Below are 72,089 nucleotides of genomic sequence, written 5' to 3' on the forward strand. Positions count from 1 at the left end.
TTTCCCCAGCTCTCTACCAGTCTTCTTTAATCAGACAGTGGGTAATTCTCTCAGGCGACAGGTAGTTGATACAATACAATAAAGGGAATAAGAAAACATCAGAGCAGCAGGGACTGCCTTAAAAACCTCATGCTGTCCTGAATAGAATACAGCATTAATTCAAGGGATGGAAGTGTCTCATTTGGCCTGATACCTAGCACGATAAATAATTAATTCGACCTTAAGATTACGATTGACCCTTTCAGAAAAGGATGGTTGAGTGTAATAGGGGGTGGTCGCAATGATCTTAATGGCATTACTAAAAATACTCGTGACACAAAGGCGGGACATTGTCGCTGACAAGCACCTTTGACGGACCGAACCAGGAAAATATTTAATGACGAATACTTAGCTAGGCGGTAACCCCTCTATTTGGCAAAAGCCACACAAAATGGTAAAAGGCATGAACAACAACTAATATACAGGGTGTTCAAAAAAGAGTCGAACACTTTGAGAGGTGGTATTATTAATCGAAACAAGAAAAATAAGTCCAGTAAACATAGTTGTGGAAACGCTTACTTTCGGAGATAAACACTGGTGAATAGGAAGGGCTGAGCGACGTTTGGTTGCAGATGTTAGCACAGACGTTGCATTGGCGCTCTGTCAATCTGTCGGCAGCCTATTATGATGTCTTACTCATATACTCTGCCATTCAGTGGTCTGCAGTCAGTTGTGTGGTTCGAGTCGTGTTCTACGTTACGTACTTTCCGTCGTGTTTTTATGCCTTATTGTAGAGTACTGTCAAGCGTGGGCAAGTGTCATGGTGTTTCACCTTTTTCCAAACGCGGATTCACTGATGTGTTTATATTTATTGCGCTGTTTGTACAAATTCAGTAGAACATTTACACTACACAGAAGGATGCAGCCCGTGCCCTCTACTCTGGAAAATTCCACAGCGCAAAAGGCTCTCTGATGAGCTGTTCGGCAGACTTTTCCTACATCTGAGGGACGCAGGTACCCATGCACCTTGCTAGGCTGACAGTGAAGACCGCCCAAAGTCCGCACACCTGACGTGGAGGAGCTTGTGCTACGTTCGGTGGAAGAAACGTCTTGGACCAATGTGCGACGATTAGCAGCAGTAGAAGGCATGTCTTACTGTCTTATCTGGAGGCAATTCACGAACAATTGCTGCACCCTTATCGTCTACAGCGCGTTCATGTCCCAAGACCACAGGGTCATAATGGCAGACGACTGTTCTGTCAATGGCTGTTCTAGAAATGTGCCGCAGATTCACTGTTCACATCCAAGATTTTATTTACCGATGAGGCAGCGTTTACAAAGGACGTTTTTGTGAATTTTCACAACCAGCGTGTGAGGGGAGATGTAAATCTCCAAGCAGTTCAGGGAAGAAGGCATTAATACCGATTCCCAATGAACCTACGGGCAGTCATACTTTGCGATAGATTAATAGGGCCGTATGTGCTACCACAAAGGTCATTTAAGGCGCATTCTCTGGAATTTCTCATTAATGCATTGCCTACCTGGCTGGAGGCTGTGCCACCGCAGCAACGAACACAAATGTGGTTCATGCATGATGGCGCACCAGCACAGTTACACCATAATGTGCGCGACCTTCTGACGCAGACATTTTAGGATCACTAGAGTGGTTGTCGGGGAGCCAAAACTTGGCCTGATCGTTCCCCAGACCTGAATCCTCTAGACGTTCGCTTAAGGTAACACCTGAAGGATTTGGTCTACGCCACGCCAACGAAACATGTGCGGATACTACAGGGTCGCGCCTTCAGTGTGTGCCAGCTGGTACAATAACAACTGGGTATACTTTAAGGGATGCGTCATTCCTTACGCCGGAGGGCAGGGGGGGGGGGTTATATTGTATGAAAGGACGCTACGTTGAACACCTCCTACAAACCATTGTTTATCACTGAAGGTATGCATCTCCAGACCCAGTTTTATTGGACTTATCTCAGAAAGTACACATTTTCGGACCCTAATTCATTAAACTTATTTTTCTTTTTTCTTCCACCTCTCAAAGTATTCGACACATTTTTTGGACGTATAACGGTTCACACCTCTTGTTCGAGGCAAGTAACCCACATAATCAATGAATATCCATGGGGTTTCGCTCCCATTCGGAATGCAATAAGCCTGTACGTGAATTGGGATTGAGCTTCGCCGTTCTGCAAGATCCACAATCATGAACCAAATGGCGAATATCCTTATAAAGGACAGCCATGTCAGATAAACACAGGCCTCAGCAAGCGTTTTATAGAGGCCCAGATAGTTACCCAACAAGGAACTGTGAAATTAACAAAATACAGATGGCACGATTTCACAGGAAAACAAATTTTATGCTCGGTTGATTCCCCATCTTCACGACAAAGTACACTTTTTCTCAAGGAATAGTCCGGAAGTCCCTCACACGCCAACAATGGCCTTCTTATAGACCATAGATAAGGATCTTGTTCCTGCTCATTCGCGAGAGTAGAAAATAATTGAGGTGTCTCAGTTAACACATTAAAAACGGAAGACCTGGTGACTGAACAACACCCCCTCTGATCAGTGGGCGCCCTCCTCAAACTTAGGGCTGAGTCCGGTTGCCACCCGTTTGTCTGAGCCCCTCATATTGCGAACCTCCATGCGAAAGCAGATATACGGATCGCCCAGCTAGCAATACTGCCAGTCTTTGTTGGGCAGGCCAAAACCCAGCTCAAGGCATGTTTGTCTAAGTCAAAATAAAATTGAAACTTTCCAAGAGTGAAAAGAACAGCCAGAACGTCGCACTTATACACCGAATATCCCCCAGGATTAGCCAGCAGGAAGCAAACACGCTCTGCTACCATTGTTGAAATGCCTGAGATAGCAGGACAGATGGATTAGGTTGTGTAAAGGGGCCAAAATAAGTTGCTGTCAGTTGCACTCAACACATAAACTTTATTTATCAACACACAATATTACAACAAGGATGCAAAACGCTCGAAGCCTTAATCGTCCTCTTTTGATTAACTTTAGATCGGCTGTAGGCCACACTCAAACTCCAAGACACAAGCCATAAGCAAGAAATGGAAACACAATGTGCTTCTGGAGGTTTCACCCAAAAATATTTATTAAATCTTCAATCTAAACAGGCTGAAGGCCTTAGCAATTTATTTTAAGGGAACTTGACTGGAGGCCACATATTAAGCAATAAGAAGAGTTTCAATCAAAAGGCAGAAGGCCTTATCTTAAAACATTTCATGCAAAACTCGGCTGAAGGCCCCATACAAAACCATAACAATCTTATGCATTAAGGGCAAGACAAGTACATTAAATTAAGAGATATTAAAATTCGACAGAAGGCCGAACATCAACCAAATAACTAAAACCCAGACATGGAAATTACTATGTAACCCACAAGGAATGGCGCTCAGATGTTTTCAAGGGTCGGCGTGGGACTGTAACCCTAATGCCCTTTTAGGTGAGACAGGCAGCCTGTCCAGCGACTTCTTAATCTGAAGGCAACCCAACCGACAGACAGCCGACCGACCAATCAACAAAATCAGTTCCGCCCCACGGAACCAGCAACACGACCCAAAGATTTCAATACATCGACACACAGAATATTGGCGCCCACAACGACCGACAACATCTCAGCTGTCGAACTACAAGCCGTGCTGGACAGCAACAACACGACGAGGAAAATACACTGCCGAAAATTACGTCAAAGACCAGGGCAGCAGGCAACCGGAAAGTCAACGGCCACAAGGCTGAAGATACCGTTGGTCAATTTCAATAACAAGGAATAAATTAAGTTAAGTTACACTACACAAGAAGACATCTGGAATCTTAGGCGACTTGAATACACACACATTGTTGTTGGCGGGTATGTCCCAAAAGCGACAACCAGGATTAAAGGAAGAAATGTAAACAGTTGAGGCTCGATAGTAGGTTAAGTGAGGACTCAACTTTCATGTCCAAGATCGGTGGGCGACGAACTTCGTAGCACTCGCAAGCAGCACCTCACACTCCAACTGCGTGTGCACACCGCCAGCGGCCCCGGCAAGTGTACGCGCGACGGAGACTTCTTGCTGCTCCACGCCAACCGCCCGACTGCCCAGGCCCGGAAACGGTGAAACGACGGATGATGAGACGACCAACCGAACGACCAACCAACGGTCGTCGCGCTCCGATCTCCCTCCGTCGGACAGTTCACGTGTGTCAGCAGCGGTCGGCGAGCACTGGCTGTCCGCATCTCTCTGGCGCTCCGTCCCCGACTTCACTGCTGCTGCGTCCCGACTGCACTGCTGGTCCGTCTCCAACTGACTGCCAGACACACGACGACCCGGAAATACTATCGGTCGGTCCAGAGATAGTACGATAGTGCACTTATCTATACGCGCTGCTGCTGCCACTCACGGACTAGTAAGGCAGGAAGTTAGTGACGCCAGTAAATGGAATAAGAAAACGACGCGGCAGTACCGTAATAGAAGATGACAAACAATAGATGACATGAACACGAACCGTGCACGGCTTAATTGTGATCGCGGATTAAAGTGATCAAGGAAATGACGTGGAAAGAGCAGGCCCTTATCCTAAAGACAACAAACATTTATTTTCCACGGTAACAACAGTACCCCTTCAAGAAAAACACGTAGAAAAATTGCAAGTTTATTTGCACTGTTGAAAAGCATTCAAATGGTGAATTACACAGTTACCCTTTTAGTGGCCTTAAACAAGATGCAAGAAGATAAGACCCATAACATAATGGCCTTTAAAAATGTAAATTAAAAAAATTGAATAAACCAACAGATAATTACAACCAAGCTCTAGGTAAATTTCTGCAAGCTAGCTCAAAACCAAGACATTAGGTAGACCCTCAAAAGATAAATATTAACTAGTTAATAAGACATAACATTTCATCTCTGCGGGTTAGCCAAAGGGTTTGCACCAAATAGTCCAAAATAGGATTTAGAGTAAGGGTACAATATGTATTAAACGGAACGATAACATTAAGGGAAAAATTCCATGTGTGAAGTCAAGCTGTCTTGACCGACAGTAAAATGACACAGTGCACGTCAGGCAACATAACGTACTCAACTTGAGCACTGAGTCACGATACGCGACTGCAAACAAATAGCAAATCCAACTAGAAAATGCTCGAGAACCATCTACACGGCTGCAGGCCCTCGCCGGGCATAGACAAACCAAACTTTTTGCCTTGTACCCAGTCCGATCCGCACCAAATGTCCGTTTCTCCAAACACTGCCACTGGCCCCAACTCCACGCTGCGCAAAGACTACACGTGAACCGCTTGCACTGCGCTGTTCGAAGGCCTCCCGGATGCCTCTCTAGCAGCCGCTCTTGAAGCCTAGCCGGGGCAGCGATAACCGCACAAGGGGCTAATATGTGCCAGCTGGTGAGACACCAGCTGGAAGCTATCAATAGTGGGAAGGTGTGAGCGGCTACGGTTTATGTATTGGTAAGCTGCGTCAGCCACATAACATTTCAGTGGAACCATCCAAGCCCTAACTGTTGTAGGAGACAGACACACGTGCTGGGCTCAGGCAGGCAGGACGAGCACTGTGCAGCCAATTGGCCACTGCGTGCCGACTTAAAAAATGTGGCCAATTTTTGTGCCATTCTTAAGAGGACCTTTCTAGTTGAGATACAGATCTCAAAAGCTTTCTAAAAAGACAACTGCAGTCGCTGGAAATAACACGATTTAGCCACTTACTCGTCATGTGGACCAATAGTTTTCTTTCCTCTTCCGATGCTACAAAACACCCTGTAGAAAGTGCCAAAAATAAGGTCTCTGGATTGACTTGAGTATAGAAATATAAGATTTTTAAACGCAAGTTTCTGGAAGTGGAGCATCACTTCACTAGATTGCGAGTGCCACATTTTCCCTATGTTATGGGAGTACTAGTGGAACCAAAATGTTATTTGTGTGATTGGCAAGTGATTCTCGAATACAGGAAATGTGCACAGAACTGACACGTAATTCACTCTTTCGACATTGCAGATTCTACTCTGAGGAGAGCGGCATCGCGCTCTGCTTGCAGAGAGGACTCTTAGGCATCAGTTTGCAGCAGGTTCACTCCATGTTTTGCACTCGGTGGAGACACTTCGGTTTCCGCACGTGTTACCGACACAATTCGCCTGTCAGACTCCTAGTTCAGACCTCGTTCGAAGACAATCCAGCAGCTGAGTGCAAAAAGGCGCATTTGGCAAGTCATCGGTGCGTCTCGCAGGCAGCACATTCACACTCCAGCGATGGTGACATTTATAAGCAGCACCGGCAGTATAGGTCACAAATAGGTTTAAGTAACCCTCCACAAACATGATAAGGTTTCACATGGCCACTGAGGCACTTCACTTCTGTTCTAAGCACTACTGTTTTGTTATGGATTTGCGTCTGTTAAAATTTAATATGTAAGAGAGCAGAACTTACCATCATGTGCATACCTCCATAAACCTTGCCAACCATAAGTCATTTAAATTTTACTTTTGCTCTTTATTGTTATTGTTGTTACATCTGAAATACTTTTAAGGGAAGCCATTTTGTTGTAATAAACTCCGAGATTAATCCTACCCGTGAATTTCACTTCATACTTAGTCATCCCTCTGCATAAGTAATGAAACTTCGTGGTTACTACCTACCTATATGAGCGTTTATTAATTCATTTGCTCACAGTTTAATTAGCTTGGTTCCTTGGCCAGGGATTTTCATAGATTAGAAGCTAACATCATTTGTCAAAAATGATTCAAATGGCACTATGGGACTTAACATCTAAGGTCATCAGTCCCCTAGAACTTTGAGCTACTTAAACCTAGCTAACCTAAGGACATCACACACATCCATGCCCAAGGCATTCAGACAAACGCCTAGAACCGCTCGGCCACTGCGACCGGCCGTCATTTCTCGCTCATTTCAGTAGCAAGGGTACTTCGTAATTTGTGTCGACTAAAGCTGTGTAAGTAGGTTTTTTGGGTTTCTATGTTGGTAACGTCACATAGGGCTCTGTATGAAAATCACTGGCTGTGCTGTGTGCAGTCTGTGGCCAGTTGGCATTGTTGGAATATTCGATATTGTAGTGTTGGGCAGTTGGATGTGAACAGCACGTAGCGTTGCGCAGTTGGAGGTGAGCCGCCAGCAGTGGTGGATGTGGGGAGAGAGACGGCAGAATTTTGAGACTGGACGATCTGGACTTGTGTCCATCACAAAGAGTAAATTTGTAATGTGGAGATCATGAACTGATATGTAAATATGATGACTTTTGAACATTATGAAACGTCCCCTTAGAACAGTTATACATGACTGTGTTTAAACTGACACACAATATTTTTAGAGCAACGGAATCTGACTTTCAGTAATCCCTACAAGAGAATGGCCCTGACTAAATTAACCTATACGTTTCACAAATCACTTACCTCACAAAAATGTTCGTTACTCGAACTACTGCAATACAGCGAGCGCCCCTACTGCCAGCTAAATAAAAGATTCAAACTACTGAAGGCACTAACTACTAATATGCATAGTTAGCAAATGAAAGATTTTGATAGAGAACAAAGAATGTATTTACCTTACTAGTGTTCAAAAGTCATTATATATATAGCAGTTCATGACATGCAGTCTTACAAATTTCAAAACTTTGCCATCTCTCTCCCCACATCCACCACTGCTGGCGACTCACCTCCAACTGCGCAACGTTACGCGCTGTTAACATCCAGCTACCCAACACTACAATGGCAGACAACAAAGCAAACTGGCCACACACTGCACACAGCACAGCCAGTGATTTTCATACAGAGCGCTACGTGGCGTTAGAAATATAAAAACCTAAACAGCCTACTTACATAGCCCCCATGCTCCCCACAAAAAATTTTACAAATTGTTTTGGGCAGTGGCCAATAATGATTTGATAAAATTTTTCATAATTACAATAACAAAGATATCAAATGCAGACACTTATTGATGCAATCTTGGTCAAAAGATAAAATTTTCTCACAGTCCATAAAGACAGTCCTGATCATTCATCACAGTACAACTGCCGTTTCTTTTCTTAAAGTCTGAGCAGTAAAAGACAATGCACACGGAAGTAGTGGATTTCCATGCAGTCTTGAGGAAGTAGTGTTGTCCTTCCAACGGAAAGACAGTGCTGACTCTTGACATGCAGACAGGTAATGGGCCACAATGGTGCAAACCCACAACAGAGTCAAAGTTTTGAAGAATATCGGTAGGTAGGTCATCAAAGGGCAGACCCACTGTAGTCCTGGTAGAGAGTATGGTATTGGTCGGCCACCAGAGGTGCAGACCCACTGCAGTCCTTGCAGAAATAATGGTAATGGTGAGTTGGTGAGTCATCAAAGGTGTAGACCCGCTGTAGTCCTTGTAGAAATGGCTAGCAGCCATCTGTTGCGACTGTGCAGGTGCACAATCACCATCGAAGAGTCTTCCGGAGAATATAGCAAGTCCATAAACCACCACTTGTGCATGCACAAAGTTTTTGGAATTGTCCTTAGAACCAGCAATGTTGTTAATCAGTCCCTTGCTGAATTATTAACACACCTCCAAACACTAACAGTCCTCTTTTTTTCACATGTTGTCCATATACTATGGCCAACAGAAACGTGTGCAGTGAAATGGAACTTACAAGTTAATAATATGATGAACTGGTGTCAATTACAATTTTATAACATAAGAATACAATTAAAAAGGTACAATATACATCATTAAAGAACATAACAATACAGATAACATTTATAGTACAGGCTTTACAAAAGAATCGAAATAACATATACATCAGTGTTACAGGAGTCATGACATGCATACATACATAAAAGATCAGAATAACTTTCGAAACATCAAGTTCACACATAAGCATTAAAACAGAACAGAATAAATAACGTATAAACATCTTTACAAAGTAAATAACATAGTATTAGAATAATTCTACAACATGAATCTTATTAGCTAAACACATAAAGACAGGAAACATAAACACATAGCGGAATAATACAAAAGGAAAGACAGGGTTCGTTTTCAGGGTAACATTTGGTACTGCAGTCCAACCCAAAACCACAGATCTTTCGCCTTATTTGAACGTTTGTTTCCACCAAAAAAAATCCAATCCAAGCACGCTTTCTGTATTTATATGTTCACATATTTATTACCTCATTTTTTCCATTATCTTACCTCATCATTTATTTCCAAGAAAATCCTACCTTAACCTGTTGTTCCTAAACCCTACTTTTTTGTCCATATCCTCTTTCATAGAACTTTTTTGGCCAAACAATTTTCTTATAGCTTCTCAATGCATTTCTTCCAATTCATCAACACTCGTTCTCTTATATAGCCTACCCCCTCTTAAGCTAACTTAAATCTACTGAGCTCAGATGCTAAACTTAGGGACGAGGCAATGCAGCAGCATAAAACAATTAATACAAACAGCAATGAACAAAATGGAAACTGTCAAAGCAAGCTGCAGTAAATCTAAATTACCAAGCAATGCAACATTACAACTAATATAAGCCAATGTGCAGCAACAAGAAAAATAAATCAGTAGTAAAACTGGCTTAACAGAGTAATACCAAGTCAAATTCAGTAACACTATGCCTAGCAAACAGCAGCAGGAAATGCTATAACTTATACCTAAACATGCAAAAGCTCAAGCACAAAAAATATTACACTAAAGACAATAATGCAGATAAGGGAAATGTATATTCACATCTTAATGTCTATGTAATTAAAGTGGTGCACCACAACTTATTCTACTAGAAATATTAGCAAGTAGTTGAAAAGAAAATTATGTATGCAAATCCTGTGAAGGGAAATGATTATTTGTGCTCTTTTTTTTAAGAGAGTACATCATAAACATATTCTTTACTGGGTCTGTAGACAGAAAATAGTGATATTAGTACATCTATTAAATTTTATTTTAACCAATGCTGCAGTGCAGCTACAAACTTGATATTAAACAAAATGAGCAAATATATATATAAAGCAACATATGAAATGTCATTCACTAGGCAAATGGCGTCTCCAAAGGCAAAAAAATTCTCTCACCTAGAAAGACAATAGGTGTAAAATGTTTCTCATCATTTCATTATGCATTTTAGTAAATATCATAAATTAAAGCTCCACAGTGTGATCATATGTTTTCAAGTTTCAGCGTGTCGTATTTGCGATGCTTTCTACAAAGGAATGTCAATAGCGAGGATAATGGCCCCTTTTTATTTCTCCACCTGTGCCTCTGAAAGGCACACACTAATAGCTTTTTTCCAGGCGACTGTAGTGCAGCTGGGTGCCCACGACTCATTACGTGAAGGTGGTCACTTAACTTTCTTACTGAAATATTTACAACACCAGTTTGTGTTACAGTGACAGTCTCATATAAAAAATTCCACAGGTCGAGAATTTGCGTTGTAAATGTGTAGAAACAAAATCCTATGAATATAACAGTGTTCAAAAAGTTTTCGTCGGCATTGTGATACATTCACGCATTTACACACATTTCATAACTTTTAAAGTGCGATTCTTGATTTCCAACATTCTTTTCCACAAATCAGAGTCCCTAACCACTACTCATTATTCATATATGTATTCGTCGACACTTCTTCAATATTTCATCATAATAAATACGTAGCATAAGCAAATTCCTCATATAGCATCAGCTTATTGATCATAAACATACCGCAACAGCGTAATGCGCCTCGTCATCATAACATCATAAAACCTCAGCCAAATCTCCAAATCGACGTAGCTTCCTTCAATAATTTCAAAACCTAAAAAAATTCTCTGCTCATGTCAAAAGTGTCATCTACCTCAGACGTACTTTAAAAATCATGATCCCATACCAAATACATCATTCAAAGCTCTCGTAGTATCACAATGGTTCAAAAAAAAAAATATGAACAGTTCAAAAAGTACAGACAAAATACAGTTTCATAAGTGTGAAGTTATTCAACTGTGTAACTACGTAAACATCTGTCACTGATGTAGTAAAATAAATGTTTGTCTCTTCCAGTTAAATGATCAGATAGCTGTGTAATTTATGTGTTAGAGAAATATGGTACCGATGTGTAAAGTTGTATAAGCCAATACCATATTAGCTAGGGCTCCTTGTGCTTTCCAAACACATGGTACACAAAGTAGGCGTGTACCCCCTTGAGGATTAATGTAATTATACCCACAGGTGTTACTGATTACAGCAATGGAATGAAATGTATCACGGGAAACTTTCTTTGTAATTCAAAAATCTTGAAAAATAAATGGTTTAAGTACAAAATTAATCACCCAAATGCATGTCCTGTAGCGCTAAATGTGTGTCTTGCTGTAAGATAATTTTGTGGAACTGTCGTAGTTATCGTCCTCTGTAAGCAAAGTTCTGCTGAAGTCAATGTACTTACCTCATCATAAACGAAAGTGAAATGCTTTGCGTATAGATATTGTAGTTATTACGTACCTTACCGTGATCAAGAAAGAACTATAATGTAACGTATTTTTGTGCTACGAAAAAGGCTGTCTCATTGTACCTATACCACAAAAGGTACTACTAAAACATGTTTTACTTTCCAGAATAATACAGAAGAACTGTGCAGATATAAAACAGATACAGTGCAAAAGCAATTATATAAATTGTGTCACTCATTAGTAGCGTCGTGATATAATCGTGTAGCTGTCAAATAAACTAACCACTGTGTCATCTGATATTTCTCAGAAAGTACTTTAAAAGCAGAATGTATTTTCAAATAAACCAAAATGTAGCAATAAAATCTCATTAGCAGTACCGGTACATGTTCTAAGTATGTGAGCCTTCTGGTCGTTACGTAATCGTGCAACTAACAAGCAGGAATGTACACACACAATAACACTGTGTCGTCTGTTCACAGTAACAATGCATTCATAATTTCTGTTTAAATACGTTCTCTTGGTTCTTGACTGGATAGTTAACTTCAAAACATTGTTGGATGTTAACAATTTCTCAGTGTGACAAATTGTACTAATAGCGTGAAGTGAAAGTTTAATGGTAAAGACTAAGCTAAAAAACAGATTATCTTTCAATAAAAAACGGTTTTACATGTGAAATGTGGTGTAAACCTGTACTCTTCCTAGTACGCAGAGTTTCAACCTCAACGCAGTTATCATGTGGTATACGTTGGTAAGGAATGCAAAAATTTTTCTGAAGGTTAGCGTCTACGTTATTTTTCTCTGAGCCAGCCGGCGCACATGGCTGCCTGCGGTGGAGGTCATTGTCTGTCTCTTTGTTGGCGCGCGCCTTTATTGGGATTAGGAGACCTGACTTCTACAAACTCACCTTGACGAGAAGGCCCTGCCCTGTTTGAAGCTCGCCAGTTCTGATGGAATTCAGGTCTGTCGTTTTGTCGGTAGTTTACATAGTTTCTTGTTTGTCGGTCATGTGGTGGAGAATTTCTCCTGGAATCGTAACTGCATGGTGGACCGTTGCGTCTGAAGTTATTCTGTCTCCCTTGATAATAATTATTTTGGTTCCCGTGTTGTCTGTTTCTATGGTTGTCTCTGTCAGATTCATTACTATAGAAAAGCGATCTTTCACAGTAACTATTATTCTGCCAACGGTTGTCATACGGATGGTGTCTGTTTTGGTCACGATTTGTGTTGTGAGAATAGCCTTGTCGTGTCCAGTTATTATTTCTTTCATCGCAGAATTGCGATGGATGTGACCTGTAATTGTTGTGCTCGTGTTTTCGCATTCCGCTATAGTCAGTGTCAATTTCCAATTCTTGTAAGAGTCCCTGAAAAGCTTCAATGTCGTCTTTGCAACGTCCTGCTAAAATAATATGTCGTAAATGTTCAGGCAGTTTGATTAAGCAAATGCGGATGAGTTATGAGGGGCTCTATGGGTTTAAAAGATACTGATTCTTATGCAACAAGTCTTCAAAATATTTCATAAGACTGGAAAATTCAGATCGTTCGAAACGTTTCATCATTATGATGCTATGTTTTACTCGGTCTTGTGTAGCTTGAGACCAATACACTGAGAGGAAGGCATGATAAAAATCTCCTTCACCTGTGACAATCATGAATGACCGATCGCATTCTTACAGATGGTTCATTCTCCAAGTAAAAACACATAAATTCTAACCTGTGCTCCAATGACCAGTTGGGAGGAAAACAATAAGAGAATTGATGAAGCCACGCTTGTGGATGAATGTCGTTGCCAGAATTCTTAAATGTTTTAAATTTACGTGTAGTAATGAACAGCTTATAGTCAAAATCATCATGTCGGCGAGTCGCATATCGCCCATTGTTACGTCGTTTCGGCGGTTCCATTTCAAAATTCGGTGCACCTTGCCAATTTTTCTCATAATTTCCGAAATGCGCTGTGTTATTATTTTGTGGCTGTTCCGTTTCCTATGTCCCTCTTCCTGTATTGGGGCGCGAGTGTCCTCTGAAATACGTACTTCTTGTATTACCTGTGTCAGCTGATCTTGTACTTCCCGGATTTCTCTTTGGTGTTGCGTATTAATTTGATTCTGATTCTGTTTGAATTTTCTAATTTGTGCACACTCTTCTCTGTCATTAAAGACTACCAGTTTTGTGTCATTCAGATTATCATCTACATTCGTAGATAAATTATTTAGCTGATCCGAATGTTCAACTACGTTCTCTGATAATGAAATTATTTCCTCTGTGTGTTTTTCTGAACCAAGTTTCAGAGTGTCCACTTGTGTTGAAATCGTATCTACTGTGTCCTTTAAGTTTTCCTGAGTTTTTGCAAGTTGCGTAACCGAATCAGTAGATGCAACTGAGTCAATTTTAGCTTGCAAGGTGTCGATTTTCATTAACAATAGTCTGCAGCTCTTTTATGGCTGCTTCGTGATTCTGTAATGCATTTTCATGACGCGAAAAAATAGGTTGGAAATGCTAACAAATTTGTGTTTTTACGTCATTACAGACTTTTTGACATTTCGGTTCAATGTTATGTAACTCAGTAGTTAAATCTTCACGTGTTTGTTCAAGTGTGGTGTCTAACTTCCGAAGATTTTGTTCCATTGTGTCTAACTGTTGCTGTGTTTGTCTCTGGTGTGGTTCCATTGTGCCTAACTTTTGAAGAATTTGTTCCATTGTGTCTAACTTTTGAAGCCTTTGTCCCATTTTGTTGCATTAACTGTAATAACAGTGCACTGGTGTCTCAAACATGTTCCTCAGTGCTATTCGGCATTGCACTTTAACCGACAATATTCGCATTTTGAAAAGCATAAAATGTGTCCTGATTTTTTCGAGAAAACGGTGAGGGCGCAAAACCTGAACCTACAGTATTTGCAAGGTTGTGTCCTGTCATTTCGCAATCCTGCGGCGAGCTGTTGCCGGCCGATCGATCGATAATGCTTCCCTATTCACTAATTGTTTCACTGCCTACACCATTATTTGCAGCCCGCTCCATTTCCCTATGCACAATTACCAAATTACTACTTTGAACATTAGTTAATTCATTACATGTTGGCGCTAACACACTGCTTTCGTCTTCACTGTCATGTCTCAGTTTACTTCGGAGCCTAGTATTACGTTTTTCACACGCCATTATTGTCACAATATTTCACACGATAACACAAAAAAGCACAATTTGAAGAGCAACAATAAGAGAACACATTAACATAGCACTGAAAATAACATCTAGTTAATTGCAAGCGCAGCTGCGAAATACTTGGTGCAAATTTACATGTATGCCACAAGTGTTTTACTGTACAACAATGAAAAACTACAACTACAAAGGAAATTCTATCTACAATTACGCGCTAGCAGTAAACAAAATCTACACTAATTACACAAACTACAAGAAAAAAATCAGAAGATTTCAGTGAGGTATCCTCGACTAAGAGTCGACATATGAAACGTCCCCTTAGAAAAATTATACATGACTGTGTTTAAACTGACACACAATATTTTTAGCGCAACGCAATCTGACTTTCAGTAATCCCTACAAGAGAGTGGCCCTGAATAAATTAACCTATACGTTTCACAAATCACTTACCTCACAAAAATGTTCGTTACTCGAACTACTGCAATACAGCGAGCGCCACTACTGCCAGCTAAATAAAAGATTCAAACTACTGAAGGCACTAACTACTGATAGGCATAGTTAGCAAATGAAAGATTTTGATAGAGAACAAACAATGTATTTACCTTACTAGTGTTCAAAAGTCATATGATATATATAGCAGTTCATGACATGCAGTCTTACAAATTTCAAAACTCTGCCATCTCTCTCCCCAAATCCACCACTGCTGGCGGCTCACCTCCAACTGCGCAACGCTACGCGCTGTTAACATCCATCTGCCCAACACTACAATGGCAGACAACAATGCAAACTAGCCACAGACTGCACACAACACAGCCAGTGATTTTCATACAGAGCGCTACGTGGCGTTACAAATATAAAAACCTAAACAGCCTACTTACAATTATTATGGTAAATACATTGTGTGTTCTCTATCAAAATCATTCATTTGCTAACTATGCCTATCAGTAGTTAGTGCCTTCAGTAGTTAGAATCTTTTTATTTAGCTGGCAGTATTGGCGCTCGCTGTATTGCAGTAGTTCGAGTAACGAAGATTTTTTTGAGGTAAGTGATTCATGAAAGGTATAAGTTATTGTTAGTCACGGCCATTCTTTTGTAGAGATTATTGAAAGTCAGATTGCGTTGCGCTAAAAATATTGTGTGTCAGTTTAGTGATGATAAGAATAAGTAAAGACAGATTTGTCAGAGTAAGTTTAGTTTTGCTCAGTTGTTTGAAAATCAAATAACGTAAGAGGTTTATTAGCACAGTAATTCATAAATGTTTCTAAGGGGAGGTTTCAGCTGCTCCATTTATATTGGGGTTCTGGCGAACGATAGGCTTGTAGTCCAAAACTCTCAAACAGCGCAGGAAATTATTATCTAGAATTTGGAGGCTGAATTACTAATTAACTACTTTTGAGAAAATGAGATTCATCACTAATCCCAACGCACGCAAAGACAAGTACACACACACACACACACACACACACACACACACACACACACACATCAAAACTAATGAGATCTGACTAACGTGTTTGTGAACAGGAATGTTACTGCGCATCGTAAATGTTAGGCTTGAAATAAGCATTTGGTTTTCTATAGAATGAAACTTAGCGCATTATTTTTTTTCAGAGATTTCATCAAAGCCTGGAAAACGTGAGAGATGATGCCAGATTCCTATGAAGTAGACATATTGAACAGAAACTTCAATCATCGGTAACTGTTACCGGCAGGAGCACGTCTAAGCGTCAGAACTAACATTATAGCCGCTGGTACAGTGTGTCTGCATTTTGTATTTTCCCTCGGTTTCAATGACTGAAATCACGAATACAGTTATTAAGCAGAATGCTCCATATCATCTCTATCTCTTCTCCCAGTTCATACATGTATTAAGCAAAATACACTTACCAAAAAAAGTTTGCATCACCTCGGTTCCGAGAGTTCCGGAAATTACAGAAAATTGGAATAGAGATCAACATAAACAACATTTCCGCCCTTTTTGTTGCTCATGAAAACAACACATTCCACGTTGTACCACCTTCAGAGGTGGAGGTCCAGATTGCTCTAAACACCGGTACGTCTAATACACAGTAACAAATCCTCTTGTATTGATGCATGCCTGTATTCGTCGTGGCATACTATCCACAAGTTCATCAAGGCACTGTTGGTCCAGATTGTCCCACACCTCAACGACGATACAGCGTAGATCCCTCAGAGTGGTTGGTGGGTCATGTCGTCCACAGAAAGCCGTTTTCAGTAATTCCAGGCATGTTCGACAGGATTCATGTCTGGATAACATGCTGACCACTATAGTCGAGCGATGTCGTTATCGTGAAGGAAGTTATTCACAAGATGTGCACGATGGGGACGCGAATTGTCGTCCATGAAGACGAATGACTCGCCAATATGCTGCCAATATGGTTAATATGGTTGCACTGTCGGTCGGAGGATGGCATTCACGAATCGTACAGCCGTTACGGCGCCTTCCAAGACCACCAGCGGCATACATCAGCCCCATATAATGCCACCCCAAAACATCAGGGAACCGCCACCTTGCTGCACTCGCTGTGCGGTGTGTCTAAGGCGTTCAGCCTGACCGGGACGCCTCCAAACATGTCTCCGAGGATTGTCTGGTTGAAGGCCTACGCGACATTCATCGGTGAAGAGAACGTGATGCCAATCCTGAGCTGTCCATTCGGCATGTTGTTGGACCCATCTGCACTGCTCTGCATAGAGTCATGGTTGCAAAGATGGACCACGCCGTGGACGTCGGAAGTGAAGGTGCGCAGCATGCAGACTATTGCACAGAAAGCATTATTCAACAAGGTGGTGTTGCTGTCAGGGTTCCTCCGAGCCATAACCCGTAGGAAGCGGTCATCCACTGCAGTAATAGCCCTTGTGTGGCCTGAGCGAGAGATTTCATTGACACTTTATCTCTCTCTGTATCTCCTCCATGTCAGAACAACATCGCTTTGGTTCACTCCGAGGCGCCTGGACACTTCCCTTGTTGAGAGCCCTTCCTGGCTGAAAGTAACAATGCGGACGCGATGGAACCGCGGCATTGACCGTCTAGGCATGGTTGAACTACAGACAACATAAGCCGTTTTGCTCCTTCCTGGTTGCATGGCTGGAACTGATCGGCTGTCGGACCACATCCGTCTAATAGGCGCTGCTCATGCATGGTTGTTTACATCTTTGGGCAGTTTTAGTGACATCTCTGAACAGTCAATGGGACTGTGTCTGTGATACAATATCCACAGCCAACGTCTGTCTTCAGGAGTTCTGGGAACCGGGGTGGTGCAAAACTTTTTTGATGTGTGTTTATTATTCCAGTACTTTCACTTCTTTCAGCGATTTCATCTTTGTCGCAAAAAGTAATGTAACACACGTTTTTTCCTGAAAACAGGCGGGATTTATTCACGATTCCTATACGCCATCTTATTTCCCACACTTTGGATATGCGACGGCGCTACACCACATGATTCGGAGGGCCTATACGCCCCCATTCTACAACTCTACCGGCCGACGTCGGAGCCGTCTTGCTGCATTAATAACCTCTTCATGATCTACGTACTGCTTCCCACCGAGTGCACCCTTCATTGGGCAAAACAGATGGAAGTCGGAAGATGCGTGATCCGGGCTGTAGGATGGGTAAAGTTTCGTGATGTCCTCTTGGGTGTGCAGACTTGTGTGAGACCATTCATTGTTATGGAGAAAGGGAAGTCAGTTTTCAATTTGGGGTGACGAACACGGTGAAATCGTTTCTCCAATTTCCTGAGGGTACCTAAATACACTTTAGAGTTGATCGGTGCACCATCAGACGGAATAACCATTTCAGAGTCCCAGAAGTCAGTCCTCATGACTTTACAGGCTGAGGATTTGCCTTGTAACTTTTACTTCAGATGAGAGGGCGTGTGGCACCACTCCATGGATTACCGTTTTGTTTCCAGTTCCAAGCGATGAATCCATGGTTCATCACGAATGACGATGTTCGACAAAACATTATACGATCAACCTCGCAACGCGCAAGCAATTCCGCCTGCGTATCGTCGCGTTGTTCTTTATTGTCTTCTGTTGGGCAGCGAGGAACCTAGCCGGAGCAGAGCTTTGAGTTCCACAACTCGTGGACAAGTGTGTCAGTGCTACCAACAGAGACGTCCAGTTGTGCAGCTCCTCGAATGAAAGTGTTTGTTTGTTGCAACATTGCAGAAATGACAGCTGCTTGCGGCAGATCGGCACACGGGGGATCGGATATGTTTACGCAGTCTTGTTGCGATAACGAGAGACGGCTAGCCCAACGACTCACCGTGCTTTTGTTAATTGCTAAGTCTCCCTACAAATTCGGCAAGCGTGTATGAAGAAGCGTACTGCTGCGGTTTTCCGCCAAAAGAAACCGAATCAGAGCTCAACATAAAAGTTTTCTGGGTATGGTTCCTCGATAGAACTATTGCTAAAGAAAGACCAACGTTTCGGACACGGTTGCAGCGGCCTTCATCTGGGTCTATTGGTCCGTTCTGGCAGAGCAGTGCCCCTTACATTTTGTTATCACTGTTCACTGTGCATGCCATTACATCATAATTTTAAAAAGATACTTCGTTTGATTGGTCACTTATGGAAGAAGGAGAGGGAACTTTCTCTCTATTTCTTCCTTAAGAAACCAATGAACCGATCCGTCAGCTTGCCGGACATTGTGACCGAGCGGTTCTAGGCGCTACAGTCTGGAACCGCGCGACCGCTACGGTCACAGGTTCGAATCCTGCCTGGGGCATGGATGTGTGTGTTGTCCTTAGGTTAGTTAGGTTTAAGTAGTTCTAAGTTCTAGGGGACCTCAGAATTGAAGTCCCATAGTGATCAGAGCCATTTGAATTTGATCCGTCTCCTTCTTCTTTAAGAGACCAATGAAACGAACTATCTTTTTAAAATTATGGTGTAATACGATGCGCAGTGAACGGTAATAACAAAACATAAGGGACACTGCATGGCTAGAACGCACCGGTAGAAGAAGGCCGCTGCAGCCGTTGCCGAAACGTTGGTGTTTCTCCAGCAGCAGTTTCATACAATATGACACGGTACCATGCCCAGAAAACTTTTGTGTCGACTGACGCTGGCCGCGGAAGCCTATGCAATCATATCAATGGAAGTTCTTTGATTAGAACGTACATCCTTTACGGAGGCCTCTTTGAAGGATACGTACAGCGCCGCCACCTTTCGGAACTTCATGAAACTATAGATGCTGAAGCGGGAATATCCTGTGACGTTCCATAACAAATTCTCTATTTTTTCAACAGCAATTGGCCGAAGAAAAGAAGTGTTTCATTTCGTACTGAACGCCCCTCATATAACGGCTGCGGTGACAGTTTCTGGTAGCAAATCAGATCACAGGAAGAACGTGCTTCTCTTTAGGTGTGAATGAACTCTCGCATGCGCACATCTCGAGAAAGAGGCATGCCTCTTCTGGCGTGAGAAGCAAGCGAGGGCACGAGACGAATAGGCGCAAACGAACCGTGAGACAATCACTGTGCCAGTTCGCACGATGCCGAGGAAGCACGGGGACCAGAAGCTGACTTCTGTTACTTTGAGTTTACGTATTATCAGGTGGTGCAGCAATAATGTAAGACGAATAGGTGAAAATGCAACCTTGAGGTAATCAATGTGCCAGTTCGCACGATGCCGAAGAAGCATGGAGATACGAAGCTGACTGCTGTTACTGTGGGTTTGTGTATTGTTAGATGGTGCAGCAACAATGTTGATTGTTTTGGAGGGAAAGGGAGACCGGCTACCACGGTTTCCGGGCCGGCTGACCGGCACGCGCCCGCGCCCTCTATAATTCACGATCGGGGCCACGGGGCGCCGAGGCGCTGGGAGCGGCCGCCTGTATTAACGGCGCAGCCATCGCCCGACTGCCCGCCCGCAGGCCTGCAGCTGCCGCCGCGGGGCCCCGCCTGCTCTCTTATGCATTCCGCCTGCCAGCGAGTTTCCCCGCGGCCTAGCTTCCTTTTACCAATGGCTACTCAATCCAATTTTGGATTCAGTTGCTCCTGCTGAGATTGCCTATCCAAATAAAAGAATCATAGTTCGCAGCACGGCCGAGTCCGCGTTCCCTTCCGCGCTCGGGTCCAGATTCTCGCAGCTCACTTCTGGACAGATTGCGACTTCCTTCCTCTTTCTACACTCCTGCTCCCCCTCCCCCCACTCCGTCGTGTCCATTCTTTTACCATTCCTCGCTTCCCTCTCTCCTTGCTGCCGTTTCTTTCCAAGGAGGTGTAGTCTCGATCGATACGTACCCTTTAAAAACATCGATCCCATCTTCTCATCTTTCTGTGTTTGCTCTGCCGTCTCGTCAGAACGACCGTCAGGATCCACATGAGAGTGGAGGGTGGGGGAGAACGGATATATGGCCATCTATAACGCTGCAGATCAATCCCACCCTCGCGTACGGTTCTTTTGGTGTGTGTACATTTTGTTGAACAGTCTTCTTCCAGAAGGTTTAAAACAATCTTTTTACGTGTGTATTAACTGTTGGAATAATGCCAGAAGTATGATACAGCTGAATGAGCATTAATTCATAGATTTTCACATTACTAGTTTCGGACACCGACTGCTGAAGTAGTATACTGTAATAAACAATTATCACTATTTTTAATTAGTTTTAATTATTTTAATACGGCGTTTTATACACCACAGTGTCATGGCGTAAAGCTTATGTTAATCTTTAGTCTAATTCCTATGGCAGACAGTATTTTTCTGATGGCTTACGTTACCGATAAAATATGACTATGCATTTCTCCTGCTATACGTCTGTCATCCAGACTTATTTTCTCCCGGTTCTCAGGAGTAAATCATTCTGTCCAGAGAGTTTCAGTCTGGCTTCAACGTGTAGCATAGTTCTGTCAATTAATGTAAATGTAAGCCATAATTAAAGCTAAAAGGAAAACGTTGTTCAGCGTTCATGTACACAGATTAAAATAAAAATAAAAACTAGTAAGACTGCCACTACTGAAGAACCAATGTCTTCCCCACATATCATTATTAAAAGAACAAGAAATATGTTTGCTAGTCATTCGTCCTGCACTTGCTCCGTACCTTGCAGTTCGTCTTCGTCTTCTTCACGCAGAAGGTGATCCAAGGGAGTGAGGGAGTGACAGCCTTATCCATACAGAGGAAGAGCTTTTTAATTATTTTTTTAAATTCTTGACACTAAAAATATGTTTCCCAGCTATTCTCTTTAGACATATGGGGACAATCAAAATCTAGTCCAATTCATGACAATGATTAACTTACGTGCTCGTAAGATTAAGTTTTCGGGAGCCAAGCAAACTGTCATTTGGCAAAGGGTTGAGTAAAACCAGGTACTCGAAAAAGTCAACAGTTTTCAGTTACTAGTAGCAATTTATAATCATTCTTGATGTTACATTTTAAATTAAATTAATGTATTTTTGTAGCAGAGAAAGTAAATTATTAAAAGTAAATTCCAGGTTAGCCGAGAGCGCTAATGCGCTGCTTCTTGGACTTGAGAAGGCGCGCCGGCCCTGGATCGAATCCGCCCGGCGGATTAACGACGAGGGCCGGTGTGCTGGCCAGCCTGGATGTGGTTTTCAGGCGGTTTTCCACACCCCACTAGCTGAATACCGGGCTGGTCCCACGCCCCGCCTCAGTTACACTACTCGCAGACATCTGAACACGTTCACACTATTTCATGGATTACACTAGACGCAGACAGCTAGGGTTCACCAATTCCATCCCGGAGGGTACGGGTTGGTAGCAGGTAGGGCATCCAGCCACCTCTTAACATTAAACTTGTCAAATCCGTCCCTAACCTAGCCTACCCTGCGAATCCCCGGGATAAAGGCACTTGCAAAAGAAGAAGAAGAAAGTAAACTAACAAAACAGAGGCAATGAAGTTAACAATGGGTCTATGAACATTTCGTTTGCAGTGACATTATCACAAACTGCCCTTCTCCCTCAAAGCAATGGATTCTTCATGCGCCCATTGTCTGCATTGATTGAACTTTTTCCAGCATTTTGCAACAACACATTCAACATATATATCATTACAAAATAGACAGACTTTAGAGGAATCTGCTATATTATCACGTGAAGAACTCTCCTTTTGTCTTTCTATTCTGGTTCTTTTTGTGTTCTTTAACATTAGATGCAGTTCATACCTCTAAAAGTTTTTTTCTGTCTTAACTTCCTTTATCTTGATTGTCTCTTCTCCTTGAAGTGCTGATTTGTGAGGTATTGCTGTAAAAATAACTGATTTCCGTATCTTTCTTTCTCCTTGGTTCTTTACAGTTTCTTCTTCTTCATAGGAAGGAAAGGGGAAGGCTGCAACGTCACTGGAGATGATTTCAAACCGGAGGGCCAGTTAATTCTGAAACAACCTGATGCTGGAGGGATACATTAACCTGTTGATGATAGGAATTCTGGGAATGTTGTAGGTTTCTCACCAGACCTGTCCGCCTCCATCGTTGCGGCGGAGAGCGAGCACTACAGCCAGAACTTTTGACGGCTTTTCGGGCACAGCAGTAATTATCATTTCATCAACATTACAAATAGTATTTGGAGAAACTTTGTGTAAGTCAAAAAGAGCTTGAACAGACCGTAAGAATTTTAAATTGCCGTTCGGTTCACTCCTTCGCACGAGCCAATGAACTCGATTCAGGTCTCCTGACTGATTTCATTGCTTTTTTAAGAATTTATATAGTCACTTCCAGAATTTGAATCTACCGCCAATAGCTGGCAGGGCGTTAGCATTAACAAAAATGAAAAAGGGAAGTAGTACATTCGTGCCAGTCGAGTGCTGGCTCCCGAATGTGAGTATGTGGCCAACGAGAGCTGTCGGGCGAATTCTCCGCTCATATATTTTTTTGCAAAACAGTTTTCCTGAAGTGTGGATGATGCATGACGCGAATGTAAATGGAAAATGTGAATACATTCACGTTTAATTTTCAATTAATGGATAACAGTTAGAATACAGTTCTATTTTCTATTTATGTCGACTAACCATCACCTTATCCAACATAGGAATAGAGACACGTAAGTTAACGTAACCGACTGTGTTCCTTTAACTATAATAATCAAAGCAGTTACTTTTGGCGCAAAATATGGTGTGGGGTAAAACTGGGTGCTACTCGACGTTGCCGTATTTCAGTATACCAGATAATACACCAACGGTGCTTTTAAGAAACAAGTGGCTGCCATCCATCAATAGGTAGATGCTAGGATTTCATGGCGGTAGCAAACAACTCTAAATAGGCTACAGAATAAATAGTTTTACTTACCAAACCTGGCGCACAAGCGATCTACAGTTTCACGAAAAACGCACAGATGCGGTAACGCAAATTTTATTGCTCGCTGTGACGCACTAGCGGAATCCAGTCTATGAGTGAATTAATATCGTTTGTCTGATTGCAGTACTTTTCTATGAGAGCTTCAAGTACCCGGTTTGACCCCTCCTACTCGGTTTCTCCCCTTCCTCCCCTATATTCCTTATTGGTTTATTTGTTATTTTATCCTTTTCGTGCACGCTATTTTATGAGCAATAGATGAGGGACAGCAAGTAGATTCCATATTCCTAAATTTTCGAAAACATTTGGCAAAGTGGCAGACTATCAACGGAGGTCCACGCATATGGAATAGCTTCTCGGATATGTCACTGGCTCGAAGAATTTTTAACTAGTAGGAACAAGTACCCAGTGCCTAGGCCTGTTGATAAGAGTTCGTCAAAATACAGAGAGGAGTGGCCCAGCGTAGTGTGATATTACCGCTCTTGTTTTCTATAAAAATACACTTGTTACCTCCCCCTTCCTAATGGAACCACTGAACTGCGACATAATTGAACGTGATCGCGCATGTCTAATAAAATTTTACAGTGAGTAAGGCTATCGCTATCGAAGGAAAGTAATACCGGTTAATAGGACGAAAGTGTACAACAGACCTCTCAGAAGGAAGATTCTACTCTAAACCTAATGTAAACACTCATGGTAATTTTGAAATGGGTGGAGTATGGTGCAATCGTTCACTAACCGCGCAAGTGGGAAAGGGGGGGAGGGGTAACAGGAAAAAACATTGATTAGCTGAAAAGCCCGCTAGCCCAATGAATTTCCAGAATATTAAGGCAGATAACGGCAAAGAAATTTAAGCAAAAAATCACTGGGGTGGCAACGGAAGGTTGTCACGCTTTTCCACGACGCAACAGTTCAAGAGAAAATAAATAAATCAGAAAGCGCTAAGTTTGCGTTTACCTGTTCTGAATTATTAAATTTTTGAAGTAAAGTTAAACGAAGTTACTGGGTAAATAAATGAAACCAAAACTTTGTTATGTGAAAAGTGACTTTCAGTAGTGTAACGTAAGGAAAATTTAGAAAAAGCAAGGAATTTACTTTTGATTATTGAAAGATTAAATTGATTTACTTTAAGCAAATGAACAACTGACTTTACTTTTAAAATAACAACAATAAAAGACATACCAAGACAGCGGAAGTCACTTGCTAAGCTAAATACATAATAAGTTAAATTGCGCAATTTAAACTGTATCTTTAGTTCTTAGTTTTACCAGTGAAATTTTACATTACTTCAAGTGAACGAAGTTAATACTCATAACTGCAAATTAGTTAAGCCCCTGTTGAGGAATACAAGAATGAACAGTTAATGAGGCAGAAATTTTAGACAAACTGGTCGTTTGCAAACACAAAAAGTTGGCAGTAAATAGTTAATCAATTTTCATATTTTTACGGCACTCGGTGACTGCGTGGAAAGGAAAGGGACGGTGCTTGGTAATAATGTCTGAGGACAATAACAACCCAGGTGCCCTACTGGTTTGAACTATGGCAGGTTATTATTCAAGTTACTTTGTGAAAGAAATCCCACGGGGTAGTGCCTCTACAAGGTTATAATTTTTCGCTTGAGAGAGAGAGAAAAAAAGAGAGGTAGGGGGTGGGGCGAGGTAGGGGGTGGGGCGAGGTAGGGGGTGGGGCGAGGTAGGGGGTGGGGCGAGGTAGGGGGTGGGGCGAGGTAGGGGGTGGGGCGAGGTAGGGGGTGGGGCGAGGTAGGTGGCGGGGCGAGGTAGGTGGCGGGGCGAGGTAGGGGGCGGGGCGAGGTAGGGGGCGGGGCGAGGTAGGGGGCGGGGCGAGGTAGGGGGCGGGGCGAGGTAGGGGGCGGGGCGAGGTAGGGGGCGGGGCGAGGTAGGGGGCGGGGCGAGGTAGGGGGCGGGGCGAGGTAGGGGGCGGGGCGAGGTAGGGGGCGGGGCGAGGTAGGGGGGCGAGGTAGGGGGTGGGGCAAGGTAGGGGGTGGGGGCGAGGTAGGGGGTGGGGCGAGGTAGGGGGTGGGGCGAGGTAGGGGGTGGGGCGAGGTAGGGGGTGGGGCGAGGTAGGGGGTGGGGCGAGGTAGGGGGTGGGGCGAGGTAGGGGGTGGGGCGAGGTAGGGGGTGGGGCGAGGTAGGGGGTGGGGCGAGGTAGGGGGTGGGGTGGGGTAGGGGGTGGGGCGAGGTAGGGGGGAGGCGAGGTAGGGGGGAGGCGTGGCAGGGGGGGCCGAGGCAGGGGGGGCCGAGGCAGGGGGGGCCGAGGCAGGGGGGGCGAGGTAGGGGGGGCGAGGTAGGGGGGGCGAGGTAGGGGGGCGAGGTAGGGGGGCGAGGTAGGGGGGCGAGGTAGGGGGGCGAGGTAGGGGGGCGAGGTAGGGGGGCGAGGTAGGGGGGCGAGGTAGGGGGGGCGAGGTAGGGGGGGCGAGGTAGGGGGGGCGAGGTAGGGGGGGCGAGGTAGGGGGGGGGCAAGGTAGAGAGAGAGGGAGTACCGCGTCTCACGTCCCTCTGTTCATAACATCACGTTGGTCACCCACGGTCACATTCAACGGTGCCGGCTTGTTGGCAATTACAGTTGCATTGCGATTTAGTACACGTGCTGTTTTAAGCCTCCGATGCCAGCTTGACCTAGTGAGTTAAAAAAAAAAAACAGTGGAATATGTCGCAGTGCCCTTCCGGCTCTTTTCTGTCGACGTTAAGCACGGTCTAGATGAGGAAAATGTAAGTTAGCTCAGGTTAGAATGACAAAGAATTTCTTTATATTCAGGTACTGTACTGGTGAACTAGATTCAATGGCTAATACTTCCGCCATATTGATATACATGAGTAACATAAAAGGAAAATGACAAACAAACAAATTGCTCCTCATTAAGATCCAAAACAATGAAGACATCATTAAACGGTGATGCACTGTCAAGAGAGGAAGAATTTTTACCATCAGGAAAGTGCAGATAACATTCATGGGACACAGTTAGCATTCAAGAAACATAAAGAGGAGTAAACAACCGAAGACCAAAAACTGAAATGATGAAGATGGCATTAGAACGCCCTAATGACAAATATGGTAGTGCTATCTTTGTAAGACCAAACGTTGATGATTAAATGAACAAGTATCACGGACGTAAACAACACTGAAATATCAACAACTCAGTTACGTTCATGTTTTATTACGTAGGAGTATAAGACAGCTAATACTGATTTTACCTTCCGGAAGCCAAATAATTTTCATGATCTTCACATCAAGAGCGTATTGGCTGAATTGTAACTGTGAAAGTGTCTACTGGAGATATGAATCGATTGATAAATATTGGGAAGAGCTAGAAAGTTGATCATAGGGTGAGAGACTGAACCTTATTTTCGATCGTAAACTAAAACTAATAACTTAATTGCGGGTGACGGAAGTGAGGGTATAACCTGACATATTCATTGCTGAGAACAATGCTCATCATCTTATAAAAACAGTAGAAGAGCCCATTTGCTGGGTGTATCATTGACGTATATATTGTGTAGATCCTAGAGATGTCCTCAAACGCCGTTTTAACTTCAAGAAAGCGAAATGTACGGCTTTCAGAAAAGAACTGGGACTTGAAGTTGAAAACATAGAAGTAGACACAAAAACTACAAAATATTTGTCGAATTTGGCAGGCACACTTCAAGGGGGCATATTCCACGTAGATGTAGGACCCTATTTACTGGCGTTAACTCATGTTAACAAGAACTCTTGAAAGACTAGTGCAGGAAGTAGAACGCAGATCCTATCTCAGTAGGTACAAATGATAAGGAGAAGAACTACTCCGAAACTTATCTGAACAAAAAGGGGAAGGATGGCTAAATTACTATCCGATTTGGACATGAAACAAAACACTCAAAGAGCGTGGCAGCTGATTAACAATCTTAGCAATAATTGTACGAGTTCGCAGTTGAGTACAAATGTTATTGCGAACTATATTGCTCGCCACAGTGAACTGAATTGAAAGACAACATGTAAGGCAGGTAAAGCAGTTTAGCCCAAAAGTCAATGAATGGATAGTGAGGATGAAGAACAAATATCTGGGAACATTTCAGATTCTCAAACTGTGAGAAAAGAACAATAGCAGCATTTCTGAAACCCGGAAAAGAGCCGACTGAATCGGAAAATTTCCGTCCCATTTCCACAACGTTTACACGCTATATGAAACAATGATTTGGTCAAGAATAGGAACCAAAAGCGATAAAAAACTTGTCCCCGAACAACGTGGTTTGAGATCAGCGGAAAATATCTGCTACTGTCTTTGTTGACATTTGTGCCGTATGTGATACAGTAAAACGCCAACGACTCCTCACGAAAATCTACCAAACAATATTGGATATTTGACTGACTTACATCTTAAGAGGCATGATGCAGAATCGAAGATTCTACGTAATCAACCAAGGAAAGAAAAGTAGATGGAGAAACCAAAAGAATGGACTACCACAAGGGGGCGTTCTGTACCCTATTCTGTTTACTATGTCTACAAATAACCAGTAACATCAGCCGGAAATATAAGGATTCGGATATATAGACGATACCGCTACTACTGCTCGAGGAAGAACATTTGAAAAAGTCAAAAGGAAAATGGCAGAGGCTTTTGATACCTTGTGGAACTACTAAGAGAAAAATCATCTGTAACATAATCTACAACAAACTCACATACTGTTTGTGCATTCTAGAGAAGGCTCAAGACATTTGGAAATAGAATGGAGAGGAATTAGACTGCACGACTGCTGCAGCCCAAATTGCTAAGAAGTGAGCCTAGACTACACCCTGTCATTTACAAAACGCTGCACTGATCTTGCAGGAAAAACACGTGCGAGGAAAAATATTGTACGTAAGATGAATGGATCAACGTGAGGAGCACAGCTTGATGTTTTCGATTATCAGCAATGGGAGATTATGTGCAGCAGTATTAAGAGGCGTCTTGCTACTCCAAACAAGTAGATGGCGCTTTAAATGAGAATGCCAGGATCACCAGAAGTCTGCAGCCTACACCTGTACACAAAATCTACTCACCTGCTGCCAAAGCACCACCAGGAATTAGATGCAAAGTATCCTATGAAACAGAGGAAAAAAAAAACAGCAAACCGACCCACAGAACGTATTCTTAATGTATAATAATCAAACAGCTACAGTTCGTCTTAAACACAGAAAAGACCTTATATAACGCACAGTACTGCTAAAAGACAGACATGAGACCTTGCACAGATCATTATGGCCGGAATCTGTAGTGAACAGTCCTGCTCACAAAAGAGGAAGCCACGCAAGGGGTACGTGACTTGTATCTTTGAATTCCTGCGTTTCCAGGAACATCTTTGTGCTTCCTTCTTTCATCGATCAGCTGAAGTATTTTATCTTTTATTCATGGTTTCTTCGTAGTTTTCTTCCTTGTACCTATTGTTTTCTTTCCAATTTCCATGGTTGACCTATTTAGAGATGTTCATTCCTCTTCAGATGTACTGCCTACTGAGCTATTCATAATCGCTGTGTCAAAGCTTCAAACGCATCTCTTCATTTCTTAGCACTTCCGTATCCCACTTTGAGCACTGACTCTTCCTGACTAGTCTCTTAAACTTCAGCCTACTCTTCATCATTACAAAATTGTGATCTGAGTCTATACCTGCCCCATTGCGCGCTTTAAAATCCAGTACCTTATTTCGGAATCTCTGCCTGAGCGTGATGTAATCTCACTGACAACTTCCCGTATCTCCCGACCGTTTCCAAGTATACCGCCGCCTGTTGTGATTCTTGAACAGAGTATTCGCTATCACTAACTGGTATTTAATGCAGAATTCAATTAGTCTTTCTCCTCTCTCGTTTGTATCACTAAGCCAATAGTCTGCCGTAATCCTTTCTTCTGTTCCTTCCCTTACAACCGTACTCCAGTCCCCCATGATTATTAGATTTTCATCTACCTTTACATACTAAATTACCCGTTGAATATCCTCATACACTTTATCTATCTCTTCATCTTCAGCTTTCATCTCCTTTTTAGGTACTGAATTGCACGTTGAATATCCTCATATACTTTATCTATCTCTTCATCTTCGGCTTGCGATGTCGACATGTATACATCAACTATTGTAGTCGGCGTTGGTTTGACATCGTGTCTGTTGAGAGCAACCCTATCACTGAACTGATGAAGAGATTAAGTATATAAGAGTATTGAATATGTAATTCGGTACGTAAAAGGAGGCAAAAATCTATTAGTCATGGGAGACTGGAATGCATTTCTAGGAGTGGAATAGAAGAAATGGTTAGGGGAGAATATGGGCTTGGTAGTAGGAATGAGAAAGGAAAAAGCTAATGGAATTCAGCAACGTATTTCAGAGGGTAGTGATGAATACTCTGTTCAATAATCGCAAGAGGAGAAATTATACTAAGAAAAGTCTGGGAGATACTGAAATATTCCAGTTAGATTATATAATGGTGAGGCAGAAACTCAAAAATGGCGCACCCAGGAGCAAATATAGACAGATTAGGAATGATAAAGAACAGGCTGAATATTAGGAGAGTAGTCAGGAAAAATCAGCACACAAGGACGAGGGATACGTAAGAACTAAGGAATGAGGAGATACGCTTGAAGTTCTCTTAGGCTATAGATACTACGCTAATGAAACTAGGAGCGCGGAATATATTGTGGCTACGTATGATCTATTTTCAAAGCGTTTCCAGCCGTATACTTTGAAAAGGGCCACTAGCACACATAAAAATAACCAAAGCTTTGCAGACAAACAAAACTTACACGAAGCGAAATGTACTGAGAGGAGGGCTATGCGAGAGGCGTTCAACGAATTTGAAAGTAAAGTTCTATGTACTGACCTGGCAGAAAATACTTAGAAATTTTGGTCTTATGTCACAGCGGTCATGAATCAAACCAAAATGTCCAGTCACTCTGTGACCAAAATGGTACTGAAACAGAGGAAGACAGACTAAAGGCCGAAATATTACGTGTCTTTTTCCAAAGCTGTTTCACAGAGGAAGACTGCACTGCAATTCCTTCTCTAGATTGTCGCACAGATGAAAAAATGGTAGATATCCAAATACATGACAGGGGGAAAGAAAAACAACTAAAATCACTCAAAAGAGGAAATGCCGCTGGACCTTATGGGATACCAGTTCGATTTTACACAGAGTACGCGAAGGAACTTGTCCCCCTTCTTTCAGCGGTGTACCGTAGATCTCTAGAAGAGCGCAGCATTCCAAAGGATTGGAAAAGGGCACAGGTCATCCCCGTTTTCAAGAAGGGACATAGAACAGATGTGCAGAACTATAGACCAATATCTCTAACGTCGATCAGTTGTAGAGTTTTGAACACGTATTATGTTCGAGTATAATGACTTTTCTAGAGACTAGAAATCTACTCTGTAGGAATCAGCATGGGTTTCGAAAAAGACTGTCGTGTGAAACCTAGCTAGCGCTATTCATCCACGAGACTCAGAGGGCAATAGACACAGGTTCCCAGGTAGATGCCGTGTTTCTTGATTTCCACAAGGCGTTTGATACATTTCCCCACAGTCGTTTAATGAACAAAGGAAGAGCATATGGACTATCAGACCAATTGTGTGATTGGATTGAAGAGTTCCTAGATAACAGAACGCAGCATGTCATTCTCAATGGAGAGAGGTCTTCCAAAGTAAGAGTGATTTCAGGTGTGCCGCAGGGGAGTGTCGTAGGACCGATGCTATTCACAATATACAAGTTGGTCCATTGATAGTGACCCGACCAAATACCTCACGAAGTAAGCACAAACGGAAAAACTACAAAGTACGAAACTCGTCTAGCTTGAAGGGGGAAACCAGATGGCGCTATGGTTGGCCCGCTAGATGGCGCTGCCACAGGTCAATCGGATATCAACAGCGTTTTTTTTAAATTGGAACCCCCATTTTTATTACATGTTCGTGTTGTACGTAAAGAAATATGAGTGTTTTAGTTGGATCACTTTTTCGCTTTGTGATAGATGGCGCTGTAATAGTCACAAACATATGGATCACAATTTGAGACGAACAGTTGGTAACAGGTAGGTTTTTTAAATTAAAATACAGAACGTAGGTACGCTTGAACATTTTATTTCGGTTGTTCCAATGTGATACATGTACCTTTGTGAACTTCTTATTTCTGAGAACGCACGCTATTACAGCGTGATTACCTGTAAATACCACATTAATGCAATAAATGCGTAAAATGATGTCCGTCAGCCTCAATGCATTTGGCAATACGTGTAACGACATTCCTCTCAACAGCGAGTAGTTCGCCTTACGTAATGTTCGCACATGCATTGATGACTGAGGTATACACCGCGGATGCCTCATGAGTAAAATTAATGGTAATAGAAGCAATAGTACCGCATGGAATGGAAAAAGGAGATGAACCATGATTAATAACCCAGTCTGTAACTGGAAAAGTACATTTGAATCTGATTACTGCGTTCAATTCTTATTCTTCCTCTACAGTTTTTAACCCACCTGCAAAATGGCTCTGAGCACTATGGGTCTTAACTTCTGAGGTCATCAGTCCCATAGAACTTAGAACTACTTAAACCTAACCAACCTAAGGACATCACACACATCCATGCCCGAGGCAGGATTCGAACCTGCTACCGTAGCGGTCGCGCGGTTCCAGACTGTAGCGTCTAGAACCGCTCGGCCACTCCGGCCGGCTTAACCCACTTACAGTTGCTTCCATTATCAAACTGACAGTTCCTTGATACTTCAGTGTCCTGTAAACCGAATACTTCTTTTAATCACGTTGTTTCATAAATTTCTTTTCTCCCAAATTCGATTCGATACCTACCCATCTAACCTCAGCACTTTTCTGGAGCATCACCTTAAGAAAGCATGAATCCTTTTCGTGCATGAAAAGCTTGTTGTCCGTTTTTCGCTTCCCTACAAGGCTACGCACCTTCAGAAGAGACTTTGTAACTTTAAACTTGTGTTATCTGTTTGCAAATTCCTCTCTCGCTATTGTCTGTCACTTTATGTCATCTCTACTCTACCTAGCACCAGTTATAGAAATGCCATCTATGATCATAAGAAACAAAGTTTCCACTTATACCGTCTGACAAACATGCTCGAAAATCGTTAACAGAATTTTCACGAAATAATAGAATTTGAGTAACGATCCAGCATGTTGACTGATAGTTTAAATGTAGTTACGTATAAAGTAACCTGAGAAATAAGACGAGTAGCCGCATTACCGAGTAAAAAAGTCAAAACAGCTACATACAGTAACAAAATTTTTCTTAGCCTCATTTAGTTATTACAGAAAGGCGTTAATATGACTTATCGTAGTTATGTACGAACAAATGAGAATGTAACTGCTCCGACTAAACACCACTGTTAATACTCAAAACGTGTAAAATTCAAATGATGTACTGCCATAATTTTGATAGAGTCAGCTTGCAAAGTATAGTCGTCCGAGGACAACCACAAACGGTTAAGTTTATTACCTACCTCTCTCCACTTACCAGTAGTTTAATTCGTCGATACATCCTCCTAATACCAGAGGCATAGGTGTCGTCTGCCCTGACGTGACAGCTCACTATCTTACTGCAACTATGCGCACATGTTACCGGTCTCCCACGTTACCTGTACTTGTCTTCCACCTTACACATTTCTAAATAAACTCCCAGTACACGACGTAAAGTTGGTGCTTGTTACATATTGTCGCATGCATAGCAACGATACTAATATCAACTCCATTAAATAATATTAAAAGAGAGTGTCTGGAAGCGCTTTCAAGAGAAATCGTTCACATCTCATTACCCGCTTTTGAAATACGGGATTGTCTTCCGTAATTCACTAATTGCTTCCTTAGGCTGCAGAGTGAAACACAGAATTTCCTAAATACGAGAGCAGTTTATTACGAAAGCCACTGACGCGCGCTGAGCTCACGTATTCCCATCTACGGGAGCGGCGACTGCAATACAGAAATGGAAACCGAATTCAGCCCAGGAGAGAGAGAGAGAGAGAGCCACGCGGAATACAAGTAAAAAGCTCGGGCACGCAGAAGCCAACTAAAATAGCGATCGGAGGACAGAGGACCGAGTGCGGCCATTCCAGAGACGTGCAGTTATTGAAAACTGGGAGATGCGGCCCCGCGGGCTGTTTGCAGGCCGGCCGGACACAGCGACCGATGGGCGCCTCTCGCCGCCGTCCAATTACTTAACTAACGCCGGGCGAGCGGCAAAAAGCCGGCAGAGCGCCGCCCGTATGGTGCACGGGGCCGGCGGGGGTGGGGGAGGGGGTGGGGGCGGAGCCCCAGGGGCGGGCTGGGGCGGGCTTAATTAAGTTGAACTGATTAGTTTGGTGGACACAGCGGGCGCTGCGCAGGCACGGAGCAGGCAGGCCGCCGTTCGTTAGCATGCGGCGGGCACACGGGGACGCCGCCCCCGCTCTTTCCTCACACTCACTACTGGGGCAGCGCGCTTTAAGACGCAATGGGCGACACAACATTGGCTCCTCAGGAATGGCAAAACACGTTCAAATCCAGACGCTGCTTTTGTACTAAGGTCAGGGCACCTGGCGGAGACGGAATGATGGCAGAAACAAAATTAAGCGCTCAAACAAAAATGGCGCTGAGCACTATGGGACTTAACTGCTGCGGTCATCAGTCCCCTAGAAAGACTAAAGAACAAGATAATGAAGCCCTCACAGGGCCTAGTTCACTTCCTTACAGGTCACGTTCCCTATCCCACGTACCTGCATAAAATAGGGAAAAGGCCAACACCGGAGTTTGACTGAGTGTTTGAGTGTCCAATATGCGAACAGGCTATATCAGTTGAGAGACAGCTTCTGCAAACATGGAGTGTAAATGAAATATTGACAAATGGCGAATTGTTCAGCAATTTCGCAAAATTGGTAAATAAAATCTCAAGGGAGGCCCAGCGAGCCTACCTTGGGAGGGGGTAAAAGGGCTTCAGATCTAATGCGCGATTGTAAATATGTAAATACTATGTTTGTTTAAGTCTTTGACTTGTAGTAGCTAGTAGATGTAGTTAGCTCAGTATGGTGGTGGGGGGAATAGAAGAGTAGTATAAATGGAGTGGTTTCTTCTAGTAGTAGTGGCCCGCCTCAACGTGGCTAGGGACGGGCAACTCTCTGGGAGGATTCCAGAGAGGCTAAGGGGCCGATCATTCACATATAGCACAATGTTGCTTACTTAATAGATAGTGTGCAGGTATTAATAAACCACTTCTGTAGAACTAATAGCACCCACTCAAAAGTGTCAGACAGTGGGTTATGTATGTTTCATAACACGCTGAAAAAAAGGAACTTTGAGTCCCCTAGAACTTAGAACTACTTAAACCTAACTAACCTAAAGACATCACACACATCCATGCCCGAGGCAGGATTCGAATCTGCGACTGTAGCGGTCGCGGGGTTCCAGACTGTATCGCCTTGAACTGCTTGGCCACTCCGGCCGGTTAAGAGCTCAAACCTTAATACATGAAAGCACCAATGTTATACAGGATCATACACTAGTGAGAATCCCAGCGTTAGCCGACTCAGAATATGTGGCCTGGGAGAATGCATGAGTACCATTCCAGCTATGAGATACTTCCAGCGCGTGACAGTGGATGAGTGTGGTGAGCTAAATTCTGCAAAATATGGAGCAATAAACACTAAAGTTAAATAATATATTTACAATGAACTTTACCGTATATGTGAAAATGTTTTTATTATTTCATTCACAAAGCAATGTAAAGGCGAAAGACTCGTCAGCATGTTTCATCCATAATGTGGATGTGCGTTACTGTTATTGGCAGATATCTCAATAAAAATGTGGGATGTGGAACACTTAGTTCTCTTAGAAAATAAAATTATAAACAGCCGACCAGTTGCAATGGATAAAGAAATCTTTACCTAGGTTTCAACGAATTTAAATTTGTCTTCTTCAGAAGGTGGCAATTTTACATTACTCTTAGAAAAAGCTATATTCTATATGAATTTTGAACTTTAGTGAATGTACTCGCTTATACAATCCTCATCCTGTTCCATTCATCGTAACGTAATATTGTCGTTACGTATATTGGCCATTCTGTCTGTATTTTGCACATTTAGAATTCGACGTTGGTTGTCTGAGTAAACGTTTCTGGGTCAAGACTCTGAGTCGCGTTGTTGCGTTAACGATTGATTATTGTTCGTCGTTTCTGCTGTCTCTCATTTGTTGCACTCTTAACCGCATTTTCGTAGGTGACGCTTCTATTTCCTCTTCCGATTCGTTTCTTTGTGCTAGCTTTCTTTCTTATGTAAGTACGTTAACACAATTTGAAGCTTCGGCAAATTGTCTGGAAACGAAATATGTAATGAGTAACATTAAATCATTCACAGTAACTAGTTGAAGTACGATAAGGAGTATACTCACGAAGAATATGCGGAAGAAGAAATAAGGGAAGTGACTGAAGCAAACGCGCTAAATTATGAAACGGATTATATTTACGATGATAAGCCAAATGTTTATCCGAAATCACGTAGTGTACCGTCCATTTGTAAGTTCCGAGTATTTTTATCTTTGAGATTATCTGGATTTTTTGTTTATGTCTCTGTTGGTCGTCGGTAAAGTGCGATAGAGGGAAACCGGTTGGGATAATAGAGAGGGGTCTGTTTCATATTACACGTCGTTATTAAAGTATGAAAGACGAAACCGCGCAAGCATTGTATTATGTCAGACGAATGAAACAGGCATTTTAACAGACACAGTTAAGGTCAGTAAGTCCCAGAGTATATAGCTTTTTCTAAGAGTATTTATTGCTCTATATTTCACGGATTTTTGCCGCCACACTCATCCTCTGCCATGCACTGTGTCCAAACTCCCTTACTTACGAAATGAGACCAGTGACTACCACCGCGAGTGCTTGGCAGTGAGTAGTCATGGAGAAAAGCCTGGCAGGAGACAAAAGCAAAAATACTTCGTCTTCAAGCCACAACTGGCCCAGCGGGACCAGCTGACCGCCGTGTCATCCTCAGCTGAGGATGCGGATAGGAGGTGCGTGTGGTCAGCACACCGCACTCCAGGTCGTTACGATGGTTTTCTTTGACCGGAGCCACTACTATTTGGCCGAGTAGCTTCTCACTTGAGATCACGAGGCGGAGTGCACCCTGAAAACCGGCAACAGCGCATGGCGGCCCGGATGGTTACCCATCCATGTGCATACCACGACCAACAGCGCTTAAAATAGGTGATCTGATGGGAACCGGTGTATCCACTGCTCCAAGGCCGTTGCCTGTTAGCAGACAAGCTTTCTGTATACATAGATACAGATTGCAATGCTACGAGACGGCAGCATTTGCCATCTGAGGCTGTTCTTTGAGCGGACCAAGACAGCCGCGCTGCTGGAATGGGGAAGTAGGGATCTATCTGTCCAGAGAGAAAAAAGTGGCAACTCTAGGCCGGGGAAGAAACTTTAAGGGAAATAGAGAGTCGTAAATCACAAGTTAGTAGAGGAGTGAGTGTTATGAAGTAATAAGTTCGAAGTAAAGAGACTGCTATTAAAGGGCGATGTATGAATTATATACCGGTTGGGTATAATTCAAGTGCACCAGCTGACATTAATCGACAATGGGCTGCAATTATTCCACGGCAGCGAAACTCCCTACATATGCTAATGCGTTAATGCTGAACCGATTTACGCTGAAAAAAGATAGTACTAATTTTGGCCACCAGGTGCAAATCATGCGCTGTACAGCATCTCGTCGGCATCTCCAGTACTCGTATTGAAAGAACTGTGCAGACGGCGGTTAACGATAAAATCAACATCATGCCTTTTTCCCATATTTGGCCTTTTCTATCGACGTCCCATTCCTAATCCATTAAGGTACAAATCAGAACTTTTCTATACGTCTTTCTTGCATTCAGTGCGACACATTTGCACTTTGTGACCAAAATTGGGACTAATCTTTTTTCAGCGTAATTCGCTTTCACATTAGTGCATTAAAATAAGTACCAAGCCTCACTGCCATACGGCAATCACAGCTCATACTGGAACTCTGCGAGTAGCTGAATTTAAATTATAAGCATCTAGTGTAAAACGGCAGTACTTTGCAACAAAGGGAGGTGGCTTCACTTCATGTTGGGGACCTAACAAATACCGATGGGCTCAATCCCAAAACGTGCCGTTACGTGAGGAGAAAAAGCTAGCCCACTAAAGCCTCTGGGTAGGACATCTTTCATGACTGATCTCTCAGAGAAAGGACGTGCCCTAGATGCTCCACTAGATTGTCTGGGTACAGCCGACAATGAGTTTGAATTGCCTGTAGGTGCTGTAGTACACGTGGATGAGAATTTAGGCTTAGATGCGATGATGGATGGCATTTATTTACCAGTTTAAATATTTGTAGTATGTTACTGGCAGTACGAGGTAGTAAGTATATTTCTATTAAATGTCAATGAACTTTTACTTCTCTTCACGGTGCGAAAATTACGTTATAATATGTGATACTCTAGGAAAGTTGATCGACTACTCTGACCTAGAAACCTATAGCAAGAATACTTCTGTTTTTTTTCTATGTAGTAAAGGGTAATGGAGATCCTTTAATACAATATTGAATTTATTTCATAAGTAAAAGTTACTTAAAAGAAGGTCATAGTTAAACTGTAGTGTAACGAGCCTTGGCGCGCTGCGGAAATGAAATGGAATTGCAAAAATGGTAAATGAGGTACTGTGAAAGCTAATACGTAGGCCTAATCAGCTGCGAAAATTTAGGTAATCACTAAGCTTTTTCCTGAAATAGCATTATTTCTTATTACAAACTGTTAATTCTTTAAAGGTTATCAGTTTGACCTCGTCCAAAAAACAGACTGAGAAACGAAACATTCTTCACACCGATTCCGAAAAGTAGCTTTTCCAACTATAATAATATTAAATCTGTCGCTCAGCTGAATTCTGTGACTCACTGAGTTTTGAATCATGAGTTAAATTAGAAACTAAAAGTTCTTCTCTTCAGTATTCTTTAAGGTTGCTTTCAGATAACTACAATTAATATTTTTGATCCAAGATTTGTTGATTATTCATTCTTTTATTTGATACATCAAAATAAGGATTTTCCTTTACATCTAATCAAAATGTTTCAAAAACAAAGATATTTTTCATTTTTAACACACTCCACAGATTTATTCCTATGTGAGAAATCACGGTACGCTTTTAAAACAGCTTTTCCGTTGGTACATGAAGTAATATGAAGAAAACGATGATCATTTGATTACATTAAATTAAACTCAGGTTATTTTCACTAGAGATTACAATATTAGTTAAAATATCAAAAATGTTAACTTGTGTAATAAACTGAACTGTATCATCGTTCAACCAAAGTCAGACATCATAATATTAACGACATTCATTACATCAATTGTGATTGAGCTACTTCATTGTGGGATCATTATTGCCGCACGTAAGGATTTCTTCATTCAGTGGACGGCTATAGACCAGGTAAGTATTGAATGCGTTGACTTGATACTTACGTGCTGCGTGAAGTATCATCTTCAGCGCACGTCATATCCCTGCTATGTGCGTGCAACAGGAGGAAATGTAAGCAAACAGTTGGCAGTTTACTGAATAAAAATTATTATGATAAATCACTGTAATTTCCGTATCACTATGAAGTTTATGCATATATTATATTTACGCTACTTGTCTGTTGTTTTCAAACTGTTTTGTAGTGTCATAGTGGGAGTCACAAATGACGGCGGCCTGGTTCACTTTTGTTCCACACACAAACGTCGCGCATTCTCCGACAGTAAATAAGCGTTAAGTAGTGTTCTGAGGGCTCTGCTGGGAATGCTGTAGCCAATACTAGCATTAAATGTGATGGTAGAGAGCTACTTAGTGAATATTTATTCCATTTGTAGCGAGATGTCATCGCTGATGGTGATACAAGCGACAAATGCAAGCAAATGAGTGATATAATTTGCAAGATACACGTTTTCCTCAAGTACAAGGCACGTTGATGTACGTACCGTAATCATCGCTTGGAACCAGTAATAATGCAAATCTCGGTCGTGTACAGACCTGCGCTAACCGCCATCGTGAATCACACCGTAACTGGCCAACATTGTACAAGGCATTAAAGAAAATTTAGCCTCTTTGAAACACTTTTTAAGTTAGTTGCGTTAACTGCAAGGAATATAAAGGCAAAAGAAGGGTTGATTAACCAAGTGACCAAGAGCCTTTTCTTTACTGCTGCATTGAGACTGGTTGATGGTCTCTTTGTAGTCGTGCTTAACCTAAAACTGTGTAATTTGTTACAAAAAATTGGCAAGAGAGTAGAAATCCAAACATGTCATTATGCACATCACAATACAATCCTGGCATTAGACAAACAACAGCAGGAGGAGCAAATATTGAACCTCCTGTAAACGAAAATAAGACAAAATAGGCGACAATTCTGAGGCTAGAAAAACACTACATAACCCAGAGGCCTCTAATAAAGTTTTTAAATGTGTAAGCTGCTTACATTAACGTCGTGGTATTTTACCCTACAATAAGAATATGAAGTAATCTATTAGAGAAAGAGGAGAAAAAGAAATGTAGCCTTTGAACCGTGAATTTACTTTCAAAACCTTTTTCTTAAGAATTTACTTTATTTATTTCGGGCTGAGAGCCTTGCCGCACCCTTTTGACACGGCCGTAATCACGACCGCTCACAACAGCCTCTGAAAGATTACACTGGTGCAAATCTGCAACACACCAGATTACTTTAAACTACAAATTTTTAACAACTCACACAAGCACATAAGCTATATACCCCGTAGGAGGGATGGAAATGGTACAAAACACAAACATTAAAAGATTAACTTGCCACCGAAAGTGCAACTTGGAGAAAAAAAAAAACCCTCTTACGATGGAAGGGTGCTCTACATCACACATATACCGCCTCTCAAGATGATAGGCAAGATAAAGACATATTTCAGGAATTCGGCCGTTACACTTCAAGCAATAAACCGAATCCGACAAACATGACAGAGGCATCTATTAACGTATGGCAGACCTACAGACAGACAGACAGACACTAACTGCGTAACAAATGCGGACGGGAGACAGACGAGCAAGCTGTGGACGAGAAACTGACCAAGAAAACAAGTGGACTTTAACAAGTAAATGAAACAACATATCACGAATCACTTTACTTCTAATAAACTGCGATGTCTGGCGAAGACCTGGCGCAGCTCCCCTAAAACGCTCTCCCGAACCGTCCGCTGACAGCCGCTTCAACGGACACAGGAAGGCGCGCCGATCTCCCGTCTCACGGCGACGCAGCTTGCACCGGCCAGACCGATGTCGTGGGTTGGCGCCTGTTGTCCTCGTGTCGGCCGCGAATCCACTACCCCTCGCTATACGGCGTGGCCCACTAGACTCACGTGGCGACCTCACATGAGCCGACGCTCAAAATGGACAAGTCATCTTGTGTCCCACTGCGCGACCTACCAACCTATCGATCCAACCACCAATGACCATGCCTGAACAAACTCGAGCAGACTGGCGGCCTAACACATACTAGCACTCTGGACGACCGGCAGACACTGTCTGCCCCACACTGACCTGGCTGACCAACTGACCAGACTCTCCCCACTAGCGAGCTAATAGCGCCCCTTAAATGCACGTGAACAGGCTACCGTTCCCCTTTCCCACCAGAGGGAGACACCAAAGCTGCGATTGCCCCAGCGGCGCCACCGCCAGAAACGGAGGGCGGCTGCTTCACACTACGAGCTCTTCAAAACAGCAAATTTTACCACGGCTCAGTCTTTTATTCGAAGTTTCAGGCGTTTAAGAATCCTCCGATTGCAAGAACAACGTATCTAAATGTACGTTTGCCATTTTTCTTGTAAGCCCAATTATCGCTTCCGGATCAGAGCAGAGGACTACAGCAGGATATCAACCATGTAAGGGATTTTGGAGGAAAACTACAGCGAAAAATATGCAAGCTTTTGAGGTAAAGCATGGGGTTGGAGAGTAAGATGCAACCAATAAATACATCAAGTTAGACAAGAGAACCAGTTAGTAAAATTTAGAAATTCCCAGAGAAAACGCTGCTTAGTATATATAGAGAGGAAGGCAGTTGACGATACAGCCAAAAGAATAATGAAAAGAAGATTAGATACCAGCAAAAGAAAGGGAAGGACAAGAGAAATATAATGCTACAATATGTTGGCTGGCCTTATCAGGATGGAGATCAGTGGATGGCTGAGAAAAGAATAGATGTGTGGAAGCAGATTTTTGACGAAACAAGGGCCCATTAAGGTGAAGAAGTAACGTGAATTCGGATGCCTTGACCCAGTGTGTAAGAGGGCCAAGATATTTTCCTATAAAACATATGAGGGTAATTCCCCTTCAAGAAGTCGGTAACACTGAAGAACAAAGCAGTTTCCATACAGCAGTTAAACTAATGGGTGTATATCTAGTGGCTGTCTTGCAGAAATTCTTTTCAGTTCTTTAATGTGAAAATACCACAGAAAAAGTCGTAGAGTTCAGATTTTACGAAATATCTACAGCTTTTCTGTAAGTATTATGCACGTTATAGTTACTATAGTATAAACTGGAAAACAACAGAAACTGAAAATGTTGATTCCAGCATTTCCCCACCATCAGGTCATTAGTATTGAGAGGTGGTTCAGTTGTTTCCAATTTCCTGCGTTATTAAACGAAATGTTTGAAGTATCTGGGCTCACTTGAGACGCCATCAACAAAACTAAAAGGAGTAATACTATTGACATTGAGAGAGAAAATGTTCTGACACTATGTGAAAGAGATGAAACATTCTGAACAAGAAACAGATGATCATGGTATGAATTCGATACGTATGGGTCCATATTGTGTTGTAAAGGTTTATGTAAAATCATACTACACATAACGAAAGCTACAAGCCCAACTAAAGCTGGATATGACGTCATGTATTTCGAAAGTCATTCCCATAAAATGAACTTTATACATGCAGAAGTAGAATACCACATTGCGGAGAAAATATTTAGTTCTGCCCAATTTCAAGATATAAATAATGTCACTAGTGGTTTAAGTCACTTAACGTGCAAGCATCGTATTATTATGTATGAATCACTTACCGCAAATTTATTAAAATTTTATTGTTTTCATTCAGATTTTCTTGTTGTTAGTTAATAAAAGCCGTCTTACTACAAAATTTGAATTACTTTTACAGCCAGTCATTTGGTAGGATTCCTTTCATAATTTCAATAATTGGACTGTAGTATGGTTCGAATGACTTATTGTTGTTTTTACGAGTTTTACAAGTTTTCCAACAGACCCACGCACAGCAATTCATACAGCAATAGTTAACAGCAAAATAAGGCATTAATGGCCCTGGTACCCAAATCTCTAGGAGTAATTGGGCCCACCAACTAAGCATTAAATCTTTTTATGTTCATAGATAGATATGAAGAATATTAATTTCAGTTATTGTATACTTCAAAGCTACATGCTGTGATATAAATAAAATATCATTTAGATACTCGACTTTCGCCACTCACAATTAACTTTCATCATGTGCACTTTCTCCCCTCTTTGAGTACTAGGAACTGTAGAAATCATACTGGTTCCAAACAATGAGGACTGAAAGAAAATCGTTTTCTAATAGAAATCAACGTAAAAGCTTTTGTTTTTATTATTCTGAAAGTAGTTTAAACCTTGAGGTCATTATCTGGCACAACTTTTAAAATATATCATGGTGTATACCATATTTCTACAGTTTAAAAATGTAATCCATGATCAGGGCTTTGCAGACAGGCCATACGCCAGAGAATCACGTGTACAAAGGATAAATAATCAAGGATTACGTTTCAAAATTGTAACATGTGCTACTTACGAAGAAAGATTTTAAATGTTTTATGACATGATCAATCCGTGGTGGAAACCAGTTGCAGAATAATAAAAATAGCTTTTTAGTAGCTTAAAAGATGCGCGTTAAACGGCAATTCCTTTTCCTCAGTACATTCGCTTTCTGTAACCTGAGAACAAGTCATTGCTATGATCTCGTAAGGGCGTTATGTAACCACTATTAAACCGCAGTCCATGTCGATTGACTTGTTTCTATTTGAGATCGTGTAACGGAAATAAGTTGCTTTTGGCAACTTTCTTCAGAGCTCCAAAATATGGGAATCGTATGGGCAGAAATGGGGACTGTGTGGAAGATGTGTAAAGGCTTCCCAGCGAAACTTTTGCGTGACATAAAGTACTGGAGATATTGGTGAAATTGAATGCTAAATTCTTGGACTGAGTCATCACTACACGATCCCGTAACCAATTTCAAGTTGACGAGAAACACAGAAGCTTTAAGCTTCCGTAAGACGATGCACCTTACCAGCATCTCGTCTGTGCAAATCATCGTGAGTTTACCATGCGGAGTTAATGAAAATAGCCGTGTAATACAAACACGACACGCTTAAATTGATCCTAACATCTGGGCTAATAGTAACCACTTAGAACAAATTTAATCCTGGAACCCAAATTTGCTGAATTCTACCACCACCACAGACCTTCAATTGCCTCACATACATCTCCAGAAAACGTATTCGAAATATTCGCTAGGGTGGCCCAGATAATTGCAACCTATGTGCGCACAGACCATTTCATACCGAAACGAAAGAGGCATTCAAGGTTGGCAGTTTACGGGGAAGTTCACTTCTAGCAATTGTATAAATGCGCGATCTTAAAGTTTATCGATTCAATCGAAGGTGTCCGTACACAGTCATCTCATGTCTCACATTTCCGGTTGTAAATTACACCGCAACGCATTTCGTTGCAGAGTTCGGAATTGGAGGTGAGAAACACTACTGGCAAAAGAAGTTGAGCAAATGAACCACGAGGCATCTCTGAGGTTGCTTGCACAGGGTGTTACAAAATGATATGGCCAAACTTCCACGAACCACCTCTCGCAAATAGAAGAATAAAATATGTAAACTGGACATGAATCCGGAAACGCTATACTCCATGTAAGAGTTCAGTTTCCACAACTCTTCAAAACATTAATCACTGGAAAAAACAGATGAACATATCAGCACAGTATGAAAAACTTTTCTAAATGAAATGTTTAGCAAGGACGTTGACAAAGATAGATGCATCAAACCACCGTCGCACTGAAACCCCCACGCACTAAAGTATCCCTGGAGAATTGCTTTCACAATATGGGCACCAAGACGTTGTATATCTTGTACGAGGATTTATGACATGAGAGCTTAGATCCGGTGAGATTTGATACCAAGGAATTGGTACGTTTCTATTGTCCATCAGTCACGGAATCTGTCGTTTAGAAGGATGCGAATATTACAAGTGAAATGAGGAGGAAATTCATGGTGCATGAATGACATGTTTTGGCTCACTCGTAAAGGCATATGATCTACCAGAAAAAGCACTCATCTCCAACAAAGTGTGGTACGCTTCTTTGAATCTGACTGGAAGAATATGATACCCAAAAAAACAGTTAGCAAAAGTGCTTGCTGAAACGCTGCCACAAAATCTTTCTTGACGACGCTGTTGCACAATATCCTCAGTTTTCTCGACAACCCTTATATACTGATCGTGAAAATTTATAATCTGATCACGGTTGACCGAAGCCTCATCCATGAACATCCCAATTTTCACTAAAGCAATGGTTCATACGGTGTTGAATAAACAATTCGCAGGAGTGTACCTGTACAGGAAAATCATCTCCTGATAATGCCTGCACACGCTGTACGTGGTACATATACTGCAGCTTCACACGTAGCCCTCTACAGACAGTCGTGTGGCCAACGTTACTTGCTGCAACTAGTTACACTGAAAACAGGGCTGTTCTCGACTGCACGATGAAGTTCCTCCTCCAGCTGAGGTGACCTCCTCCTTGTGGGCCTCTCCAGTTGTGAGCAGCGCGTTTAAACGTACCACGGTCTCTAAAATGGCGACCCATTGCTTCTAACATCCACCTGTCGGGAGACCGCCATTCCTGGAATCTCTTACAATACAAACGTTGAGCGCCATGGCCATTACCATCTGCTAATCTATAGAGCAAACTGGTATCTGTCAGCTTCGCATTTGACTACACTTCCATTGCACTGTTACATAAATGAAGTCCGAGAAGAACGCTAAACAGGTGATGCTATGTGCTTACACTGTCTGTAATGAACACTAAACATTTGATGCACAAGCAATAAAGTGAGTCAAATGTCAGCATTACCGTCGTTGCATTGGGACACAAAACACAGGCCGCGAAACTAAGAATTAAAATGTACTGCAAATTCAAATGTAAACAACAGGGTGTCTATAACATTTCATGTAAGAAAACTTTTCATGTAATGCTGATACATGTTGCATATGATTAATAATGGGCTTACAAGCAGAAGCAGGAAATGAACACTGACATCGAAATTATGCTTGTCCAAACCTGTGTCTACATGACACACATTGTATCTTTAGATACGAGAAATGTTTCCTGAAAGGTTGGCCACACCTATTTGTTACCCTCTTTATAGCCATGGTTCAATCCGGAGTGCTGGAGTGGACAGCGAAACGGAACAGTCGCTAACAAACTGTTAGAACCCCGTTCCTTCACTTTCTGAAACTTACCTCTGCCTACTAAATTTTAATAGCTTCTCCAGTTAATATGAGATCACTTCCGTAATTTTTCCTGTTGTAAATCTATACTCGAAGACGATGCCCCTCTAATTTTACTTTCATATAATCGTTAAGACGTTTTCAATGGAACATTAAGTGGACACTTCCTACACTTCCTCCTTACTGTCGCTTTTGATATTTCTGTACCTTCATAATATACTACTGTATTTTTTATACTCTAGTCTACATTAATCTACAAGATCATCTGCTAAGGTTTTTGTAATTCAACGATCACATTCCTTTCAAAATCTCGAAAAATATTGAAGTTAACTTCACTAAAACTTGATACGTTGGTATTAAAACACATGTGCTCTCCAAATTACACTTTTTTATCTCTTTTCCCTGCCAGATATCAATTATGTAAAACAGCAAATTTTGTGGAAAGTACGCTCATGCTTATTAGTTTTTACCCAAACATCATCTACACCATTTCACGAACAAGACACAAAATATTTGTGCTACACTTGTCTTGGGAGGACAGGATAAAATGGTGGAATCGATTGATTGAGTTCAGTTTAACATTTGAACACTTCTTCATTTATAAATAATTTGAGTCAAGACCAATACAAAACTGCCATTTCACATGAAAAATAAATGCGTCCCATCAAGCGCAGACAAATTGAGGAGAGCAAAATGTTTTAAGCACACTGAATCAGAAAAAAATAAGCGTAAGGATAACGACCAATGCATACCGCATATGACGGATTGAGATAACAAGGTGTTGTTCTTATATTCCGCACTATCATGTCAAGGTGAATTTGGTGACATTTAAGCGCCGTAGATGCGATCACACAATTAGTCACTATAGACTGTGCCCCTCCCCCCCCCCCCACCATGAACCATGGGCCTTGCCGTTGATGGGGAGGCTTGCGTGCCTCATGGATACAGATAGCCGTTCCGTAGGTGCAACTGCAACAGATGGGTACCTGTTGAGAGGCCAGACAAGCGTGTGGTTCCTGAAGAGGGGCAGCAGCCTTTCCAGTAGTTGCAGGGGCAACAGTCTGGATGATTGACTGATCTGGCCTTGTAACACTAACCAAAACGGCTTTCGGTGCTGGTACTGCGAACGGCTGAAAGCAAGGGGAAACTACAGCAATAATTTTTCCCGAGGGCATGCAGCTTTACTGTATCGTTAAATGATGATGCCGAATGTAAAATAGTTCCCCATTCGGATCTCCGGGAGGGGACTACTCCAGGACGTAGTTATCAGGAGAAAACTGGTGTTCTACGAATCGGAGCGTGGAATGTCAGATCTCTTAATCGGGCACGTAGGTTAGAAAATTTAAAAAGAGAAATGTATACGTTAAAGTTAGATATAGTGAGAATTAGCGAAGTTCGGTGGCAGGAGGAACAAGACTTCTGGTCAGGTGAATACAGGATTACAAATACAAAATCAAATAGGGGTAATGCAGGATTAGGTTTAATAATGAATAGGAAAATAGGAATGCGAGTAAGCTACTACAAACAGCACAGTGAACGCATTATTGTGACCAAGATAGATACGAAGCCCACGCCTACCACAGTTGTGCAAGTTTAGATGCCAACTAGCTACGCAGATGACGTAGAGATCGATGAAATATACACTCCTGGAAATTGAAATAAGAACACCGTGAATTCATTGTCCCAGGAAGGGGAAACTTTATTGACACATTCCTGGGGTCAGATACATCACATGATCACACTGACAGAACCACAGGCACATAGACACAGGCAACAGAGCATGCACAATGTCGGCACTAGTACAGTGTATATCCACCTTTCGCATCAATGCAGGCTGCTATTCTCCCATGGAGACGATCGTAGAGATGCTGGATGTAGTCCTGTGGAACCGCTTGCCATTCCATTTCCACCTGGCGCCTCAGTTGGACCAGCGTTCGTGCTGGACGTGCAGACCGCGTGAGACGACGCTTCATCCAGTCCCAAACATGCTCAATGGGGGACAGATCCGGAGATCTTGCTGGCCAGGGTAGTTGACTTACACCTTCTAGAGCACGTTGGGTGGCACGGGATACATGCGGACGTGCATTGTCCTGTTGGAACAGCAAGTTCCCTTGCCGGTCTAGGAATGGTAGAACAATGGGTTCGATGACGGTTTGGATGTACCGTGCACTATTCAGTGTCCCCTCGACGATCACCAGTGGTGTACGGCCAGTGTAGGAGATCGCTCCCCAAACCATGATGCCGGGTGTTGGCCCTGTGTGCCTCGGTCGTATGCAGTCCTGATTGTGGCGCTCACCTGCACGGCGCCAAACACGCATACGACCATCATTGGCACCAAGGCAGAAGCGACTCTCATCGCTGAAGACGACACATCTCCATTCGTCCCTCCATTCACGCCTGTCGCGACACCACTGGAGGCGGGCTGCACGATGTTGGGGCATGAGCGTAAGACGGCCTAACGGTGTGCGGGACCGTAGCTCAGCTTCATGGAGACGGTTGCGAATGGTCCTCGCCGATACCCCAGGAGCAACAGTGTCCCTAATTTGCTGGAAAGTGGCGGTGCGGTCCCCTACGGCACTGCGTAGGATCCTACGGTCTTGGCGTGCATCCGTGCGTCGCTGCGGTCCGGTCCCAGGTCGACGGGCACGTGCACCTTCCGCCGACCACTGGCGACAACATCGATGTACTGTGGAGACCTCACGCCCCACGTGTTGAGCAATTCGGCGGTACGTCCACCCGGCCTCCCGCATGCCCACTATACGCCCTCGCTCAAAGTCCGTCAACTGCACATACCGTTCACGTCCATGCTGTCGCGGCATGCTACCAGTGTTAAAGACTGCGATGGAGCTCCGTATGCCACGGCAAACTGGCTGACACTGACGGCGGCGGTGCACAAATGCTGCGCAGCTAGCGCCATTCGACGGCCAACACCGCGGTTCCTGGTGTGTCCGCTGTGCCGTGCGTGTGATCATTGCTTGTACAGCCCTCTCGCAGTGTCCGGAGCAAGTATGGTGGGCCTGACACACCGGTGTCAATGTGTTCTTTTTTCCATTTCCTGGAGTGTATGATGAGATAAAATAAATTATTCAGATTGTGAAGGGAGACGAAAATTTAATAGTCATGGGTGACTGGAATTCGATAGTAGGAAAAAGGAGAGAAGGACACGTAGTAGGTGAATATAGATTGGGGGGAATAAATGAAAGAGGAAGCCGCCTGGTAGCATAACTTCATCATAGCTAACACTTGGTTCAAGAATCATGAAAGAAGGTTTTGTACATGGTAGAGGCCTAGAGATACTGGAAGGTTTCACATAGATTATATAATGCTCAACAGATATTTAGGAACCAGGTTTTAAATTGTAAGACGTTTATAGGGGCAGATGTGCACTCTGACCACAATCTATTGGTTATGAACTGTAGATTAAAACTGAAGAAACTGATAAAAGCGGGGAATTTCAGGAGATGGGACCTGGATAGATTAAAAGAACCAGAGAGAGTTTCAGGGAGAGCATTAGAGAACGATTGACATGTATGGTGGAAAGAAATACAGTAAAAGAAGAATTGGTAGCTTTGAGGGATGAGATAGTGAAGGCAGCAGAGGATCAAAAGGTAAAAAGACGAGGGCTAGTAGAAATCCTTAAGTAACAGAAGATATGTTGAATTTAATTGATGAAAGGAGAAAATATAAAAAGTGCAGTAAATGATACAGGCAAAAAGGAATATAAACGTCTCAAAAGTAAGATGACAGGAAGGCCAAAATGGCTAAGAAGGGATGGCTAGAGAATAAATGTAAGGATGTAGAGGCATATCTGATTAGGGGTAAGATAGATACTGCCTACAGGAAAATTAAAGAGACCTTTGGAGAAAAGAGAGCCACTTGTATGAATATCAAGAGCGTTGATGGAAACCCAGTTCTAAGCAAAGAAGGGAAAGCAGAAAGGTGGAAGGAGTATATAGAGGGTCTATACAAGGGCGATGTACTTGAGTACAATATTATAGAAATGTAAGAGGATGTAGATGAAGATGAAATGTGAGACGCGATACTGAGTGAAGAGTTTGACAGAGCACTGAAAGTTCTAAGTCGAAACAAGGCCTCGGGAGTAAACAACATTCCATTAGAGCTACTGACAGCCTTGGGAGAGCCAGCCCTAACAAAACTCTACCATCTAGTGAGCGAGATGTATGTAGACAGCATTCATCTAGAACTACTGACAGCCTTGGGAGAGCCAGGCCTAACAAAACTCTACCACCTAGTGAGCAAGCTGTATGACACAGGCGAAATGCCCTCAGACATCAAGAAGAATATAATAATTCAAATCCCAAAGAAAGCAGGTGTTGACAGATGTGAAAAGTATTGAACTATCAGTTTAATAAGTCATAGCTGCAAAATAGTAATGCGAATTCATTACAGACGGATGGAGAACCTGGTAGAAGCCGACCTCGGAGAAGATCAGTTTGGATTCCGTAGAAATGTTGGAACACGTGAGGCAATACCGACCCAACGACTTATCTTAGAAGAGAGATTAAGGAAAGGTAAACCTACGTTCTAGCATTTGTAGCCTTAGAGGAAGCTTTTGACAATGTCGACTGGAATACTCTCTTTCAAATTCTGACGGTGGCAGGGGTAAAATAGAGGGAGCGAAAGGCTATTTGCAATTTGTACAGAAACCAGGTGGCAACTACAAGAGTCGAGGGGCATGAAAGGAAGCAGTGTTTGGGAAGGGAATGGGACAAGGCTGTATCCTAGCCCCGATGTTGCCCAATCTGTATACTGAGCAAGCAGTAAAGGAAACAAAAGAAAAATTCGGAGTAGGAATTAAAATCCATGGAGAATAAATAAAAACTTTGAGGTTCGACGATGACATTGTAATTCTGTCAGAGACAGCAAAGGATCTGGTAGAGCAGTTGAACGGAATGGACAGTGCGCTGAAAGTAGGATATAAGATGAATATCAACAAAAGCAAAACCAAGATAGTGGAATGTAGTCGAATTAAGTGATGCTGAGGGAATTACATTAGGAAATGAGACACTTAAAGTAGTAGATGAGTTTCGCTATTTGGGGAGCAAAATAACTGATGATGGTTGAAGTAGAGAGAATGTAAAATGTAGGCTTTCAATGGCAAGGGAAGCGTTTATGAAGAAGAGAAAGTTGTTAACATCGATTATAGATTTAAGTGTCAGGAAGTCATTTCTGAAAATATTTGTATGTAGTCTAGCCATGTATGCTAGTGAAACATGGACAATAAATAGTTTTTAGACAAGAAGAGAATAGAAGCCTTCGAAATGTGGTGCTACAGAAGAATGCTGAAGATTAGATGGGTAGATCACATAATTAATGAGGAGGTATTGAATAGAATTGGGGAGAAGAGAAATTTGTGGAATAACTTGACTAAAAAAAGTGATCGGTTGGTAGAAAATGTTCTGAGGCATCAAGAGATCACCAATTTGGTACTGGAGGGCAGCGTTGAGGGTAAAAGTCATATAGGGAGACTAAGAGATGAATACACTAACCATATTCTGAAGGATGTAGGTTTCAATAGGTACTGGGAGATGAAGAGTCTTGCACAGGATAGAGTAGCATGGAGAGCTGCATCAAACCAGTTTCTGAACTGAAGACCACAACAACAACAACAAAAACGACATAGACTGTGGAGACAAACCACAAATTCTCTGTAAATTTTGGATGACTACTGAAGTAAATGTGACAATGTTGGTTAACAACTAGACAAATCCACAGAATGTCGAACGTTCCTGTCTTTGAGCTCCGCAATGGGCGGACAATATCAATGTATATTTGCTGAGAAGGTCTTTCTATCAACCTTAATGCCAGATATTCAATCTTGCATATTATGCGCTTTTACTAACAGCACATACCTCTCAGTTCGCTGTCTGTACACGAATCTTGTTATTCATTTTTGGCAAAATGAATTACTGTCTGATTTTATCCCATGTGTTCCGGATTCCTATATGGATGCCTACAGGAGACTGGGGAAGTAGCGCAACAATAAGGGAACCGTTTTTTTCGCTTAATTATCTTGAACTCATTACTTTTGTGCACTTTGTACCATACCACTTTGTCTCTTCAATCACAATATTTATAGCTTCTACTTAACGAGAGCTTCTGTCATGATCCTGTAACTCCCAACATCATGAAATAGGTGACGAATTTTCATAAAGATCGAAGTCGCTAGTGGCCTTGAACTACCATTACCAGCAGGCTATTATCTTCTTGATTCTTCTTGCGCCCCTCAAATATCCGTCTCAGTCCATCAACCAAAGTATTCTTAAAGCCACTAATATCATGGACTTCAAACGTAATGGTTAAAATCCTAGTAGTCCTCCTGACAATGCGGCTGTTTTTTTATTGGTCTGGCTAACAGCCGGCTAAGGGCTTGATTATTGGTTTCCAAAATGATCTTGCAATGCTCGAGAAAACACAAAGCTCCTCTACTCGAAACAAAACTGCTGGAATACCCAGTTTTCAGATAGAATATGTTTCCTCCAATACATTTTACCCTCTTGAGAAGTAGGCGAATACCTTCTTGTACCCTTCCAGTTACTGCAAGGACACTGCTGCTACTCCAAGAGCTGATACATCAGTTTGCAAAATGAAAGAAGTACCGAAATCTGGTAGTCAATACCGGTCCTTAATTTAGCGCTTGTTTTAACATCATGATTGTAGAATCCTGGGAAATCCCTCACAGAAATTTACATCCGTTTTTACATAGATTTCTGAGGAAAGCTGCCTTCTTTCTTCTTCGGAAAGAACTCAGCTTTCCATAGTAAAGGAGTGAGGATTTTTACATATGTTTTGGTCGGAGACTGAAGAGACTAGAATGGACCAAATTACAGAGAAGGGTGTATTAGCATGAAAGAGTTTTGCAAAAATCAACTTAAAAAATTAGCTCATTTGAGCAAACCTTTCCATGAACTCACCCAACCGATGCTTTAAGAAGGAGGTTACCAGCTGAGATACAATGGGACAAGTATATGGGCCAGGCCACACAAATGACCAGGTTTTGAAATATGTCGATCAATTAGATGGATTTTTCAAAAAAAAAAAAAAAACAGGGAAATACAATCACTACAGGCACACACATTTTGAAAGAGGCAGTAATCAAAATTGGCATAGTAATAATCACAACAGGAGGGAACATAGTAACCACAATGGTAACAGTTATCATCATAATGAACACAATCAAGCAAATTGTAACACGATAATAGTTCAAGAAAGTGTTGTATAAAGAAAATGCTTTCTACCATATTTAATAAACTATATAGTTACAGTTTTTCATAATTTGTACAACAATTTCAATGTGGTAACTTACTGTTTTTGTTTATGCTCTGTCACTTTGCTGCAGGATGTAAATAAGTTTTGATTTGGATTTTATTATGTTCTTTCATGAAAAGCAATTAATTTCTTAGTGCGTTATTCGTCAATGCTTAGAGAAATGTTTTAACTAAACGATTTGAAAGCTGAAGCTTTAAAATGTTGTGCAAATCTCACCAAAATTTCCAGACTTTTTCCTACAAACAAGTCAGACCTTGTGGATGTGGTGACACTCGGTTCTCGTTTCGGTAAACGTGAATCTGATTGACTGGTACCTCTTTAACATGGTGGGAGATAGTGAATGTACTTCCAAATCACTCATAGAAGGACCATTTAGGCCCTTTCTGCGACCGGCTCGAAGGATTGTGGTTCTTCGAACTCTGGCTTTGGATGCTACTGATGGTTCCGCACTCTTCCACGTTTTCTTGAGTTCAGCCCACTGCCAAGTCTTCGAAGTCTTACTTTGAACTTATTCGGGACTTTGAGATTTTTCAACATCCGCGATCGGTTATCAGGAAGTGGTGAGGTCAGCAGCGCGCAGTCAGGACACACCGACCCACACCAGCCACAGCTAGGAGCCACTTCACTGTAGTGCGCGTTGACTCGTCAGCAGCTACGTCAATTACAGTCACCGTAAAACCTGTCTGTTGTTATATGTGCCCTGACATGTGTGAGCAACCCATAGTAGCTTGCCTTCCACGTATGCTTTTTTAAAATTCTGTGACTAAGGCTTCATCGGTTGATAATTCTTTTGTATGTCATATGTAAGTACTGCTTCTTTCTTGTACCGTTAGTCAGTATTTACACATCCACTAAAAAATTTCCGATACTTTTCTTACTTACGTTATAGACCAGTTTGAATGTTTTACTTCTGATGAAGGCACTCGTAGTAATGCCGAAACAGGTAAAAGACTTAACATTTGCGGGCGAGGGCTGTTATTGTTTTAGTTTTATCTTTATGGTTTTTTCTTTATTTTTTAATGCGTTGTGTCTTCTCCTCGGATTCATAATGCCTTCTTTTTGTAATTTTCTTTGTATAATTATAAAGTTTTATATCAAGATTGAATACATGACTTCTGACCTTTATGTATCTCGGTATCATTTAAATCGTAATTTTTCAGCATTGTGCCGATGGTGACCCTAATAACCATTCAGTTATACTTCTTTCTGTTTTACTCTATTCATGAAATAATATTACATAGTTCTTGTAATCTTTCGATTAATGTGTACTCGGTTAATTGCATATTTTCTGAAAATATGTCGTATTTACCAGCTCAAACTGCATCATTACACAACCAACAGAGTAATTTATTTAACTGAATGCCCAGGTCTTCCACCCATAAGCGATAGCCGAGGCTACTGATGACTTCAGGGTATTTTGATATGCGGCTTTCAATGTGCGTGGTAGTTGGTTTTTCGCAAGTGGTATATCAACTTGGTATGGGTAATTTATCATTTTCTACGATCTGTAGTGATAGAATTAACATCGAATCTAATCTCCACGCCCACAGAGCACCTGATAAGCAAAAGGTGTGTTCACAGCACACCCGACTTCTGACAAGCTGCTTGGACCTATTGACCTCTAAATTTATGAATACGGTACTATGACTGGTCAACGGTATTGTGGCACTGTACTCCTACCTCATGTGCGTCTTTGAGGTGTTCATTTGCCCTCGACTTAATTTTTATGGATGACAATGAACGACCGCATCAAACATCGCAGGTGCAGGTGCACTCGGAACGAGAGGATATTCAAAGAATGGACTAACCTGCCTGTTCTCCTGACTTAAATCCCATCGACCACGTGTGAGATGTGTCGGGGAGACATACTGTAGCAAGTCCACATGTACCAACGCCTATCCAGCCGTTGTCAAAAGCGGTGATGAAATAATGGGAGGACCCACCACAACAACTTCTCATCAACTTTGTGAACAGCTTAGGAGCATGTTGCAGAGCACTGATTTCCCGTCGTGCGGATCACACACATTATTAAGAACCATGTCCTGCCTTTTGCTATGTCCAGAGGACCATCATGAATCGCAGTAACATCAGTGTAGTTATTGTGTTTCAATAACTCATTTGTGTACGCCTCGTGGCGTATTTCTTTCACATATCTTTTATACTGCATTGTAGCAGTTGTGTCTATGTATAGTAGAAGTTTCATCGAGCTGTGATATTTGACAGTGAGACATCATATGACAGTTTCGTTTGTCCTTAAGTTTTGCACTCCACTGTGTGTCGGGACTCAGTTGTCTCACATTTCATTGTCAGTGTGGTCACTGAGCGACTGAATAAATTACTGCTATTCATAGACGGACTTTACGTAGTACCAAACTTTTTAGTCAAGACACAAACGAATTAGCTGCCTGCGTGCATTGATTAAATAAATGGGGAAAGCTGAACATCTGCTTACCAGGCAGTTGCCCTTAACACTGTGCCATCTGAACACAGCGGTCATAGCAACCGCAAGGACTACCGTAGCATGCCTTACGTCACACCCCAATCCTTGAGGTCCCCCCCCCCCCTTTCTGATGCAGTGCGCGTTGTCCATCATCCTCGTAACTCACAGCATTTCACCGATTACCGTAAGAGTTAAAGCGTGGTGTGCATCCGCACCGTAGAGATCAATTAGTCGTCCTCACCTTAATTTTATGTGTGGTGTCTGATCTTTCAGACATTCCCGAAAGAACACACACAATTTCGATTCCGCAGACTTGGTGAATCAATCAGACACAAAATGATTATTTACATTAGCTACTAATGAGCACTGATTTAAATCAATGAGGAAAGTTGAAAATTTGTGCTCGACTGGGATTCGAATCCGTATCTTTGCATCAGCCTAGTAAACCGGAGACCCGGAGTCGAATCCCAGTCTGGCACATTTTCAACTTTCCCCCTTGATTTAAGTCAATGCCCAGTCGAACCATTTGTCATTAATTCCTTTTCCTTTTGGCTGACTCATAACGTCTGCAGGATCGAAATTGTGTCTGTTCCTTTTGACATGTCAGAAAGAGCAGATACCACATATATATTTAAGGTGAAGACGACCCACTGTTCATTTCAGTGCGGTTACACAACACGCTCGAACTCTTATATGTATCGGTAAAAATGTCGCGAGTAATGATGATAATGGGCAAGAGACACTACATTAATAGTGTGCCAGTAAGTTGAGAAACTGGGTAGGACGAGAGGCGTGCTAGGGTATTCCTTGCAGTTGCGTTCCCCACTGTGTTCAGGTGGCACAGTGGTCAGGACTTCTGCCTACTACGCAAGAGAACTGGGCTCAGATCCTTGCCAGCGCAGATGTTCAACCTTCATCCACTGATTAAATCTATGCCCTCTGACAGCCAATGCAATTCATTCCTTTGTGTTTTGATTAATTTATAGCGTGTGCAGAATCAAAACTGTGTCTTTTATTTCGGTCATGACTGAAAGAATAGAAACCACTTATTAAACTTCTAGTACTTTGGATCGGATCGATTGCCAAAATTTTGGTTCCAAGTTCACCGAACACACCTTGCATTGCAATCAATAAGCTCATTTTCGCTTCGCTTACCGTTTGTTTTGTCACAAGCGATTACCTTAGGTCATATCTGCGAATGGGTTGTTGTTCTAGGTGTATTACTGTAAGAAAATTTTGTAAATCTTTTATCTCCTTAAATATATACGTTGTAAGAAGGAAGAAGTGTCTGCCAAGGAAAACGTCATCAAAAACTATTAAAAAATCCTTAGCAAAAATTCTACACAGTCTTTAGTGTCAAGCTTCATACAGTGTAACACCTCCTGGCTTTCTGTAGCTCGTCATCACTAAAATCGACGCCAGAGTCAGTGTGAGCTTCAAAAACTGTCTTCAAAATTCACAGTGAACGCACTGAACAAATCGGTAGAAAAGGCCGCAGCAGCGTTGGGATAAATGATTGAATATTTTCAAGGTTTTGTATTATTGTAACAATGAATTTATTGTAGAACAGAAATTCTTTGTACAGTGACTGAGGAAATTCATTAAAAACACATGCTTTGCTTGATTTGCGTTAACACGTTTTGTGTGATGTTTTCGTTAATTGAAGTCGTTAACAGCCTTTGACACTTTTATCTCGTTAATGTGAGCGCCCTATTCAATCAGTGGGATTGAATCAAGTGTAAGGGCTATCGCAATGAAGTTTTACCTGCAGCATAGTGAGAAAACTCCGAAACTCAGCTGTTAACATTGCGTGGTAGATACCTCACAGAACGCTGACCAACAATATTTTTCTTTAGAAGTTAAAGCATCATTTTATGAGGTTTCGGGATTGCAGCCAGATGACGCAGACATCGTGCAATGATTTTTCAGATAAGAACCATTCATCACCTTCACGTGAATGTTTTACAATAATTTTACGCGTGAATAGTTGTCAATGACAACCTAAATATCGTGGTAAGATGACGACGTCATTATATTTCAACGCCAAACCCCATGGTACACTTCATACACCGGGCAAACTTAAAGAATTCCACTAGAGTAATAAGTCCAGGCGTTATGCTGAAAAATTTAGTTTTAGTAGCCTTTAATCAACGTATTTCTACACTGCCATGCTAAAAGAAAGTGAACCACTGAGAAATGGAAGAAGGAGCGCAATGAGATTTCATACGTTGTGAGCATATGTGATATTATTAGAGTGAGTAAAAAATTAAGTCAAATGTTCAAAGAACGTGGCAGTATGAACTCACTTGTCAGTATGACATTATATCCTGTCTTCCCTAGATGTATGCCCTGATTCAGTCGGAAGGGATATCATAAAGTCATTGCGTCCATTGCACTGTTCAGAAAACAGCAAGAGCTGATGATTACAACGAATAGTACACAGAATAATTTAAAAGATAATTGAAGACCTGTAATACAACAATTAATGTAGCTTGAGGAAAGTTAAAAGCAGCAGAGAGATAGTACCGACGTTGTACTTGATATCGGAAGCAAAACTGAAGAAAAATCAAGACAAAACGTACAACAATTTAAAATGATGCAAATTCTTCGAAATTCTGAGAAACGTAGGAGTACAGTAACATCAAAATTGGTGATCAAAGGTAGATGCTTAAGGAATTATGCTACCTTCGAAGCAAGGAAAGTCCATTATGCACGAAGAAAGAGGACATAAAAAAGAGACAGTGAAACAGAATTCTTTGGCCAAAAGAATTTTACCGGTTTCAAACGTAGGCCTAAATTGGAGAAAAAAAATTGTCAGACGTATGGAGCTCAAAACTGTATGGTAGCTAACCGTGTACAGTAAGAAAACCGAAGAGAAGAGACTCGAAGAATGTTGAAAATGAAGTGGAGTAAAAATGTAAAGAACGAAAATGTTCTCCTCAGACTCAGTGGAGAAAGGAACATATGCCAAACACTGAGACGAAGATGGGACAGGATGCTAGGACGTGTGTTAAGACATTAGGGAATGACCTACATATACTGGAGGACGCATTAGATGGTAAGAGATGCTAGGATGGAGAATACATCCAGTGATTTACGTTTTCTGTGATTTCCGTAAATCGATTAAGGCAAATGCCGGGATGGTTCCTTCGAAAGGGTACGGCCGCCTTCCTTGCCCATCCTTCCTTAATCCGAGCTTCTTCTCCGTCTCTAATGACTTTTTTGTCGCCGGGACGTTTAACACTAATTTCCTCTTCCTCCTCCTCAGTACACCCAGCAAATGATTGACAGCGTAGAGTGCAATGGCTACTTGGGAAGAAGACGTTGGCGCAGGGAAGAAATTCTTGGCGGATCGCATCAAGTGAGTTAGAAGACTGATGATCCAAAAAGAAAAATAACCTTGTCCTTAGGCAAACTGCCTCAAAGCTCGTACTTCTACTAAAACCATATCAGACTTCATGTCACGCAAAATAAAAAAAAATAAAAAGAAAAACACCATCTACACTACTTTGAAACTGGTGACGTGCCACAACATGGCAGTAGTTCCTAGTAATATTTTCGACGACTGAAGTAGATAATGATACATATGCTCCCTCTCCGATCAATGATATATTTTTTTTTAAATCAAGGACAATAACTTAAATATGTCAGAATCCATCGACAACTCAGTTATGCAATGGCGTATGCCAATGGAAGTCAATTCAAAGTGTGATGCTGCAAAGCCATCTGGCAGCTAGTATTGAAGAACTGAAAGATGAAATACTGAATAGTGACCATCATACAGACTACAGTATCAAATAGGGCAAACAAAACTTCGTATGAACACAGATCCGGAAGCAAGCCTTTCACGACCCCCTAAAATAACAGTCAAAAAGTAAAATGTCAAACATAGATTTCACTTACAACGTGGAAAAAATTTCTCGTACTAGTAACTGTGACAAATATATTACAACAGTGAAGTTCGGACCAGGAGGAATAACTTAACGCTCACGGTGTACAAGCCACGAGCACTACAGTGCAGACTCATTGAGCAATCTACAAGATTGAATCAGGAGGAATAACGTAAGGTCGTGGTATGTAAGCCACCCACACTACAGAGCAGACTCATCGTGCAGTCTACCGCCTAGCACTGTGGATGTGCAGCACAACGAAATTAACAACGACAAAGTGAAGTTTTCAAGTGCACAAAACAAGGTGACCCAAAAAAAAATTACAGACGTTACGTAGCATTTGGATACAATATATCTGACCCAGATTTAGAAACACGTCGACTTAAACACGAAACTGAATCAACTAGAAGACTAAGAATCGTTCATATCGCTGTGAAATACGCAGCAATATCAGGGAATCGAAAGGGGAAATCAGTCTCCCACAATTAAGTCAGCAGATAGATTAATACAGAAGGCAAACAATCTGACCACATATTTTAAAGAATTAAGAGCGCAGCTACGTCAAGTTTACACAAACAGATCGGAAACTATGGATAGAAAATAAAGTATGACAACAGTGTGAGCCCATGGACGAACTGAATTCGAGCCTGACATGTATCTCCCCAGTGTTACATCCGAACATGTCCCAAAATGTCCTTTAAAATATACAGGCTAATAAAATGAGAGGTGCTTTTATAATGGCAGAACATAAAAAAGAGCTGAAGAAAAGGAAGCTGATATGTTGTGTGTTCAGGAGCCATACCTGAAGAATGGGAAAGTTAAACATTTCAGCACCGGATATCATCTACATCTTTGGATTAGCAAAAGCAAAGGCAAATCGAGAACAACGATCGAACTAAGCTATAACGATCAAAAAAACCTCAGATATGTGTAGGCACAATTCGGCTTGTAATGCACTTTGACCCTGAAACAGTGACTGGATTCTTATAAATGTGTATGCACAGGTCTCTGATCACATAGAGCCGTATATGGAAAAAATCAGGAAAGCAGATAACTGCGCTCATGGTAAAAACTTACTGATAACAGTAGATATAAATGTGGAAAGTGCATTCTGGTTTAGTAGACACACAGATGATAGAGGTCAGAAGGTTTTAGACGTCATTGAAGGACTTGACCTGTTAGCGGAAAATCATCCCGGAAAACCTGCCACAACAGAGCCGGTGGAGCTACTAACTTAGACATTACACTGACAATCAAAAGAGCTGTAAATAAAACTTCCGAGTGGATTGTCTGGATTCACTATCAGTGTTCACGCATTCAAGGTTAACGTTAAGGTACAAGATATAACTTATTAGTGAAGTATTTCAATCAGAATGAACATTTTTCTGTGCAAATCAGAAAAAATACCGATCAAAACGTAATTACGGCAGAAAGATTTAACATTAAGAAAGCATACTGGAAAAAGCTACGTGAAATCGTATCCAGCGTCTATACAATATCAGGCAAAGTAGATATAAGGACTTAAGCATTACGAGAACTAATACAAAACGCGCAATTGCAATGTATCCCTAAAACTGCAATCACGTCATTTAAGAAGACGCTGTGGCCTCCGAACCTGATGGACACTGGACGACGTACAAGGCAAGCTAGAAGATACTATCACAGGTCCCCCACAGCAGTCGTCAAGGCAGCTTGACAGGCACAATACAGAAATCTGAAGTCCCAATACCAACACTTGGTCGTCAATACAGACAGGTGCAACGGGTAAACTACCCGAGAAACCGACTGAAGACCGACGAGTGGGCTGAACCGTATAAAATATTGTTAGAAAAAATAAGCCAACTAGTCATTTTATCCACACAAACAAACAAAAATGGCTTGATAATCCGTGGTTGGAAACAGCCGACGGAATACTTGTTTGACAAACTCCCGAGCGTCGATTAAGAGGATAACCAAGTCCTCAGGCAACTTACGTATGAGCTAAACTGTTAATAAAACAATTCTGTAATAACCAGACCGTTCGTTGAGGAAGAAGTAGCCCTGGCCATAAAAAATTTGAAAAATTGGAAAGGACGGTATAATACTGACGCTGAAGTTCTCAAAGAAATAAAGTGCAAACTGTTCCATTCCTAACCACACTTCCAAATATTACTTACCATTGGCTGGGACGCGTGGCAGCTGGAAAAAGCAAAAGCTCTTATAAAAAAAATAGTCCTAGGACAAAGATCCGACAAATCCTAAAAGCCATAGACTAATACGTTTCACTAACACAGCTGCAAAGGTCTGGGAGAGGCTCTCTGCGATTGCAGGAAAAATTGACAAGTTATAGTGGCCCACTTTGTTTGCCTAGATACGACACATACAGGTTCTTCAGTGATTATATTACAGCTTCATAAATTACTAAAGGCAAAGAGTTGCCCAATTGTCAGCTGGTACCCAATAGGTAAGAAAATGAACTACTAAAAGGTGCCCACAGAGGTAGATTTTTGGATTAGCATTTTGGGATTCCACAACTGAAGCTTTCTTGTACCAATTGGAAGAATATAAGTCGACGGGGTGGTGGCACAGGCTGATGACGGCTGTGCTGTCTGGGAATTCGAGACCTCATCTGGAGGAGCTGGCGAATTGCGTCCTCTAACGTATGCAGCGATGGTGCGTCAACAACAAGCGTACAATAGCCCCACAGAAATGCACGAGCATACTTAAAGGGCAACTTTCACTACGTAGAAATCCTACATTAAAATTAGAAAGCGTTTCCATCACCAGACAACAGTCACGCGTTACCCTGGAGTCCAACTGGACGGAAAGCGTAAAATCGCATAAGACATTCAGACACTAGTAAATAAAGGAATCAACATTGCGGAGAAAATTGCCCATGCCTAAATAGCAAACTAGAAGCTAGAACTTACCACGTCCATCAGTGGCTACGCAACAAGTGTTTCAGCACACAAACTTCGGTGCTCCCGAAACAGGCAAATCCTGTGACGTGCGCAGAGGAATGTGCTCCTCAGCGTCACAGTGGCCTTTGCTACTACAGCAACCGATGATTATTGCTTATCCTAGAGGTCTAATCGTTGACATTACGGTAAGATGTCATGCAGTCCCCTATTACTTACGTAAAGTGCACTTTATGACAGTCCTAGCAGTATTAGAACAAAGGATAACAATCGAGTCCCAACTCCTGAACTGGAGGTTTCGTCAACAGGGTCTGTGCTAGCACGGTAAAGGCCTCACTACTGTTGTTTAAGAGATTATTTTCCAAATTTACCACCATAGCACCAATTGTCGTTTGTATTAACTTACTCCATTTATCACTAGGGTTTTATTTATCACTTATTAAGCTTCTTATGCATACTTCACTTTCGCTGATGCATTCTGACAACTACGGTTGCATACATTTGTGTTTTATTATTCATCCACCCTGAGACCAACCTCAAGATATGCATGTCATTGACTGATTTGCTCCAGTTTTGGCATGATGTCTGCACTTGTTGTTTGGTTTCAATATACCATTTTGTACAGACAATATGAGCAACAGGTACGAATTCATGAACTTTCTTTGCAATAATGAATTCATTATTTTATTACATATTGTTCACGTATTTTCTAGGGCAACAGCAATAGGCTGTTACTTTTGACACCTGCAAATAATTCCACATGTAACACTTTTATTTTTAATTTCTTTAAATTTTTGTTCATAAGTTTTAATATTCTTATCAACTTCTACTTATTGGTGGTATACTCTTCAGTGCAACCATGTAAACAAGGGCACTAGGTGACTAAAATCGGGAAGGGAATTCAGTTTCTTTTGTGCAATTGGTGACTCATTATTTCAATGAATAACAGGAAGACTCACAAGAAATTTAATCAACATCTTAATAACTTAAAAGCGGCTGAACAGCTTTTAAAGAACCACGCGCAAAGCATGAGCATCCTTGAGACACAGCTTAATGGTGGTTATAGGTATATTTAAAACAGAGCTTGAGAATGATTGCAGATATTATCAATTATACAGGGTGTTTCAAAATTTGTGTTACACACTTCCAAATACTGACGAGCGGACTTAGTACATTTTTTGTACATAGGAACCCATGTCTCGAAAAGTTATCCAACGTCGCTACTGAGTGTCGAAGTTATACGGGCCGGCACCTGTAAATGTTTGTGTATGCTGAATGATCCTGCGATGATGTTACAAACTTCCTAGGATGATGGAGAAGGATAAATGTATCAATCTGAGGTTAGGGGTCCCTGAACCGGAAACGAGCTAGTCGTGAGCTGTAAGTGAAAACCGATCTCATACCTCTCACAGTGGATCACATGTACCGATACTGTTGTCGCACTTTCTGAGGTGGTAGTATAGAACAAAATAAGGAAGAACGTACAGCAAACATGGGCTCTGCTATGATAAAATGTTTATCTTCGCTGCCATGAAATACATCTCCTTCACTGCTCACAGCTCTCAACGCATGCATTTCAAAGCCCATGTTTACTGGACATTATTTTTTGTTTTATTCAATACTTCCACTTCTGAAAGTTGCCTACTGTACAGTCAGAGCATAACAACTGGAATCATTTAATTACACGTAGATAATGAGCTCGTCTACGAAGGTACATTGATATCCGAGTATGGTGACAGGGTGTTTCACTCTTTCAGGCAGGAAGTGTATTTACGCCGGGTTAAAGCTGTAGGCAAGCTGTATCATATGATGCAGAAACCACTGTCATAGAATCAAATTAACGTCAATAACCTCCGTGATGGTGCAATGTAATTTCGTTGTAGCTTGTGTTAATGTCCGTGGAAGAATGAATCAACTGTCACACATAGCCAGCTAATAACGGTATAAGAAATATAACTTTCAAAAGATAATAATATGTAACTATTGTTTAAGTGTATGGAAGAGAAGGAACGCTAAATCTCTGACTGACTGCAAAGGTATACCTTTGAAAAGTTTTTACACTTATAATAAAATACAGGTTAATATAGCAGAACGAATTATTCGTTATCAATGTCTGTAAAAAGAGACAATGTATAATTGTTTTTATTGTTTCCGTTTTTATGAGATACACGTAGAAAAGAATAAGAGAGAGAAATTTAAGTATACTACACAATCTTAACGAAGTGACTAATTAAACAGCTGCTATAGGTAAAGAAAGAAACAGAGTGAAGGCTGAATAATATTGGAAATGTGATACACTTTTCCCGGGCTTAATTAAAGCTAGTATAGCATAATTTCATTCATATTCTTTTCCAACTGCACTATCTGCGCACTCCACCAGCAGAGAGTTTCTGTTATATTCTTCCTGACTGTACAATGCTGTGGCCCTACCGCCACAGTGATGAGCACTGCTCCAGTGTTAAGAGCGCCGCGAGATTCAGTGACCGTGCTCACTTCGATTCTACTCGTAGTACCACTGTCTGAAATACTACTAGACAGCACCACGTAATACGGACCCTTTCTGGAATCTCACTGGGACCTAAGTACCTCAGTGCAATTAAAAAGTGCTAATGAGTTAAAGCTTCAACCATTTTCTCCCGCTGCATAGAGATCTAAGGTTTTTTTCTTTAATGCTCACTCCCAGAAAGAAAAATTTGAAAAGGCAGTTGATATGCTAGGTAAAAGTCAGATAACAGAGAAGACAAAGAGCACCATAGCAGTTCATAGATAAAGGGGGGGGGGGATGGCTAAGGAATCCTCAGGAAATACCAAATGTTTTGAATGTGTATTTTTTCAATATGGAAGCGGCTTCTCTATGAAATTGTGCAAAAATCTCGGTGGCTAGGTTACTTACTGCAGAGCATAAAGTCATTAAAATATTATAAAATTTAAACACAACTGTGCAAGCATTGATGCAGTATCGGTCTGTATAATCAAAGAATGTACAGCCAGAACACAAGATCCATTAAGTAAAGTAATAAATAAGTTATACTGATTAGGTAACGTTCCAAAGTATCAAAAACAGTTGCGACTTACTGCTTTGTTGCAATAATGTAACACATAAGACAAAGAAAATTATAAAACCCTCACATACTTCAAGATCCTAAAATGAGAAACAATTATGAAATACGCAATTATTACTTAAATGAAAACATATAATTTCCTTCGTGGATCACATTTTGGTATCTGATGCAGCATATTATTCGGAAGTGCCACATAATGCACTAGACAATGATTATCGTATCTTCGACTTATCCAAACCACATGTCATTGTTTACTACGTAATTAAAGTACAGAACGATTAATCATTAGATGCAGTCAATGACTGGCTCAGTAGTGAAAAATCAAGTAAAGGACTCAAATGAAACGGTCTTTTCCCAATTTATAACTGCTCTTATCAGTGTAGATCCAAAGTTCTTACTTGTTGAACAAGTCCTTAGTTTATAAAGTTGCTGCATATTGCCTGCCATTTGCAGGTAAAAATGGAACGTAGTCCAAACCTGAGTTTGTAATAAAGGCATTGGCACAAAAATGAGTTACGTAATCCACAAGTCATTCCAAAATAGGCTACATTATACGCCTAGACTTTCCAAATAAGAAAAACATTTCAACTACTGACAAATTTGAGGTTATTACCATTATATTTTTTCCTTTTCTTATTCACTCTGCTTTGAAAAACAATTTTAGAGGTAGTTACATAGTAATTAAAGTGTAATGGTAATAGATGACCTGTTGGTAATGTAATTCATTTCAAATATCAAGGGTCTAAAATATCGTTCATCTCTCGGAGTTCTGCTTCTTTATAAAAGTGTAAAACGTATTCGAAATTTTGAGTAGAGGTCCGTTTCCTGTTGCGAGTAAAGATAATTCACTTTGGGTGCCTCACTGCTGATAAGAATAAGATGAAAACGGCACGAATGTTAATAAGGCAAAATACTACTATTTTTAAGGAAATAACCTTCTTAACGTTCACATTAAATTAGTAAATTTAGTATTTATTTGATGCTGTATCAACGATTATTCCCTTCCCTGTTAACGACAAAGTGGATAGTTATGGTATGGGTCATTTACACTTTACTGTTACGTAAGCACCTTTACAGAATAATTGATTCACTTATACACATCATCAACATTGTGGAAAAGCTCTCGCTACAATAGTCTTTAGCATCTTCACGCCTCGTCCACCAACAGCTTTCCGTTGAGACCACTACACAACAACAGAAGCCAGGCGAAGCACTGCCGGTAGTATAATAAGATGAAACGGTCTCCCGTTCCCCGGTTCACACGTCAAGACCACCAAGAATATTGTTTCTCGCCGTACACAAAGAGCATGTGCCTGAATAATGCATTAGTGTAATTAGCATTTCATTCATTATTTGGGACCGACGCGATGAATGAGCAGGTGTTTCATGCGGGAGCTCTGCGGGTTGCGTCTCTCGCGTTAACAGGCGCTCATAATTCTGATAAACGCTTTGCGCCAGTTAGGCGCAGGTGTTGCCCTCTGGCGGCGCATGGCGAAGTGGTGGCTTCGAGTCGTTTAAGGGAAAGTCGCTGCTGGAGTGAAACCATTAATAATTAATTACGTACAGTCTGCGCAGGTAAGCATCTGAAATTTGGTACGGGCAAAGTACTGTACTGTATAATACAGCAAGGAAATGGACTGAACTATTAACCTCATGTTCGAAGTGCTAATAAGAGCGCAGTATTAAGTCGTAACTTCAACTTTTCTAAAAACTATATAATTAAATACATCAAAATCGACGTAAATTTTGTTATGTTTTTATTTATAGTGACAAATGAGTATTCATTTATTTTCGTACATATGAAATTGCATCCCTTTTTCAATGAATTATTTCAACAAACATTATCATCCTCTTGACTTTCGTTTTATTCATCATATTTACGCAGGATGATGTTAACTAGCGTAACAATATCGGTAGTGACTCACAGCGATTGTATAAATACATGCAGTTCAAGCTATCCAATGATTTCTAAATTACATTTTCTGTAATGGCGATGGACAAAGGGTAAAGTGATGAGTATCTTGCAGTATCGTTCATAACCGTAATATCCATATCGAAGGAACTACTGAAAATAAGTTGGTTTATTAAATTAAACAGTGCACATATTCAAATAGTACTGCATAGGGCTTGAAAACAATTCATTGGTATCTTTCGGCTGTTTGAATATTCGGAAACCAGTCAGCAGTTGTTATACAAGTGATACAAAGTCTACCAGTGCTCCTGTGTTTCAGCCCGATAAGCAATGCGATCATGGCACTGAAATGAGACTATAGTTCGTCAGCAACTTTAGCCTTCTTCTTCAGACCATTGCAGTATAGTTTATGCTAAGCGTTCCACTTCTAAAACTTAGTGGAATTATACAATTTCATAGCTCCTTTAAGAGCCCAGAATTTTTACCCACTCATTTTGTAAGCAACTTGTTTCAACTGGTTTGATGCTATCCTCCATCTTTTCCTATTTGGTGCTAATCATTCCATATCTACGTAACTATTACAACCTGTATTGATTATTATTTGTTTTGCTTATGCTAATCTTTGATCGCTACTTTTCTTCCCCGTATACTTTTTCTTTGAATGCTAAGTAAACAATTCCTGGATGGCATATGTCCTACTGACCTGTCCCACTTTATTGCAAGGGTCTAGAATAGACTTGTTTCATAGCCTATTCCATTAAGATACTCTTTGGTAGTACATTATCAGTTTACTTAATTTTTAGTGATCTCCTTTTCCATGTCCCTGATGGTATATGTTTTACTTCCATATATTGGTGTCCTCCAGACATAAGCTTTCAGGAACTTATTCCTCATTTGAGTATCAATATTTTATGCCAGTAAAACTCATTTAAAGAAGAAATGTTCTGAGATTTCCCTGGCTGCGTTCATAACTTGCAACATTGCCTAATACGTGTGTCGTTCCTACTTTTAATGCTAAGGAAATCATTACTGTCCTTTCCGTCTCCTTTACGATACCTTTCTTCATAAATTCTTAAGCGGCATACTATGTTTTGAGTGCATCTTTCAGGTCTTCCTCAGATGGGTCTCCATGGGCTATGTCGTCTGATTGTCTTCAGATTGACTACTCTGACATAGCAACTTTATTCCTTTTACGAAATTTTCTTTCGCTTTCTACAGCGCTTCTTCGTCCAACAAATTGTAATCCTGCCTTTAACTTCTTAACATGAGTGTCACGTTTTCATTCTTCATTTTCTTATTAACTTCATCATGTTCAGAGGGTTTGCTGATTCCAGTGTCCTGATTCCGCTACTGTTTGTTTATTTAATGAAAACCGTTCCAGTTACTGTTGAGAACTTTACTGAGTCCACTATCAGCTATGGCCTTCACATTTGGCAGTTTACAAGAGGTTTTGGAAAATTATTCTGTAGATCAACGTTAGAAAAAGAAAATAAAAAAAGCTCCCACTTGAAGTTTATAGATTACTCGTTTGTCTCTCTAACGTAACATCAAGCCTTGAGGGAATCATCAACAGCAGGTTTTTCTTCCGTTACTGATCACTAGATCTCATATTTCCACGCACTATGAAATTATAAAACATGCGTGCATTCGTGCAGTATCATATCATTAAAAATGACACCGGGGCAGCAAAACCAGTAGAATATGCAGTATCAAATTTCATTAAACATTTATTTCTATTTTCTGCTAAAACAGTGTATAAGAAAAAATTTCTGCATATTTTCTTTACTTAGGCCAGTGCGTTCATCACACTTCATTTTTGTGCATAGATAATGACTATTATACATCACAACGTCGGATAAGTGCATACTATAGTGTAAAAATTTCGGGCCATTTCACATCGAATTGGAACCCTTTTTACAATTTCACCCCAGAATATTTTTTGTCAAGTTTGTAGTCGCAGAATCAGTAATTGATCCGATACTTTTGTTCATATTATTTGTTGCTGCAACACCCATTCTCCATAGCATTATCACAAAGAGTTTTCATTTTCAGTAACCATCAAGGATTCCACCCATTACCTATGGCTCCAAAGCGACAGAATTATCTCTCTGTGTGGCTCCCAACTTCGCTACTGCACCAGGAAAACGCGCCAAATTTGATTTGGTGTAAATAAGGTCTTGCCTCAAATCTGCTTTCTTGAATAGCACTTGTGGGTCTTTTACGGAAGCCGCGTTGGTGACTTCGACTGTGACCACATCCCAAAACCAGAAGAAAAAAAATAGTGGCAGGAACTCAAGGTTATTCAATAGAATTAAATTGAATAATTTGCAGCAGTTTACGACCTACTATCTACTTAACATCACCAATATCATCATGGTAAAAGAGAACACCATTTATGCACGAATCCCTCTTGGTTAAAATACGTCGGCTGTGGTGGCAAAGCTAAATCTACAACATATCTCTAAATACGCCAACTTTGAAAAGTTCTTTCATGTATCCCTTCAACAGCAAGAAAGGTCAACATATGGTTTCATTGATCCTGTCAGAATTATGAAAAATTTGTATTTTACGTTTCTATTTACCTTATTTGTTTAGGATAGTAGTGCTTTCACATTGTCGTATTTTAGACGAGCTGCTTCAGCTACATGATGTGGTTTTTTAAATTTACAGGAATGAAGTTTAGTAACTTCTACCGACGTCAACCGAGACGGTTTAGGGCTCTAGAGCTCACTATGAAATTCACAGACTATAACAAAATTCTCTCATGCTCTGCTCTTTTGGCTTAATTAATATGAGAAACACATCAACGAGAGATGCTATTATGCAAGTATTGCAACAAATGCTTGGAGGTCAGAAAAGTGATACAACATGCATTACAAATGTCTAAAATCATATAATTATACTGACGAAATATTTTAAATATGCATTTACTCCCCAAACGGACAAAACATGAAAAACTGCATGCAACATTCATTTACATTAAAATCCGGGCTCTGCTAATCACAATCTCAAAATTGCTCCCTTGGAATCTTTTACCTCCCTTAAACGAAATTCTGCATCTTGTATATCTTAAATAGTTAACTAGAAAGAAACTTATTGTTGATACTATGTCTCGATAGTTGAAATTTATTAAGAAAGTACATGAAAACAATACTCAGATTTTTTTTCAGTTATTATTGTAGCAAGAGTTGTATGATGCAGTTTTGCAAGAAATTTTGACTTCGAGAAGTATTGTTATCTTTGCAGACTATCACTACAACATACGTTATCCCACTCACATATTACAATCTTCGATCATTTTCGTAGTTTTCTCCCTATATGCCTTCTTCTAGTAAATACAGGATTATTTGAGATGCCATTAGCTGATGTTTCAGTAAGTTGTTCACGAATCCGATACATATTTTCTGTGGTACCCAAGTTTAAATGCTTCCCGCTTCTTCTCTTCCGCACAATAATGTGCCACAGGTGTATTATTCCTTATGTATTTCCTTCCGTTAAATGTTAATAACAAAACTAATGTTGCATTTCTCTAATCAGGATTACTCTACTGTTTTCCTGCGAAATTTTGACTGATTTTTCATACTTTATAATGGGATACAATAGACTCAATCGTTCGTAACAAACAGAATAGCACTAACAATTAATTTAGCACAAAAAAATCAGTGGATATGGCAGACAGTTTCCACAAGTTTTTGGTTTTAATATTGACAAAAAAATATACAGGGTGTTTATGACAACCTCGTACCCCTCTTTTGACTTGGCCAATTGTGACAATAATTTTTTTTAATTAGTAAATCTGTTAGCAATCTGATGAAAACCAATGTTATATTGTTTCAGTTGTAAAGTTATGCCGGCCGGTGTGTCCGAGCGGTTCTAGGCGCTTCAGTCTGCCACTGCGCGACCATTACGGTCGCAGGTTCGAATCCTGCCTCGGGCATGGATGTGTGAGATGTTCTTAGGTTAGTTAGGTTTCAATAGTTCTAAGGTCTAAGGGACTGATGACCTCAAATGTTAAGTCCCGTAGTGCTCAGAGCCATTTGACCTATTTTTTTGTAAAGTTATGTTTGTTGCGAGCGGAAGTATGTACAATGTTGACGAGAGATTAATGGCGTGTGTATGGTTGCAAGAACGTCCATAGGCGGAGAAAACGAAACCGGATACAATGATTCTGTTGTCCCTCCCCGGTAGCTGAGTGGTCAGCGTGACAGAACGTCAATCCTAAGGGCCCCGGGTT

Source organism: Schistocerca cancellata, chromosome 2, assembly GCF_023864275.1.
Source record: "Schistocerca cancellata isolate TAMUIC-IGC-003103 chromosome 2, iqSchCanc2.1, whole genome shotgun sequence".
NCBI classification, from domain to species: domain Eukaryota; kingdom Metazoa; phylum Arthropoda; class Insecta; order Orthoptera; family Acrididae; genus Schistocerca; species Schistocerca cancellata.